General features: G+C 36.9%; 1 protein-coding gene across 1 annotated transcript; it reads right to left on the bottom strand.

Annotated features, from left to right (window-relative positions):
- Positions 1 to 13,092: 13,092 nt before the first annotated feature.
- On the bottom strand, positions 13,093 to 68,971 carry LOC118553128 (uncharacterized). Its single transcript, XM_036120119.2, has 6 exons — positions 68,816 to 68,971; positions 67,293 to 67,446; positions 52,735 to 52,792; positions 24,208 to 24,334; positions 23,801 to 23,896; positions 13,093 to 16,342 (listed from the first exon to the last, which is right to left on the bottom strand). The coding sequence occupies exons 2-6, from the start codon at positions 67,295 to 67,297 to the stop codon at positions 14,520 to 14,522; spliced, it is 2,109 nt and encodes a 702-aa protein (XP_035976012.1). The 5' UTR covers positions 67,298 to 67,446; positions 68,816 to 68,971; the 3' UTR covers positions 13,093 to 14,519.
- Between the last annotated feature and the right edge of the window lie 3,118 nt (positions 68,972 to 72,089).

The raw sequence follows: 72,089 nt of genomic DNA, 5'->3' as shown, positions 1-72,089 counted from the left end.
CAGATCTAAAGACACCTACCAAGTGAAAATGAAGGGATGGAAAAACATTTACCATGCAAACGGAAGTTTAAAAATTTGTATAATACTAATATCAGACAAAATAGACTTTTAAACAGACTGTAACAAAAGGAAGGTCATTACATAATGATAAAGGGATAAGTCCAATAAGAGGATATAATAAGAATTGTAAATATCTATGCACCCAACATTTGAGCACCTAAATACAGAAAGCAATTATTAATGGACATAGAGAAATTGCTGGTAATTTGATAGTAGGAGGGGACTTTAACACCACACTTATATCAATGAATAGGTCAGCCATGCAGAAAATCAATCATGATATCAGTGTCTTTGAACAACACATTAGACCCAATGGACATAACAGATATATACAGAACATTCCATCCAGAAACAACAGAATACACATTCTTTTCAAGTGCACATGGAACATTCTCCAGAATACATTGCATGTTAGGCCAAAAAACAAGTATCAAGAAATTTAAGAATACTGAAATCATACCACGCATCTTTTCTGATCACAATGTTATGAGCTAGAAATCACAAGAAAAAAACAAAACTGGAAAAAACATGAACACACGGAAGCTAAACAACATGCCACATAACAAGCAATTGGTCAAGGAAGAAATTTTAAAAATACATAAAGACAAGTGAAAATGAATACACAATTGTTCAAAATCTTTGGGATACAGTTTTAAGAGGGAGATATATAGGGATACAGGCCTACCTCAAAAGCAAGAAAAATCTCATTACACCTAAAGGAATAAGAAAAAGAATGAACAAAGCCCAAGGTGAGTAGAGAGGAGGAAATAAAGAGAGCAGAAATAAAGGATATAGAGACTAAACAGAAGGAAAAAAAGAACAATCAATGAAACCAAGAGCTATTTCTTTGAAATGAGAAACAAAATTGATAAACTTTTAGCCAAACTCATCAAGAAAAAAAGAGAAAGCATCCAAATAAATACAATCAGAAATGAAAGAGGTTGTATTTAGCATGAGCCCTGAAAGAGGCTATCTGGAAAGCTGAGTGTAAAGGCAATAAATATTGCAATTACCCAGTTAAAAAAAAAGAAATGAAAGAGGAGAATAACCAACAAAATAGAACTACAACAGATTATAAGAGTACTATGAAAAATTATATGTCAACCTATTTGACAATCTAGAAGGAGATACATTCCTAGAAACATATAATCTTTCAAAACTGAATAAGGAAGAAATAGCAAATCTGAACAGACCAATTATTAGTAATAAAATTGAATCAGCAATTTAAAAAACTACCCAAAATAAAAGTCCTGTATCAAATATTTTTTCATGGACTTCTACCAAACACTTACAGAAGAATTAGTACCTTTTCTCCTGAAACTATTTCATAAAGTGGAAGAGGAAGGAAAGCTTCCAAATACATTCTACAAAGCCAGCATTACTCTTCCAAAACCAGACAAAGAAACCACCAAAAAAAAAAACCCCAAAGCAAGAAAAGAGCCAGTATCTCTGATGAACATAGACGCAAAAGTCTGCAGTAAAATATTAGTAAACTATATTCAACAATATATTAAAAGGATTATTCCCCATGATGAAGTGGGAATTATTCCAGGGATAAAAGGATGGTTCAGTGTTTGCAAATTAATCAGTGTGATACACCACATTAACAAAATGAAGGATGAAGATCATATGATCATCTCAATAGATGCAGAAAAAGTATTTGACAAAATTGAACATGATTCATGATTAAATTCTGAACAAAGGAGGTTTAGAGGGAACATACCACAATACAGTGAAGGCCACATATGAAAAATCCACAGGTAACATCATACGCAATGGTGAAAATAGAGCTTTTCTTCTGTTCTTCTAGGATTAGGTCATTAGAGAAGAAATAAAAGTCATCCATTTTAGAAAGAATTTAAATTGTCACTACTTGCAGATGACATGATAATGTACATGAAAACCCTAAAGATCACATACATACACACACACACACACACACACAATTAGAATAAATGAATTCAGTGAAGTTGCAGGATACAATGTTAATACCTGGAAATAGGTTGTCTGTATGGTCATACCAAAATAGCAGAACGAAAAATTAAGACAACAGTTCCATTTACAATTGCACCAGAAAGAAAAAATACCTAGAAATGAACTTAACTGGGGAGGTTAAAGACCTATATTCTGAAAACCCTAAAACGCTGATGAAAGAAACTGAAGATGACACAAATGGAAAGCTATTCCATGCTCAAGGATTGGAATATTGTTAAAATGTCCATACTTCACAAAGCAATCTACAGATTCAATGTAATCCCTATCAAAATACCAACAGCATTTTTCACAGAACTAGAACAAATGCTAAAATTTGTATGGGACCACAAAAGACAGAATAGTCAAAGCAATCTTGAAAAAGAAGAACAAAGCTGAAGGTAACACAATGCCAGATTTCAAGATAAACTACAAGCTATAATAATCAAAACAGTATGAAACTGATACAAAAATAGATCAATGGAACAGAGAGCCCAGAAATAAACTGACACTTATATGGCCAATTAATCTATGATGAAGGAGGCAAGAATTTACAATGGGGGAAAAGACAGTCTCTTTAATAAATGGTGTTAGGAAAGCTGGACAACTACCTGCAAAAGAATGTACTTGGACTTTTTTTTTTTTATTTGTGCATGCATAAGATATATTTGGAAGGATAAATAAGAAACTGTTCATGTGGCTACCTCATGGGAAGGACCCAGGTGTTGGACCACTTTCTAAAACCATACACAAAAATAACCTCAAAATGAGTTAAGGACCTAAATATAAGACTGTGAACCATAAAATTCTAGAAAAGTATACAGGCAGTAATTTCTCTGACATCGGGCATAGTACAAGTTCTCTAGATAGATCTGTTAAGGCAAGGGAAACAAAACCAAAAATAAACAATTGGGTGTATACCAAATGAAAGTTTTGAACAGCAAAGGAAACCATTAACAAAAGAAAAAGCAACTTAATGAATTGGAGAAGATATTTGCAAATGATATATCTGATAAGGGGTTTATATCCAAAATACATAAAGAACTTATACAACTTAACCTAAAAACAAGTAATCTGATGAAAAAAATGGGCAAATGACCTGAATAGATATTTTTCAAAAGAATACAAAGATGGCCAACAAACACATGAAAAGATGCTCCTCATCACTAATTATCAAAAAATCGAAACCACAATAAGCTATCATATCTGTCAGAATGACTAAACTAAAGGCAAAAAAATAATAAATGTTGGTAAGGATGTGGAGAAAAACGAACCCTCATGCACTCACTGCTGGTAGGAATGGAAATTGGTACAGCCACTGTGGAAAACAATATCATGGTTCCTCAAAAAATTAAAAACAGATATACCATATGATCCAATATTTCCACTATTGGGTATTTACTGAAAGAAAATGAAAAGAGTAATTTGAAAAGATATATGCATCCCTATGTTTATGGCAGCATTATTTAGAATAGCTAAAATATGGAAGCAAGTGTTTATCAATAGATGAACAGATAAGGAAGATGTGGTACAATGGAATAACACAATGGAATATAATGTAGCCACAAAAAGATTAGATCTTGCCATTTGCAACATCATGGATGGACCTAAAAGGTATTATGCTGTGAAATAAGTCAGACCAAGTAACATAAATATCCTATGATTTCACTCATATGTAGAATCTAAAAAACAAAAGAAATGAATAAAGAAATAAAAATGGAATCATACCTATAAATACAGAGAACAAGGTGATTGTTGCCAGAGGAGAGGTGGGTAAAATAGGGTGAAGGGGAGTGGTGGAAGATATGGCTTTCAGTTATGGAATGAATAGATCATGGGAATAAAAAGCATAGTATAGGGAATCTCATCAGTGATAATGTAATACCATTGTATGGTGCCAGATGGTATAACAGAGAGAAGCTGAATCACTATGTTGTACACCTGAACATAATGTAACATTGTGTGTCAACTACAGTTAAATAAGAAAAGTATAAAAACCTTTGTAGAGGCAATAATGAGTTTCCCAGATATGCAAAAGCTAAAGGAATTGTTTGCCACTGAATGAGCTTCATAAGAAATATTAAAGATTGACTTTTTTAATCAGAAAAGGCCATAACTGGATATAAGAAAATATATGAAAGAGAAAATCTCATTGGCAAAGGTGATCATATAGTAGTGGACCAACCACTTATAAAGCTGCTATTAAAGTTAAAAGACAAAAGTAATATGAATCATACCTACAACAGTTATTTAAGAGATACATACAAATGTCAAATATGACAAAAAACTTACTACATGTGAGGGGGGTGGTGAAAAAATTGTAGTGCTTTTAGAATGTGTTTGAACTTAAGAGATCACCAATCTAAAGTATATTGCAATCTACAAAAGTAAAGAGAAAGGAATCCAAACATGGACACTAAAGAAAGTCATTAAGTCACAAGGGAAGAGGGAGAAGAAGAAATGAACTACTAAAACAAAAAAACAACAAAATGGCAATAAATACATATATAATTACTTTAAATGTAAATGGAATAAATGCTCCAATCAAAAGATAGGGTGGCTGAATGGATTAAAAATTAAGAAGAACCTATATGCTGCCTACAAGAGACTCACTTCAGATCTAAAGAAACAGACTAAGGCAGATGGATGGGAAAAGATTCTATGCAAATGGAAATGAAAATAATACTGGGGTAGCAATACTTTTTTAACAAAATAGTTTAAAACCAAGGTGTAACGAGACAAGTGCATTACATAACAAATGAATTGATCCAATAAAATACAACACTTGTATATATTTATGTGTTCAACATTGGAGTACCTAAATATATAAAGGTAGTATTAATAGACACAATGGAAGAAATTGACAGTCATACAATAAGAGTAGGGGTCTTTAACACCTCACTTACATCAGTGGGTAGATCACCTAGATAGAAAATTAATAAAAAAAGCATTGGCCTTAAACACATTAGAACAGATGGATTTAACAGATATATACAGAACATTCCACTCCAGAATACACATTCTTCTCAAGTGGACATAGGACATTCTCCAGGATAAATCACATGTTAGGGCAGAAAACAGTCTCAATAAATTTAAAAGACTGAAGTCATATCAAGCATATTTACCAACCACATGTATGCAACTAGGAATCAAGGATAAGAAGAAAACTGGAAAAACACAAACGTGGAGACAAAACAACATGCTACTAAACAACCAATGGGTCAATGAAGAAATCAAAGAGGATATTAAAAAAATAGCTTGAGGCAAATAAAAATGAAAACACAATATTCAAAATCCATGGGATGCAGCAAAAATTGTTCTAAGAGAAGTTTATACCAATATAGGCCCAGGTAAAGAAAGAAAAGGAAGGAAAGCTTCCAAACATTCTGTGAGGCCAGCATTACACTGATACCAAAACCAGACAAGGAAGGGAGGACAGGAGGGAGGGAGGAAGGTAGTTAGCAGCAGTTATCCCTGATGAACATGGATGCTAAAATCCTCAACAAAATATTGGCAAACTGAATTCAAAAATACGTTGAAAGAATCATACATCATGGTCAAGTGGATGGTTCAATACATGCAAATCAATCAATGAGATACACCACATTAACAAAACAAAGTATAAAAATCTTGTCATCATCAATAGATCCAGAAAAACCAATCTGACAAAATTCATCACATATTTATGATAAAAACTCTCAACCAAGTGTTTATACAGGGTATGTACATAAATACATAATAAATGCTATATATGATAAACCCACAGTAAACATCATACTCAGTGGAGAAAAGCTAATAGCTTTCCTCTCTAAGAACAAGACAAGTATTCCCACTCTCACCACTTTTATTCATCATAGTATTGGAAATCCTAGCCATAGCAATTAGGTAAGAAAAATAAGTAAGGCATCCAAATCAGAAAGGAAAAAGTTAAACTGTCACTATTTGCAGATGACATGATATTGTATATAGAAAACCCTAAGACTCCACCAAAAATCTATTAGAATAAATGAATTCAGTGAAGTTGCAAGATACAAAGTGAATATAGAAAAATCTAAAATTAGTATTTATTAGTAACAATCCGTTGCCTGTCTATATACTAATAAAAATTATCATAAAGATAAATTAAGAAAAGTCTCATTTACAGTTGCACTAGAAAGAATTAAATACCTAGGAATAAATTTAACCAAGGAGGTGAAAGAACTGTTCTTTGAAAACTATAAGACACTGATGAAAGAAATTGAAGGTGACACAAACAAGTGGAAAGATACTGTGCTCATGGATTGGAAGAATTTATACCCAGAGCAACCTACAGATTCAGTGTGATCCCTATCAAAATATCAATGGCATTTTTCACAAAACTAAAACAAATGATCCTAACATTTGAAGAGAACCACAAAACACCTCAAATAACCAATGCAATCTTGAGAAAGAACAACAAAGCTGGAGGTATTGTGCTGTCTTATTTCAAGCTATACTACAAAGCTATAGTAATCAAAATAGAATGATACTGGCACAAAAACAGACATATACATCAATGGAACAATATAGATAGCCCAGAAATAAACCCAGGCTAATATGGTCAATTAATCTATGACAAAGGAGGCAAGAATACACAATGGTGAAAGACAGTCTCTTTCATAAATGGACCAGTTTCTTATACCGTATACAAAAATAAACTCAAAATGGATTAAAGACTTAAATTTGAGACCTGATACCGTAAGAGTCCTAGAAGAAAACATAGGCAGTAAACTCTGACACCAATCTTAGCAATATATTTTTGGATCTCCTTAGGCAAGGACAACAAAAGCAACAATATACAAATGGACTACATCAAATAAGAAAGCTGTTGCACAGCAAAGGAGACCATCAATAAAAAGAAAAGACAACATACTGAATGAGAGAATGTATTTGCCAGTAGTATGTCCAATAAACAGTTAACATTCAAAATATTTAAAAAGTTCTCATACAACTCAACATAAAAGTAATCTGATTAAAAGGGCAGAAAATCTGAACAGACATTTTTCCAAGGAATACGACACATGAAAAGATGCTCAACAACACTTAACTATCAGGGAAATGCAAGTAAAAACCACAATGTGTTATTACCTTGTATCTATCAGAATGGCTTTTATAAAAAACAACAACAACAACAACAACAACAACAAAATGTTGCCAATTGCAACAACATGGATGAACCTAGAGGATATTATGCTAAGTGAAGTAAGTCAGACAGAAAAAGACAAATACTGTATGATTTCACTTATATGTGATTTCTAAAAAACAAATGAAAAAACAGAAACATAGACACTCATAGATACAGAGAACAAACTGATGGTTAGTGGGGAGCAGGTGGTTTGGACAAAATAGTGAAGGGTCTTATGAGGTACAATCTTTCAGTTATAAGACACAGGATGTAATATACAGCATAGAGAATATAGTCAATATACTATAAAAATTTTGTATGGTGACAATAATTGGATTATTGTGGTGACCAATTTGTCATGTATATAAATATTAAATCACTATGTTGTACATCTGAAACTAATATTGTATGTCATTTATTCAATTTAATAAGAAGGGGAAAAAAATGAAAAGTGTAAACTCTTAGAAATAGGGGTAAATCTTCCTGACCCTGGATTTGTCAATGGATTTAGATTTCACCCTAGAAGCAAAAGAAAGAAAAGACAAATTGGAGTCGAAAAAAATCATAATCTATTATCTGTGAAAGGACGTTATCAAAAAGATGAAAAGACAACATATACAATGGGAAAAAATGTTTGCAAATCATAAATTTTTGTTGTTGTCATCTTCTGGTTGGCTTTTTATTTGATTTTAGTAAGGAAAGAACAGGGAAATGAAGCTGATTTAAAAGTATCTACTGAAAATATCTACACCTACCCAGAAATTAAGTTAGTTAACTGGCATTCTTGCCTCTCCCCAGTTTTACTGAGATATAATCAACATACTTCACTGTATAAGTTTTAAAACATAACGATCTAACTTAAATATATTTTGAAATCTAACTTTCTATAGGTACAAAAAAAAACAAACTTGGGATGAGAAGTTTTAGATCTACTCTCTTAACTTTAAAATATACCATATAGCAGTGTTAACCAGTGTCATCATGATGTACATTACATCCCTAGTACTTATTTATCTAATAACTAAAAGTTTGTACCTTTTGGCCACCTTAATTCCCCCTCCCACCGCCTCTGGTAACCACAAAATTGATCTCTGAGTGTTTTGTTTTTTAGATTGCACATATAAGTGAGAGCATATGGTATTTGTCTTTCTCATTTGACTGACTTCACTTAGTGTAATGCCCTCAAGGTCCATCCGTGTTGTCGCAAATGGCAGGATTTCCTTTTTTGTGGTTGAATATTCCATTGTATGTGTGCACGTGCCACAAATTCTTTATCCATTCATCCATCGGTAGACACTTAGCTTGCTCCCTCATCTTAGCTATTGTAAATTATCTTGCTGTGAACATGGAAGTGCAGATACCTCTTTAACATAGTGTTTTTGTTTCCTTTGGATGTATTCCCAGAAACAGAATTGCTGGATTATATGGTAGTTTGTTTTGTTTTTGTTTTTGTTTTTTTGAGGAATCTGCATACTATTTTCCATAGTGGCTTGAACCAACCTCAATAGCAACAGTGCACAAGTGCTCCCCTTTCTCCACATCCTTGCCAGCATTTATCTTTTGTCTTTTTGGTGACAGCAGTTTTAACAGGAGTGAAGTGTTAGTTCATTGTGGTTTTGATTTGCATTTCCTTAGTTACTAGTGATGTTGAACATCTTTTCATGTAACTGTTGGACATTTGTATATCTTCTGCTTAAGAGATTCAAATCCTAACACCACTCAGCTTGTTTGTGGCTCTGGTCATTTTAATTAAAGAGAAAAAAAGCAATCAACTTTTCACCCTCCCCTTTATCAGAGCCCAATAAACTGAATTTCTACTCCCATCCAACAAGCTCTAGCAACAAGGTGGCACTAGTTATCACTATTTCCTCTCCATTCTTCACACTCCCGTTTTAGCTGGGCTGAATGGGAAACTGAACTTCCACCCCTATCCATTGAAAATAGGGTGGGCATCAGTGCTCCACTTTTGCTTGAGTTGAGTCAGTGGACCTCAGTAGGGAGCCAAGCATCCACCCCCACCTGGACCCTCAAGCTATGCCTAAACAGGGTGACTGCCTGCAAAAAGGGAGGTTAAATAGGATCTAGAGTCTCAGAATGCAGCACACAAAATGTCCATGATAGAAATGAAAATCATTCATCGTATCAAAAGCAGGAAAATCTCAAATTTAATGAGAAGACAATCAAAAGACATCAACACCAAGGTGATTGGAGTTATCTGGCAAGGAATTTAAAGCAATCATCATAAAAGTGCTTCAGTGAAAAAATTATGTACATACTTAAGGCAAGTGGAAAAAACCTCAAGGAAAAACATAAAGGACATGAAATATTTTGAAATGAAAAATACAGTAAAGAAAACAAAAGACTCAGTGGATGTCCTCAAGAGCTGAATGGAGAGTACAGAGGAAGTATCGGTGAAATTGGAGACAGAACAAGATAAATTACCCATTATGAACAACAGAGAGGGAAAATATGCTAAGTCTTACAAGGGAAGGATAAAAAGTTTGAGGCTGAAAAAGCATTCAAAGGAATAATGGCAGAAAATTCCCCAACTGTGGCAATAAATATAAGCCTACAGATTCAAGAAGCCAAGCAAACTCTCAACAGTGTAAGCCCAAAGAAATTCATGCCAAGATACATGATAATCAAACTTAAGAAAACTAAAGACTAGAAACAATTCTTGAAAGCAGCTAGGGAGAAACAACACATTACATATAGAAGAATGGTCCAAATGAGAGTTGTTTTTTTTTTTTTTTTTTTAAAGATTTTATTTATTTGACTGAGAGAGAGCACAAGCAGGGGAAGCAGTAGGCAGAGGGAAAGGGAGCAGGTTCCCCACTGAGCAGGGAGCCCAACAGGGTCTTGATCCCAGGACCCTGGGATCATGACCTGAGCTGAAGGCAGCTGCTTAACTAATGAGCCACCCAGGCTCCCCCAAATGAGATTTCTTAGTAGAAAATGTGAAGGCCAGAATGAAGTGGCACCTTTTTCAAGTGCTGGAAGATTGAACAATCAGAATTTTCCATCAGCAAGAAGTATCCTTTAGGGACAAAGGTGAAATGAAAACCTACTCAGATGATGGAAAACTAAGATAATTTGTCACCGGGAGACCTACACTAAAAGAGTAGCTAAAGGAAGTTCTTTCAGCAAAAAATAAATGAAGGAAACATGGAACATGTGGAATGAGGAAAGAACAGAAAAAGTAAAGATAAAGGTACATTTAATAGATTTATCTTTCTCCTGTGGAGCTTCCTAAATTATGCTAGATGGTTAAAGCAAAAATGGTAACACTGTCTCATATAGTTCTTAAGGTATATAGAGGAAATATTTGATACAATTATATAATAAAGTGAGGGGAAATGAAAGAATCTCAGTTGAGATAAGGTTTTGAACTGGTTAAATGTTGACACAAGTAGACTATGGAAGTTATATATGTATAATGTAATACCTAGAGCAACTACTAAAAAATCCAGAGATACACTCAAGAACTCTAAAGTAGAATTCTAAAAAATGCTAAAGTAACCCACAGTAAGGCATGAAGAAGACAGAGGAACAAAATAGAGGGAATGACCAACCAATAAAGTGGCGGATTAATGTTCATAGCAGGTTTGTGTACTAACCAAAAATTGGAGGGCACCTGGGTGGCTCAAACGGTTAGGCATTTGCCTTCGGCTCTGGTCATGATCCTGGGGTCCTGAGATCAAGCCCCACATAGGGCTCCCTGCTGAGCGGGGAGCCTTCTTCTCCCTTTCCCTCTGCCTGCCACTCCCCCTGCTTGTACTCTCTCCCTAATAAAAAAATAAAAAATCTTAAAAAAAAAAAAATTGGAAACCCAATGTCTTTCAAAGGCTCAATGGTTAGAGATAACTATGGTATATCCATACCATGGAAAAATACTGAGAAATTAAAAAAACAAAAATTAATGTATCTGGAACAACGGGGATTTATCTCAGGGTAATCATGTTGAATGAAAAACACCAATCTCAAAAGGTTATATAGTAACGATTCCAATTATTTTTTAAGATTTTATTTATTTGAGAGAGAGGGGGAAGGGGAAGGAGGGGCAAAGCGTCTCAAGCAGACTCTGTGCTCAGCACGGAGCCTGACGTGGGACTCAATCTCATGACCCTGAGACCTGAGCCAGATTCTTAACTGACTGAGCCACCCAGGCACCCCTGATTCCATTTATAAAGCTCTGTTTAAGAGAGCACGGGCACGCAATGGGGAGGGGCAGAGGGAGAGAGACTCCTAAGCAGGCTCCATGCCCAGTGCAGAGCCTGACATGGGGCTCAATCTCACAACCCTGGGATCATAATCTGAGCCAAAATCCAGAGACGCTTAACCAACTGAGCCACCCAGGCACCCCTATAAAACAGTCTTGATATGACAAAATTATAGAAGAGATTACTGCTTGCCAAAGAGTAGGAGTGGGAAGCGGGGAGGAAGGGGTTAAGGGTGTGACAACAAAGGGACAGAACAAGGGATCTTTGTGGTGGTGGAAGTTCTGTATGTTGATTGTGATGGCAGAGGAATCTACACAAGATAAAACCATATAGAACCACACGGACACATGAACAAGTGCATGGAGAACCGCTGACATCTGGTAACGTACAGATTGTGCCGGTATCAAATTTGATACAGTACTTTAATTATGTAAAATGTTAGTATTAGGGGAAACTGGACGTAGGATACACAAACTAAACAGTTCTATGGGGTATTATGTCTGCAACCTCTTATAAATCTATAATTATTTCTAAATAAAAACATCTTTTTAAGAAAAAAGATTTATCTGAGAGTGGGGGGAGGGGTGGAGGGGCAGAGGGAGAATCTCACGCAGACCCCAAGCTGAGCACAGAGCCTGTCGCAGCGCTCGATCTCAGGACCCAGAGATCATGACCTGAGCTGACACCAAGAGTTCAACACTCAACCAACTGCACCACCCAGGTGCTCCAATTAAAACATCTTTTGAAAGTCCCAGTAGAAAACAGACAAAATATATGAATGAGCTATTCACAGAAAAGGAAATCTGAGTTCCATAAATATTTGAAATCAAGGTGTAAATATAAAACATTTTAGATGTGGTACAGGGAAGTGAGCTTTCATATCCACTGGGCACATACCTCACACGTCTAAAATCACCAGCATCTGCATCCTCATTTAAGGATTCAGAAACCAAATAAAGCTTTGCTGAGATATGCTAAAATTCCGTCTGCTCTGATGCAGGCATCTGTACTTGGCTTGACATTGTCTGTCAGAATATTTTTTTTTTTTAAAGATTTTATTTATTTGACAGAGAGAGATACAGCGAGAGCAGGAACACAAGCAGGGGGAGTGGGAGAGGGAGAAGCAGGCTTCCCGCAGAGCAGGGAGCCCGATGTGGGACTCGATCCCAGGACCCTGGGATCATGACCTGAGCCGAAGGCAGATGCTTAACGACTGAGCCACCCAGGTGCTCCGACACTGTCAGAATATTAATCATGTTTTACATGTATGAATGGTCTCTCCTCAATTTGAAACCAAGCCAAATGTAGGTGATTTTTTTTTTCCAGATGGAGAGCCAATTATCTCAACAAATGACTATTTCTTTTGTTTCTTCACTGCTTTCAACTAGAGAATTTGTGTTTGAAATAAAAAATTTTAAATTTGCATCAAGTAAATGCTATGTATATACTGCTGGTTTTTATTATCTGAATTAACATTGTGAGGAGAGGGTAAGCAAAGTATCATCTTAATTCAGTTTGGTTTGTGTATTATTAAAGATAATTTTCTATAAATGTTAGTATTTGATCATAATCCATTTTTAAGTTGTTTCTATAGGTCGTGTCCTTCACCCATTTGATTCTTAGAGAAATAGGAAAATAAAGGCAAGAAAGACTACAAAAGATAGCAACATAATCTTAACCAGATTTGTTACCAGCATATTTGCTTTCATTCTTTTATTAAAGAAATGTTACAGATAAATATAACAATTCCATCTAAACCTCTCCCACTTCCTGAAAGGCAACCAATGTCATAAATGGATCTATGACCAATACACAGTACTGTTCTTTGCATTATTTTATTAATACAAATGTTACATCTTTTCACTGTACATTTTGCTTTTTTTCTCTCAATATTTATACTGTGATCTATGTAACTATATGTTAAATTTGTACCTTCTCTCTAAATACTGCATTCTATCATGGCAATAATTACATGGTATTAGTCTATCCTTCTAATGAGAATTTGTTGTCCAATTTTGTAATATAAATCACGACGAACATAGGGATGTACATCTTCGTGCCCATATCTGCGTGCCTCTGAAGGCAATACACCAAAGTAGAAAAGACTATTTCATATTTATGTGTTTTTAGAGTGATCCAGTTACTCTAAAGTAATCAATCTTTTTCATTTTCATCAGAGTTTTAGAATTTTGCTTTTTATATTCTGGTCTTCAATCTACCTGGATTTTATTTTTGGATATGGTATAGAGTAGAGAGCTATCATTTTTGTTCATATGACTCTTCCATTTATTCAATAGGCCATTCTTTCTCCAGTGACTTCAATAGCAATACCATACACAAAATTTCCATTATCTTTCTTCAATCCTTGTTTTGTTTCCACTGATTTATTTACTTAACAGGAACACATTGTTTAGACACACCAGCTTTAAATAAATATGTGATGCTACCTGGTAGACTGTGTCTTCTCTTTTGTTTTTCACTTGTTTCAGCTATTTGTGGTCCTTTATATTCTCATATAAAATTTTAAATCAGTTTGTGAAATTCTTAAAATTTAGTGAAAACTTTTGAGTGGAAGTACCTTAGAGACTTATGAATTTATATTTTTGAAAATGTGTTTTCAGATGTTATTTTTCTCAAAATTTCAGGTCCTATTTTGTGCCCTTCAAAATGTTTTGTAACTTTATATATGTGTGTGTCTTGTAATTACTGTTGTGTTTATCCTTAGACATTTTATATCAACACATTTTTGAATTAACTATTTCTTGTGTAAGAGGTATTTTTATAGTTTCTCTCTTTTTCCCCCAATCTTCTTTTTCTTAATACAATGGCTAGGATAGGAGCTCAGCTGTGATGCTGATATGCTGGTAGCAGATATCTCATTTCATATTTTAATAAGAATGCTGAATAAATATCAATAGAGGTCTACGAAGGTTTTTGATGTTCAGTTTATTCATTACACAATTTGTCACGTTGTGTAAGAATTCTCATGTTTCACAATTATGTGACGTCTTCCAAAGGCTTTCCACATTCATAGTTTTCTGCTCTAGAACCGATTATGTAATGTGAAAGGAGGTGCTAATTCTCAAGGCTTTTCCATCTTCACAATATTCATAGTGTTTCTATTTCTACTGAGTATGAATTCTCTGGTGTCTAACAAGGTGTGACTTCTGGCTAAAAGCCTTACCACACTCATTACAATGATAAGGCTTCTCACCTGTATGTTTTCTCATATGAAGTGTAAGAGATGAGATTTGAGAGAAGGCTTTTCCACATTTACTACAGTCAAAGGGTTTCTCACCTGTATGACCTCGTATATGTATAGTGAGGGATGAGCTTTGAGAGAAGGCTTTTCCACATTTATTACATTCATAGGGTTTCTCACCTGTATGACCTCTCATGTGCACAATAAGAGAAGTTCTTTGAGAGAAAGCTTTTCCACATTCATTACATACATAGGGCTTCTCACCAGTATGACTTCTCATATGTAAATTGAGCAATGAGCACTGAGAGAAGGCTTTCCCACATTTATCACATTCATAAGGCTTTTCTCCTGTGTGACTTCTCAGATGAAGAGTGAGGGATGCAATTTGAGAAAAGGCTTTACCACATTCATTACAATCATAAGGTTTCTCTCCAGTGTGAACTTTCTGATGTGTAATAAAGTTTTGCTTTTGGCTGAAGGCTTTACCACATTCATTACATTCATAGGGTTTCTCTCCAGAATGAATTTTTTCATGGGCAATGAGATTTGATTTCTGGCTAAAGGCTTTGCCACATTCCTTACATATGTAGGGTTTTTCTCCAGTGTGAATTCTCTGGTGTCTAACAAGATTTGACATCTGAATGAAAGCTTTCCCACATTCATTACATTCATAAGGTTTCTCTCTAGTATGAATCTTCTGGTGTGTGATGAAGTTTTTCTTGTGGCTGAAGGCTTTTCTACATTCCTTACATTCATAAGGTTTTTCACCAGTATGACTTCTCATATGTACAGTAAGGGCTGAACTTTGAGAGAAGGATTTTCCACATTCATTACATTCATAGGGTTTCTCACCTGTATGAATTCTTACATGTATAATAAGCATGGAAAACTGAGAGAAGGCTTTTCCACATTTATCACATTTATAAGGTTTTTCTCCTGTATGACTTCTCATATGAAGAGCAAGGGATGCAATTCGAGGGAAGGCTTTACCACATTCATTACATGCATAAGGTTTCTCCCCGGTATGAACTTTCTGATGTGCAGTGAGGCTTTGCTTCTGGCTGAATGCTTTCCCACACTCATTACATTCATATGGTTTCTCTCCAGTATGAATTTTTTCATGATCAATGAGATTTGATTTCTGGCTGAAGGATTTCCCACATTCCTTACATGCATAGGGTTTCTCCCCAGTATGAATTCTTTGATGTCTAATGAGATTTGACATTTTAATGAAAGCTTTCCCACATTCATTACATTCATAAGCCTGCTCCCTACTATGAATTTTATGATGTTTAATGAGTTTTTCCTTCTGGCTGAAAGCTTTTCTACATTTCTTACATTCATAAGGTTTCTCTCCAGTATGAATTCTCAGGTGTCTGATGAGGTCCAAGGTTTGACTGAATCCTTTCCCACAATGATTACACTTAAAGGGGGTTACCGCAAGATGGGATGGATTAATGCAAAATGATTTTATAGATTCATTATATTCAGAATGTTCCTTTCTTATAAAGATTCTATTATTATTATGACAGTCGAAATTATTATGTTCTAAACACTTTCCAAACAAGTCATATTCATAGAGATTGTGACTGGAAGGAAAAAAGTCCGAGTTAAGAGGAAATGCATTTGCAAATTTCTTACGACATTCATTGACTTTTTCTTCAGTCATTGTTTTTGTGAATTTATCTTCAAATTGTGTCAAAAGTCTGTCCTGGATTTTCTGTTCATCAATTCCCCACATTTCTCCTAAAACAGATTGCAAATAAATAATCACTTGAAAAATTTTTCCAATATTGTAAAATGAAGAAAATTTCAGAAAATATGCTATCATGGGATTGATTCTTGGCTTAAGGCTTAGTTTCCCATTATAAAGCAAATTTCATGTGTGTAGATCTCCTGTTTTCTAAGCTTTAGGAGATCCCAGGAAAAATAGGAGTAGAGGAAAATAAGAATACAAATAGCTTTGATTGTGTTTAAAAATGGGATCTGAAACAAAATAGATGAACTGTTGGGTAAATAAAAGGGAGAATGCAGAATGTACAAATAAAGTTAAGAAGATAGGAAAAAACAAAAATAGGAAGTTAAAAAATCATTTTTTCTATTAAAATAAACTTTGTTACAAACTTCTTGATATAATTTTTTGGAAAATGCAAATTACCAAAACTGAACCTGTAACAGGCAGGAAACCTGTATGAACCAACTTCCACAAAATAAAGAGAAAAATAATGAAAAAGCAATCCCATAAAAACAAACAAATCAAAAAGGCTCAGAGAGATTCACATGGGACTTTGAACACTTAGGGGACATTTGCTTTCATGATTTGCAAAATGTTATAAAAAAGAGAATTTCCAGAAACATAACATTAATACCAAAACCTGAAAAAGATAACAACCAAAAAAGCAAACTACACACCAATTTTACTTATGAATACCAAGGTAAGTTTCTACCTAAAATATCAAAATAACCCAGAAGGAAAAAAAAGTGACCTAGAACACATGAAATATAAGCTACATCATACTTGAGTAGGTGCTGTTTTTTTTATAGATACAAAAGTATGTTTTACTATTAGAAAAATCTACTTCTATAAGCAAATATATTAAAAGGTCAAAGTAAAAAATCAAGTAATCATTTCCAAAGACATTTTTTAAAATGATAAAACTAAACATCTATTTTCCATAAAGAAAACTTCAAAAAAATGGGAATACTTACTTAACTTAAACATGAGCACCATATTTAATAAAAAAAATCCACCCCCCAGCCAAAAAAAAAAGGAAAAATCCCAAAGAACTGACATAAGTACTATCACCACTATTATTACAGTACTGCATAGTGCATTACGAGAAAGAAATCAGAAGTAGAAAAACGTGGAAAGGAAAGATAAGATTAACATTTTTGTCAACAATAAAACAATTTACCTGCAAAATCAAAAGTGAAAAATTATTATAAAAGATAAAAACGTCATTAAAGTCACTATATATCGGAAATACTTAGTTTCAATAGCATTCATATATACAAACAACTATTTAGAAAACATAAGACTATACTTACAATCGCAACGAAAAATATGAAAAATAAGGGAATCCAAGATCTTCAGAAAACTAAAATGCACACACAGATTTGACCAAATGGAAAGGTGCTACAGGTTGAATTGTTTGTACTGCAAAAAAGATATGTTGAAATCCTAATTCCCAGTACCTCAGAACGTGGAGTTATTTGGAAAAAGGGTCACTGAAGATGGAATTAGTTAAAATGAGGTCATACCGGAGTAGGGTAACTCATAATCTGACTGGTGTTCTTATAGAAAGGATGCAACATGAACAGACAGAAACACAGGGAGAACACTATGTGAAAATAAAGACAAAGACTGACCTTATGCCATCAAAAGCCAAGGAATGTCTAGGGCTACTAGAAGCTGAAAGAGGGAAGGAAGGGTCTTTCCTCTACAGTTTCAGAGGGAGCATGGCCTGCCAACACCTTGATTTAGTATTTCTAGCCTCCAGAACTGTGAGAATAAATTCCTGTTATTCTAAGCCACCCAGTTTGGGTACTTTGTTATGGCAGCCCTAGGAAACTAAGAAAAAAGGTATATCACATTGCTGGAAAAGAACATTCAACAGCAAAAATGACACTTATTCACAAGCTAACCTAGCAAAGTAATTTCAATAAAAATGTTTGAAAATACAGGTAACAGCTCAAAGGAAAATGATGCTATGGGTTGCCACCTTAGAGAGGAAATGTGTAAGAGAAGAGCTACTTTTCAATATGTATCCTTTTGTACTTCAGGGATGTATTATGTATTTTAAAAAGTAAGTAAAATTGTTCTGAATACTGCAGTAATAAAGTGAGAACAAACAATGGGCAGGTAAAAATTGGATCAAAGAGTTGGAACATAAAACTGGAAGAGCCTACTTAGCATGACTGGAGAGGGAGTAAGTACTGTGAGCAAGGGAAAACAAAGAGGGAGAAATTGAGCTTAAATATGGTATAATAAATACATGAATTTATTTCATCCCACCCCAAATCACACCAATGTGAGATAAACAAAGAAAAATGCATAAACTAACAAAGACTACCCAAAAGGAGATGGAAGATCACTCTCTTAAGAAATGGAAGCAGAGGTGGTGTGGTCTGGGTGCAGAACTGTGCAGGTCACGTCTTGCCATCTGGATTTGTTCTTGGTGTGTGAGACCCAACTGTGCGAAATATGAATTGGCAAGTAAAGTCAACATTCAGACCTAGAGCAAGACAAGATGATGAAAAATCTTTGCAGCCAGTTGGGCCTGTGGTTGCCCAGCTGCCTCAGGCTGAGCAACCTCAAGGAGAGGAGCCACCAACTAAGCATCAGGATATTATACCTGATCAAGAGAAAAAAGAAGGAGCATCTGTGGTTCAAGGGCCTGTCTCAGAACCTAATCAAAAGGAACTGGCTGGTGAAAAGACTGGGCGTGAGCGTGGAGATGGTCCTGCTGTCAAAAGGAGGGGACTTGTAAATCTAGAGCCCCTTGAGATGCTAGAGGCAGGTGAATGGAAACCACAGGTTTAAACGAAGACAAGCTGAAGCCACGTGGGCAGTTCTTGTGTTGAAAAGTGGCTAAAATTCTCTCAATAAAGTTTTGCAGTTTTGTCCAAAGAAGAAAAAAAAAAAGAAATGGAAGCAGAAATGCTATCAAGTCAGGGACATGAGGCAGAGGATACAAAATAAAAGAATTGGCTCAAGCACAGAGTAAGTGCAAGCCTACATACTGAAGGATAACATTCAGTTCCCTGTTCCTGCTGAGCTCCAAGACTGGAAAATGGAGATTGTTCTCCCTCTCTGCCAGATTGATAATAAAGGAAGGAAAATTCCTGTGCAACTGTAAAGCAGATAAAGTTAGAGACTTGGTTACAGATTGCAAATGTAGAAAAGAAGGCAGAATACTAACCTTTTGGGTCACTTAGGGGAAAAAGAGAAGTTCCATTAAGCAAATGATGTTGAAGAAGGTAAGATTAGGTTGTCAAAGTACCATCCAAAGAGAAATGAAAAAGAATTCCAAGGGCACAATCAAAATATCATATGTGACACAAGACTCCATGTTTTAAGATGGTGGAATGGAAAAGCAGCTGATGTCTTTTCCCTTCTACAAATAATGGGAATGAATTCTCATTGACTCTTGACTGATCCTAGGGGTGGCTGTAACCCCAACTATAATAAATGAGTTAGTGTTGACAAATACAGTGAAGGCTGGAATAGGGGAAGAAGGATTCTAAAAGATAGCTGTTCATGCTGATCTTGGGCAGAACAGGCAGCTGACAGTGTCAAAATGGATATCACACCTTGAAGGTTAGAATTAATTATTCCATGATTACAACAATGAAATTTGGGAGTGTAGACTGGTTACAGGAGACTTGTTATCCCAAGATATCCCAGCCAGGACTGAACAAGGAAGCACCGTAACATTTACTTTTTTAGGAAGAAGTCTGTTGGGGTGGTAGTGTGAAAATAAAGACAAAGACTGACCTCAGAGTTATGAGAAACGTTGCAGCTGCAGTTCCTTTTTGGATGAGGAAAAATAAAGCCTAAACATATTTTATACATAAAACCATGTAGAATAAAGGGCTTCAGTATGAAGAACAAATGCATTCATATACATCAAGAATTGGTAAACTTTTTCTTAAAGTTGTCAGATAGTAAATATTTTAGGTTTTGTGGGTCACACAATCTTTGATGCAACTATTCAATTTTGCCATTATAATGTGAAAGCAATCCTACACAAGATGTAAATGACTGGGTGTGGCTATGTTTTAATAAAACTTTATTTTCAAAAATAAGTGGCAGGCCTACAAACCATAGTTTGCTGATGATCCCTGTTGTAGATCAGAGTACTCATTTTCTTTCCCTAACATTACCCTTTTTTAAAAAAGCAAGTCAAGGAAGAACTAGCCTACCACTAAAAATGAGAAGGTGCTAAACTCAGATCTATAAAAAGTATTACAAGAAAAAAAACATAAAAGAAACATGATATAAAGAAAGCAGACAAAAGGCACCAGCTAAAACAATTATGGCACACAGTAAATGAAAATGCTGACTATTTCCATGAATGGAAAAGCTTAATGAAAATAAATCTATACATCAACAGCTCAAAATATAAATATAAATAAATGAGGAAGAAACAATAAGAAAACAGAAAGGGATAGGGAACAAAAATGGCAGAACCAAGGAAAGAAATGGAAGAGAAAAATAAAAACAAGCAAAACAAAGAATACCATGCAAGTCGGGGGGGGAAAGAGACTAGATAGTACTTTCAGTATTGAAGTTATGGTATGATAACCTCACACTGAAAAATAAGATAATGGTAAAACAAATTTTGATGCGGGGTGCCTGGGTGGCTCAGTCATTAAGCATCTGCCTTCGGCTCAGGTCATGATCCCAGGGTCCTGGGATCAAGCCCCGCATCAGGCTCCCTGCTCAGTGGGAAGCCTACTTCTGCCTCTCACACTCCCCTTGCTTGTGTTCCCTTTCTCGCTGTCTCTCTGTCAAATAAATAAATAAAATCTTTAAAAAAAAAATTTTTTTTTTTGATGCATTACTGGGCTTGTAGAGAGTAGCATAAATCTCCAAGAACACCACAATACTCTCCGTCAACCACACCTGAGTATCATACACTAAAAAATGAGAAAAACAAAAATAAACAAGTATTAGCCAAAATCAGGTCTGCAAGAGGGATTTAGAAAGCAAGCTGGAAGATGAATCTGACTTGACTACCCAGGCAAATGAAAGCCCAATTAACTGAAGCATAAGCCTCAAGCCAGGAATAAGGAAAAAGATCAACTGAGGTTGCTACAAAAAGCCAGGACATTCAAAGAAGGTCAACTGGTCTTCACTTGGTAATGCCTGTTGGCACCTACCAGAAGCGCATGTGAATCATCTTCAGAAGAATGCAACCCCAATTTAGGACAGTAAGATTATTGCAAAAAAGGTTTAAAAATGCCAAATTCACAATCAGTAGTCATCAAGCATGTGAAGAATCAAGTACAATAAGCAAATCATCAAAACAAGATATTTAACCAAGGACTTAAAATACTAGAATTGTCAGATACAAAAAACAGAAGAGCTATATAGAATATTTTTAAAGAAGCAAATGATAAAAACAAAAACATGAACAAGCCACAGAAATCAATAGAAAGGGCCAGAAAGATGTAGGGGGAAAAAAGCGCCAAAAACAAAAACAAAAAAACAACAACAAAAAAGGGGAGGAATTTCTAAAAATACAAAATAGTACTACTGAATTTTTTTAAGCAAATGAGATAAAAGATGAATAAACACAGCTGAAGAGAGAATGAGTAAATCTGAAGATGTATCTGAGGTAATTACTGAGAAGTCAACATAGAAAGAGAGGCAGAAAATAGTAAAGGAAATGAAAAAAAAAAAAGATGGAGGAAAAAAGATCTAGCCTCTATCTTTAGGAGTCCCAGAAGGAGAGTGTAGAGACAATGAAGGAAAGCCAATATCTGATGGTGTAGGCTAAGAAGTCTGCAGAGTTAATGAAGACAAAAATAAGAGAACACTATGGGAAATTTTATACCAACAGATTGGAAAATAAAGATGAAACAAGTTGTTAAATATAACAGACTACCTCGGAACATCAGTTATATGGTAAACACCTTTACAGATACAGAGCAAACTTAAATATTTACAGAAATTACGTTGTTCAACTCTGTAAAAATTAATCTGAAAACCAGAATTAAGTGGGTAATTTTCTAGAAGAATATAACCTATTACCAAAAACTAATGCCAAAAGAGACAAAACATCTACAAAGAACAGTTACAAAGTAACAAAGGATAAAAGCTGTCCAAGAGCATTTTCCCTCAATAATCCACAAGGTCCAAAAAGGTGAACAAGTAAGATAAGCCAAAATTTTAAGGGAGTTATGTGCTATTATAAGTATTCCAGAACAAGAAGAAATGGTTTTAAATTCTATTTATGAAACCAGCGTAACAATGAATTCAAAGCCTGAAAAAGCTGGAACAGTTATTTACATTCATGGCAAAAATGTGAGGATGGGTAACTACTAAGAAGTATGTAGACATAATTCACCTATATACATAAAGGAAAAAAATCATAGGATAATCTCTTGTAAGAAAAGATTATTTTAGCTAAAGGAACATTAAAAAAAACTTAAGGTGGCAAAAGTACTTCAAAGAGGAATGTCCAACTGTGAAAAAATACTGGAAAAACATACAACAGATAAAAGGCTAATCATAATCACATCAGTATATTCATACAAATTAAGAATTCAACAGAAAAGGGGGCAAAAGACATAAGTCGTTTATAAAGAAAAATATAGACAGAGTTTAAACATATGAAAACATCCTTGACTTCACTCATAATAAAGGAAATACAAATTCCAACCTAAAATGAATTGTTTTCACCTATCAAATTGGGAAAGTTTTTAAAAATGCTAAGACTATGCTGCCAGAAATCACTGGTAGAAATAAAAATGTAGTTTCTTTGGAGGGCAAAAAAAAGATTTGGTAATATCTACCAAATTAGAAATATACATGTGTGTGTGTTTATACATACTGTCTATATGTGTATGCATGTATATATATGTGTATGTAGGTATATGTGTGTGTATAAATATGCAGACAATTGTGTGCACAAATACATGACAAATGTAGCAGAAAACTATCAGAAAAGTATCACTGACTTTAAAACTTATTGAGTAAAACAGCTGTAGCCATTACTGAAGTATGAGAGCAAAAGCCAAAAATACAGTGGGAAATGTGACTACGAGTACAAAATATAATGCTAAGGCATTTATAACAGAAAGAAGAGAAAGTCTTCAACATAACAGTTTATTTGAACTGGTTATGTGAATATGTGAATGCAAAAGGAAAGGATCCTATGTAACAAGGTGGGCAGAGAGACTGAAGATGCTAATAATAAAATGATTGTCAAGTTACGTAAAGCTGGAAATTAGGAAATGTTGGTATCTAGCACACAGGTAAAAAGGCCAACTAGTCCTTTAAGTTCTGTGGAAAGAAGAATGTTATCTAGAAAAGACATCTTAGGTTAATAAATTATTCACACAAATTATCACTTAAAAGTATACAGTCTTTAGGAAAATATATTTGAAGAACATTTCAGAGGGGTCAACTAGTCACTGATTAATCATTAAAGAGTCATGGCCCCTCCTCACCCTTCTGTTCCCTCCCTAACTAACCTGGACAGTGTCTCCTTAACACTTCTTCCTCCACCACCCAAGGTTCTTCTTCTTGCTCCAACTTGAAAATCACATCAGGTTTGGTGAATGGACAGCCTGTCAGAGGGAAGTAACATAAAATGTGGGCATAAATACCAGGAACAAAAAAATCATTCAAGAATTGACACTGGCCCGGGGAAATCAGGCTTTCTGAAGGATAAGGACATGGTTTGTGGGGATACTGCCCCTGAAACATAAGCAAGGATGACCTTTTGTTTTGAAAGCTGCAGCACCCACATTCATGTGAGTAAAGGCACTTAAAGGCCAAACTCACTCTAACATTTAAAGGTTCCACACATTTCAGAAATTGGGGGGGGAAAAAGGTACTTTACTCCCAGAAATTGAGTTACACAAGAAACTACCCTTACCCACTGTGATTAAGTTGTTATAGTTTTCTAGCATCACATTCCGGTACAGGTTCCTCTGAGCAGGATCCAACTGCTGCCACTCTTCCTGGGTGAAGTCAATAGCCACATCTTTGAATGTCACTGTTCCCTGTAACAACATACTCCTACTCAATCTGAAGTCATCCATTTTAAATGACGTGGACAAAACATACTGAACCATGTTCTCATAGTATCCAAAGGTAAGAGGTTATTTAAAAATTTACCTGGTTTTGTTATTTTCTAAAAACAACAACAACATATTAGCAATATTCTATCAGTTTATGTTCATTCACAGAATCAGCAAGCACGTATCTTTAATACCTACCATGGGTTAAAGAGATCTTGGGCACCAATTTATACTGAGTGTGGAAAAGGGAGGAATATACAACTTTACTCAACTGGTTTGGGAACTCACTAGATGCCTGTGACTCATTGAGGCAGGAGAAAATGAAAACTGGATTTGGATGGAAGCAGAAGCAGGGAGGGAATGAAATGCACAATTTGAAGTACAGTAGCAGCTGGATGTACTACTCATTAGATCAGGAGAAATCTAGAAAAATGAGGCTGTATTGTTCATAAGCCTATAAGTGTCTGAAGCCATGAAAATGGGATATGACTGCTAACAAAGTTCCCATATATTAAAAAGAACAGACAGTATCATACAAATAACAGATAAATTAAAAAAAAGATTCATTAAGAAAGTTTTTTAAATGGTCTGAACTAGAATTACAACTAGAACCATGAGAAAACAGTATCAAGAAAGCTTTAGAATAAGTTCCAGAAATGAGATGCTGGTGACAAGTTTCATGAGAGCAATATGATTTATATATAGAAATATAATGCAATCTTCCTAATTAAAAACTGAAATGTTCAACAGTATAAACATCAGAAAAAAATCTTCAACAGCAACAGAACAAAGATCTGTCCAAATTTCCTACCCTTTGAGGAATTTCTATGAGAGACTGGGTGAGATAAAAAGAAATCACCAGGAGCTAATTCACAATCAGTGTTTTTAAGAATTTATTCATAGGTCCAGAAGGACCCTATGAGGGGCGCCTGGGTGGCTCAGTCGGTTAAGCATCTGCCTTTGGCTCAGGTCATGATCCCAGGATCCTGGGATCAAGTCCTACATCGAGCTCCCTGCTCAGCGGGGAGTCTCTTCCTCCCTCTCCCTCCCTTCCCCAGCTTGTACTCTCTCTCTCAAATAAATAAGATATTAAAAAATAAATAAAAGGGGGGCCCTGGGTGGCTCAGTCATTAAGCCTTCGCCTCAGGTCATGATTCCAGGGTCCTGGGATCGAGCCCTCCATCGGGCTCCCTGCTCGGCGGGAAGCCTGCTTCTCCTCTCCCTCTCCCACTCTCCCTGCTTGTGCTCCCTCTCTCGCTGTGTCTCTGTCAAATAAATAAATACAGTCTTAAAAAATAAATAAAAGGACCCTATGAACATGAACATCTACTAACACAAAGGGTTCAGAGTAGGCTGTGGGACTGAAATCCTCTTTTGGAATGCTTTCTAATAAATATCAAGGTTTTTGAAATAAACTGGTTTAGGAAACCAAAGGCCATATGCCTGAATAAGACATCCCCCATTTGTTTTCCTGCCTCCACAACAATTTGGTTTCCATCTATGGACAAAAGTACCTTTGTGGGAGCTGTCGGATAGAGCTCCATACACCAAGAGACTAAGGAGGAGACTCGCCTACTCATGCATTGGGTAACAGGCATATAAGAGCTCAGCCCCAGGTGTGGATTCTGTAATGATCCATGAACCAACTCTACCCCTCTTGGCGGTGGTCCAGAACCCTTGGAAAAAACGGTCTTAGACAATCATCCATGGATAAGAGAACTTTTGTGGAAATCCAGTCTGCAGCAGAGAAGTTCCAATGTATTGCTGGGAGCAAAAAATATGAGTTTGGACCCATCACAGAGGGTAAGAGGAACAGTTTGATTTTACTCACATCACCTATCTCCCAAGGCAGCACAGCTTAGGACCATGAGAGATGTTCATGGTCAATGAACTTATCTGTGGAGGAAAGTGAAAATATATGAGTGAGCACTCGGTTTCCTAGCTGTGTGGGACAGTGCCAAAGTGGCTCGCTTCTGTCTCACCCCATCTAGAGTACTGAATTCTGACCTGCATGACTGGAGGGTAGAATGAATCTGGTTGAATAGCAGATAGGAGTCTCATAACGCATGAAAGGGATCCAGATCCTACTGTGTTGCAAACTCCACTAAGAAGCCTGCTCATGAGCTGCTCCATGTACTTTGCCTACAGATCCCCTCCCCCATGGGCACCTTCAGAGCTCTGCAGACCACACCCCCACAAACTCCCACCTGTAGCAGAGAGCCAGTCTGAATGCAGGCCAGGGAGAGACCACAAACGTGAGCTTTAGGGCCACCTTTGGAAAAACAAAAAAGAGGCTGTCAGCAAGCACCCTGGTGTGCTACAGGATGAAGAAAAGGCATACAAGCTTAAGAATTCTGCCACAAGAGAGATCAAGAATAGTGGGGCAGGTGTATTGACAGAAGTTCTGAGAAAGCCTCAGAATCCCTAGCAGTGCTGATGGAAGTTATTTCTCTCCTGAAGGTAGTTAACGACTGGAGGAGGGGAGAGCTACTTCAAATGTGAAGATAGCAATGCAAAACTTCAAGAAACATGAAAAAATCAGGAAACATGATACTGCAAAAGGATCAGAATAATCTATCAGTAACTAATCTCAAAGACATGGAAATGTGATTTTTCCAATAAAGAATTCAAAATAGCTGTTTTAAGGAAACTCAAAGAGCTACAAAAAAATGCAGAAACATAACAATGATATTAGGAAAACATACATGAACAAAATGATAAATTTCACAGAGAAATCATAAAAAAAGAACCAAACAATGGAACACTACATCAAAAACTAATGATGTAATATATGATGACTAACGACATAATAAAATTAAAAAAAAAAAAGGACCAAACAAATTCTGGAGAAGAATACAATAAATGAAATGAAAATGCACTAAAGAGCATCAACAGCACAATGGATTAAGCAGAAGAAAGAATCTGTGAGTTAGAAGACAGGAACTGTAAATTATCTAGCCAGAGGAGAAAAAGAGTGAAGAAAGTCTATATGAATTATGGTGCATCATCAAACGAAACTATATTCACATTATGAGAATCTCAGAATGTGAAGAGTGAGAAAAAGGGCAGAAAGCCTATTTAAAGAAATAATGCCTAAAAACTTCCAAATCTGGAGAGATTTTGATATCCAAATTCATAAAGCTCAAAGGTCACCAAACTCAATTCTAAAAAATCTTCTCCAAGACACACAAAAATCAAAAACAAAAAGAATCTTAACAACAGCAAGAGAAAAGAAGCTTGTAACTTACAGAGAACCCCCATGAGGCTAACAGATTTTTCAGCAGAAATCTTACAGGCCAGGAGAGAGCAGGATGATGTATTCAAAGTATTGAAGGAAAAAATCCACAAACCAAGAATACACTATCCACCAAAGTTGTCCTTCAGAAATGAAGAAGAGGAAAGATTTTCCCAACAAGAGTTGAGGGAGTCCATCACCACTAGAACTATCTCCCAAGAAATGCTGAAAGAAGTTCAAGCTGAAATGAGACACTAATTAGTAACATGAAGACAAAGGTATGTAACACACTGGTAGAAGTAAATATATAGATGAATTCAGAAAACGTTAATACTGTAATATGGTGGTGTGTTAAACACTTAACTCTAGTATAAAGGACAAGAACATCAAAAACTAATGATGTACTTATATGTTGGCTAACTGAATTTAAATAAAAAAATTTATAAATTAACGATAGCTACAATAGCTTGTTAATGAATACAATACTGCAACATCAAAAACATTAAAAAGGGGAGTAAAAAGTAGATTATTTTTGTCTGTGATTAAAGTTAAGTTGTCACCAGCATAAAATAGAATATCCATAAAGTGTTTTATGTAAGCCTCATGGTAACCATAAAGCAAAACCTACAGCAGATACACAGAGGATAAAAAGAAGGGAATCAGAGCATGCCATTACATAAAATCATTCACAAAAGCAAGCAGCAAGAGAGAATAAAACAACAGGGGAACTAAAGAACAGCCAGAAAACTATGAATATAATGACATAAGTTCTTACCTATTAATTATTATTCCAAATGTGGATGAATTCTTCAATCAAAAGTCATAGAGTGTTTGTATGGATAAAAAATAAGATCCAACTATATGCTGTCTACAAGAGACTCACTTCAGTTTTAAGGACACACATAGGTTCAAAGAGAAGTTATGATAAAAGATACTCCACACATGTGGAAACCTAAGGAGAGCAGAGGTAGCTATACTTAGGCAAAGCAGACTTTAAGCCAAAAACTGTTAACAAGAGACAAAGAAGGTCATTATAAGATGATAAAAAAAATCAATTCATCAAGAAGATATAACAATCATAAATACATATACACACACATTGGAGCACCTAAATATTAAGCAAATATTAACATCTGAAGGGAGAACTCGACGACAATGTAAGAATTGTAGGGTGCTTCACTTTTAATCATGGATATATCATCCCGATAGAAAATCAAATAAGGAAACACTGGATTTCAACTATACTTTAGAACAAATAGACCTAAAAGACATATACAGAATATTCCATCCAAAAGCACCAGAATACATATTCTTCTCAAATGTACAGTGATCATTCCCCAGGACAGATCTTTTGATAGGTCAGAAAACAAGTCTTAGTAAATTGAAGAAGACTGAAATCATATGAGGTATCTTTTCTGACCAAAATGGAATGAAACTAGGAAACAATAACAGGAGGAAAGCTAGAAAAATCACAAATAAGTGAAAATTAAACACCACACCCAACAATCAGTGGGGTCAAAGAAGAAATCAAAAGGGAAATTAAAATATACCTGAAATGAAAATGGAAACACAATATACCAAAACGTATGGGATATAGCAAATTAGTACTAAAAGGAAGTTAAAAGCAATAAATACCCAAATTAAGAAGAAAACACAGATCACAAATAAACATAACTGTATACTTGAAGGACCTACGAAAAAGAACAAACCAAGCTGAAAGTTAGCAGAAGTAAGGAAATAAAGACCAGGGCAGAAATAAACACCAACCAAGAAAACAACAGAAAAGATCAATGAAACTAAGGGCTAGGATTTTTCTGACAGACATAAAAAAATCAGAAGAGTCAAAGTCAGAACTGAAAGAGAAGACTGAATTACAACTCATACCACAGAAATACAAAGGATTGTCAGAGACTACTATGAACAATTATACACCAACAAATTGAATAACCTAGAAGAAATAGATAAATTCCTAGAAGCATACCACCTACCAAAACCAAATCATGAAGAAACAAAATCTGAACAGACCCATAACAAGAAAAGAGATTAAATCAGTAATCAAAAATCTCCCAAAAGAGAAGAGCCAGGACTGGATGGTTTTCCTGGTGAATTCCAGCAAACATTTAAAGAAGAACTGGCAAAAATTTTTCTGAAATTTTTCTAAAAACTGAAGAATACTCCCAACCTCATTTTATGAAACCAGCTATACCCTGATATACCAAACCATATAAGGACATTAGAAGAGAAAACTATAGGCCAATATAATAGGAAGCCAAATATATTAGCAAAGCAATATATTAGCAAACCAAATTCAACAGCACGTTAAAAGGATCATACACTATGATCAAGTTAGACTTATTCCTAGGATGCAAGGATGGTTCAACATATGCAAATCAATAAATGTGATACACCATATTATCAGAATGATAAAACCATATGATCATCTCAATAGGTGCAGAAAAAAGAAGGTAGAGAAAAATACCATTTTACAATAACAATTCTCAAGAAAATGAGTATTCAAGTAAAATATCTCAACATAATAAATGAATAAATTACAAGCCTACAGGTAACATCATACTTAATGGTAAAAGGTCAGTAACAAGGTGAAGGTGCCCACTCTCATCACTCCTATTCAACACAGTCCTGGAAGTTCTAACCACAGCAATCAGGCAAGAAATAGAGATAAAAGGTATCCAAAGAGAAAAGAAAGAAGTAAAACTGTCTTTGTTTGCCGATGATATGACCATATAAAAAAATCTCCTAAAGACTCCACCAAAAAACTGTTAGAACTAATCAGTAAATCCGGGCATGCTAAAAAAAAAAAAAAAAAAAGAACTAATCAGTGAATTCAGTAAAGTTGCAGGATATGAAATCAACATACAGAAATCAGTTACATTTATACATTAACAAGATATCTGTAAAAACATGAAATAAAATCCCATTCGTAATACTGTCAAAAACAATAAAATACTTTGGAATAAATTTAACCAAGGATGTGAAAGATCTGTATAGTAAATATTACAATACTCTGATGAAATAAATGGGAGAAGACACAAACAAATGGAAAGATATCCCATGTTCATGGATCAGTAGAATTAATATTGTTAAAATGTGCATACTTCCCAAAGCCATCTACTGATTCAGTGAAATCCCTATCAAAATTCCCAATGTGCAAAGGTCCTGGGAGAATTTATGGGAACAATACTGCAGCCATTTCCCTCCATGTTATTTCTGTCATGTGTTCATGATTGCACATTCTAAGTTTACACAATAAAACCTCAATTTCCAATGTCTATAAATTCTTTAGTTTACTAAGGAAAGTACCACATGGCCTGGGTAAATAAAACCAGATTTAGTACTCAAAAAAAAAAAAAAAAATCCAATGGCTTTTTTCCATAGACACAGGAAAAAAAAAAATTTGTATGGAACCACAAAAGACCCCACATACCCAAAGCAATCCTGAGAAAGAACAAAGCTGGAGGAATCACCTTTCCTGACTTCAAACTATAATACAAAGTTACAATAATCAAAACAGTATGGTACTGGCATAAAAATAGACATATAGGCCAATCAGAATCAAGAGTACAGAAATAAACCCATGCAAATAAGGTCAATTAATATTTGACAAGGGAGTAAAAAATACTCATGGGGAAAGGATAGCCTCTTCAATAAATGGTGCTGGGAAAATTGGAAAATCACATGCAGAAGAATGAAAATGAACCCTTAGTACAACATGCACTAAAATTAATTCAAAATGGGTTACTAATAACTTAAATATAACACCAGAAACTATAAATCTCCTAAAAGAAAACATGGGGAAAAAAACTCCTTGACGTTAGTTTTGGCAATGAGTTTTTGGATACGACATCAAAAGCACAAGCAACAAAAAGCAAAAATAAAGTGAGACGAGAGCAAACTAAAAAGCTTCTACACAACAAAGGAAACAATAAACAAAAGTGAAAAGGTGACCAATAGAATATAGGAGAAAGTATTTGCAAAACATGTATCTGATATGGGATTAATATCCAAAATATACAAAGAACTCATACACTTCAATAGCAAAACATCAAACAACATCGTTAAAAATTGACCAGAGACCTGAATTGACATTTTTCCAAAGAAAACCTACAAATGGCCAAAAGGTATATGAAAAGATGTATCACATCACTAGTCATAAGAGAAATGATGATTACCCCAAAACCACAATGAGGTATCATCTTACATCTGTTAGAATGGCTATCATCAAAAAGACAACAGATTAAGAGTTGATGAGCATGTGGAGAAAAGGGACCCCTTGTGCACTTCGGTGATATGGCCACCATGCAAAAGAGTTTGCAGATTCCTTAAAAAATTAAAAATAGAATTGCCATATGATCCAGCAATTCTGTTCTGGGTATATATCCAAAGGAAATAAAATCAGAATCTTGAAAAAATATCTGCACTCCCATGTTCACTGTAACATTATTCACAATAGCCAAGATATGGAGACAGCCTAAATATCTATGGATGAATAAATAAAGAAGATGTGGTATGTACACGTACACACACACACACAGACACACACACACACACACACACACAGGAGTTTACTTAGCCATGAGAAAAGGAAGTCCTGCCATCTGCAACATTGGGTGGATCCTGACGGTATTATGCTAAGTGAAGTGAGACAGAGAAAGACAAGTACTCTGTGATCTCACTCATATGTGAACTCTTAAAAAGCCAAACTCTTAGAAACAGAGTAGAGTGGTGGTACCAGAGGCTGGGAAGTGGGAGAATGGGTATAAACGTGGAATGTTGGTCAATGGGTATAAACTTCTAATTATAAGGTACATAATTTCTAGGTATTTAATGTACAGAGCAAGGTGATTACAGTTAAGAACACTGTATTATATACTTGGAAGTTGCTAAGAGAGTAGGTCTTAAATGTTCTCAACACAGAAAGAAATGGTAATTGTCAGCTGATCCTATGGAGGTAATAATTTTGTAATACACAAGTACATCAAATCAACACCATTTATTATTTTTTAAGTAAGTTCTGTGCCCAATGTGGGGGTCAGACTCACAACTCTGAGATCAAGAGTTGCATGCTCTACTGAGCCAGCCAGGCACCCCACCACTGTACACTTTAAACTAACACAGTATTATATGTAAATTATATCTCAATAAAGCTGAAGAAAAAATTATTTAAAAAAGAAAGCAAAATGTCAAATTTTTAAGACCCTGAAATTCAGGGAGTTGTTGGGAATTCCCCTTAACTGGGATAATGACCAAACTAAGCCTGAACAAAGGACCTGGTTAAGAAGTAGGACTGAGGAAAAAACATAATGCAGAAAGTTGGTTTCAGCAAAATGGTTTCACTAATCACACTGAAGGACAGAAGCATATAAGATGAATTCTTGATAATACTGCCTCAGCCTCAGATTTCTCCCAAGATGGATCAATAAACTAGTAAATAAAAAACCAACACCACAGATTTGGCAAGAAAATCCTAACTGCACCCAGCTCAAGAGTGAGAGAATTCAAAAAGAAATCATTAAAATAATCTTGAAAATACTTAAGAAAAATAATTTTGTAAACATGAAAATATAGTCTTAAAATGAGAAATCTAGAATTTATACACATAAATCTTCATATTTAAAAGTTGATTTTTAGACAGATTTTATTTATTTGTCAGAGAGAGAGGATGCGGGTCTCCATCCCAGGACCCTGGGATCATGACCTGAGCTGAAGGCAGACACTTAAATGACTGAGCCACCCAGGCGTCCCTAAAAGTTGATGTTTTAAACATAAATAATGAAGCAGACAAACACTAACCCTCTCCATCTAGCCTGCTAGCACTGTGTGCCCCCACCTGATGTCCACATGCCAACCTTCCCCATCCAACTCATCCACCTCAGCATGCATCCCTCTAAAGCAGCTCCCACCTCGACACCCTGGCAGGTAGCCCTGGACAGACTTGTGCCGCTCCAACTGACTCCTGCCCTGGGGAGGAGGACCAATAACCCCACACACCAGTGCACATGCAGTTCCTGCAGCAGGGTCTCTTAGCTGGTTGTACAGGGAGCAAACCCTGCCCTTCAGTGCACCTACAACTGTGATAGGCTAATTGTAGACAGGTGGGCTAAGAGTTGGCCCTACCCACCAACAAGCCCATGTTGGTGGCAGCCAGGTCCCTCAATGACTCAGGGAGCAAATCCTGCTCAGTGTGCCCACAAAAAGCAAAGCAGGGGGCGCCAGTGGCTCAGCTGGTTAAGTGTCTGCCTTTGGCTCAGGCCGTGATCCCAGGGTCCTGGGATTGAGCCCCACATCAGGCTCCGTGCTCAGTGGGGAGCCTGCTTCTCCCTCCCCTTCTGCCACTCCCCCTGCTGTGCTCTTTCTTATTAAATAAATAAATAAAATCTCAAAAAAAAGCAAAGCAGATCATTGCAACTGGCTTGGCTGAAGGCAAATACAGCTCAGGCACAACAGGAGAGAGCATGAAGCCTACACAGGGGACACCACTGGAGCACCTGGTTCTGGTCACCAGTAAGGATTGCATTACAGGGAACCACAGGACCTTTTCTCGTAAGTCCTCAACTTTCAAGATCAGGAGATGTAGCTGGCCTACCTAATACATAAAAAACATACACAGAAAGTAAGACAAAACGAGATAGAAGAATATGTCCCAAATGAAAGTACAAGACAAAATCAGAGTAAAAAAGCTAAACTAAATGGAGATAAGCAATATGCCTGATAAAGAATTCAAAGTAATGATCATAAAGATTCTGACTGGACATTAAGAGTGGATGAACTCAGAATTCAGTAAAGGGATAGAAAATATGAAAAAGAACCAGTCAGAGCTGAAGAATTCAACAACTGATATAAAAAAATATACTGGAGGGAATTAACAGCAGATTAGAGAATGCAGAATGGATCAATGATCTGGGAGAAATGAAACAAGGTGAACAGCAAAATAATAACGTGAAGAAGGAGGTGGAGGAGGAGGAGAGGAAGAGGAAGGAAGAAGAAAAGTGAAGAAGAGAGATTTAAGAAGAAAGAAGCAGATGCAGAATAATAGGTTAAGGGAACTCTGCAACGTCATTAAGAGAAATAACATTTATATTACAGGTATCTGAGAAAGAGAAGAGAGAGATGAGGGGGGCAGAAAACTTGGAGAAATAATAGCTGAAAACTTTCCTAATGTGGGGAAGCAAAGAGCCAAGTTCAGGAGCTACAGAGAGCCCCAAACAAGATGACCCCAAGTAGGTCCACACCAAGACACACAGTTACAAGGCAAAAAGTTGATAAAGAGAGAATTTTAAAGCAGCAAAAGACAAGAAGAGTTACACACAAGGGAAACCTCATAAGGCTTAGCTGATTTTTCAGCAGGAACTTTGCAGGCCATAAGAAAGTGGCATGAAATATTGGAAGTGCTGCAAGGGAAAAACCTACACCAAGAATAATCCACACAGCAAGGTTATCATTCAGAATAAAAAGACTATAGACTCTGAGAAACAAACTAAGGGTTTTAGAGGGGAGTGGGTGGGGGGATGGGTTAGCCTGGTGATAGGTATTAAGGAGGGCACGTACTGCATGGAGCACTGGGTGTTATACGAAAACAATGAATCGTGGATCACTACATCAAAAACTAATGATGTATTGTATGGTGACTTACATAATAAAATAAAAAAATTAAAAAAAGGAGAGAGAGAGAGATAAAGAGTTTCCCAGACCAAAAAAAAGAAAGTTAAAGGAGTTCGTCACCACTAAACCATTTCTACAAGACATGTTAAAGAGAACTCTTTAAGTGGAAAGAAAAGGCCAAAACTAGAAGTGAGGAAATTATGTAAGAAAAAAATTCACATATAAAAGCAAACATATAATAAAGGTAGTAGGTTAATCACTTAAAAAGCCAGTACAGAAATTAAAACACAAAAGTAGCAACATCGATTATATCTATGAAAATTAGTCAAGGGACACAAAAGAAAAAGATGTAAAATATGACATCATATACATAAAATGTGGAGGGGGAGTAAAAACTTAGTGCTTTTAGAATGTGTTCAAACTCAAGCAACAACTTAATATACACTACTATACACAAAAGATGTTATATATGAACCCAAAGGGTAACTACAAAATCAATATAATACCTATACAAAAAATGAAGGGAATAAAACCCAAGCATAACACCAACCATCAAACCACAAGGCAAGAGACTAAGAGAAGAAAAAACAGAAGAGCTACAAAAATAAGAAAACAATTAACAAAATGGTAATAAGTACATACCTATCAATAATCCTATTAAATGTAACTAGACTAAATGCTCCAATCAAAAGACACAAGGTACTAAAAGGATAAAAAACCCAATATCTATCTATATGCTGCCTATCAGATTCACTTCAGACCTAAGGGAACAAAGAGACTCAAAGTGAACAGATGGAAAAACATATACCATGCAAATAGAAGCCCCCCTCCCCCCCCGCAAAAAAAAGCTAGGGTAGCAATACTTACATGAAACAGAACAGACTTAAAGACTAGCAAGAGACAAAGAAGGGTACTGCATAATGATAAAGGGATCAATCCAAATGGAGGATATAACAATTATAAATATCTATGCACCCAAAACATATATGAAAGAAATTGACATGAAGGGAAAAATTGATAATAATACAATAGTAGAAAAGGCTTTAACAACCACAACCCACTTACACCAATGGATAGATCATTCAGACAGATAATCAACAAGGAAACAGTGGCTCTGAATGACACATTAGACCAGATAGACCTAACAGATATATACAGAACATTACTTCCCAAAACAACAGAATACACATTATGTTCAAGGGGACATGAAAAATTCTCCAGGACAGATCACATTTAGACTCAAAAGAAGTCTCAATAAATTTAAGAAGACTGAAATCATATTAAGCATCTTTTTCAATCTCAATAGTATGAAAATAGAAAAAAAAAAAACAAAACTGGGAAAAACAAACACATGGAGGCTAAACAACATGTTATTAAACAACCCATGGGTCAACAAAGAAATCAATGAGGAAATTAAAAAAAATCAAATGAGGAAATATGGAGACAAATGAAAGTGAAAACACAGCAGTCCAAAATTTAGGGGATGTTGCAAAAGCTGTTAGAAAAGAGAAGTTTATAGTGATAAATGGCCAACCTCAAGAAACAAGAAAAATCTCAAATAAACAATCTAATCTTACACCATAAGGAGTTTGAAAAAGAAAAACAAATGAAGCCTAAAGCCAGCAGAAAAAAGGAAATGATAAAGATTAGAACAAAAATAAAGGATACAGGAACTAAAAAAACAATAGAAAAGATCATTGAAACCAGGAGCTGGGTCTTTGAAAAAATTAAAAAGAGAAAGGACCCAAATAAATAAAATCACAAATGAGAGATGAGAAATACCACCACACAAATTCAAATAATTATAAGAGAATTATGAAAAACTATATGCCAACAAATTGGAGAACCTGGAAGAAATGGATAAATTCCTCCAACATATAAACTACCAAAACTGAAACAGGAAGAAATAGAAAACCTGAATAGATAAAGAACCAGAAAAGAAATCAAATCAGTAATCAAAAAACTCCCAACAAACAAAAGTCCAGGACCACATGGCTTCAGAGGTGAATTCTACCAAACATTTAAAGAAGAGTTAATACCTATTCCTCTCAAACTATTCCAAAAAGTAGAGAAGGAAGGAAAACTTTCCAATTCATTCTATGAGGCCAGAATTACCCTGATACCAAAATCAGATAAAGACATCACTAAAAAAGAGAACTACAGGCCAATATCCCTGATGAACATAGATGCAAAAATTCTCAATAAATACTAGCAAACTGAATCCAACAATACATTTAAAATATCACTCATCACAATGAAGTGGGATTTACTCCTGGGTTGCAAAGGGTGGTTCAATATTCACGAATCAATCAACATGATACATCACATTAATAAAAGAACAGGTAAGAACCACATGATCATTTCAGTAAATGCAGAAAAAGCATTTGAGCCAAGTACAGCATCCATTCATACTAAAATCCCTCAACAAAGTAGGATTAGAGGGAACGTATCTCAACATAATAAAGGCCATATATGAAAAACCCACAACAAATATCCTAAATGAGGAAAAACAGAGCTTTTCCTCTACTGTCAGGAACACGACAGGGATGTCAACTCTCACCACTTTTATTCAACATAGTACTGGAAGTCTTAGCCACAGCAATCAGACAACAAAAAGAAATAAAAGGCATCCAAACAGGTATGGAGGAAGTAAAACTTTCACTATTTGCAGATGACATGATACTATATATAGAGAAAACCCAAAGACTCCACCAAAAAACTGCTGGAACTGATAAACGAATTCAGTAAAGCCAGAGGATACAAAATCTACAGAAATCTGTTGCATTTCTATTCTTCAATAATGAAGCAGCAGAAAGAGAAATCAAGGAATCCCACTTAAAACTGTACCAAAAACAATTAAGATACCTAGGAATAAACCTAACCAAAAGAGAGAAAAGACCTGTACTCTGAAAACTATAAAACATTGATGAAAGAAATTGAAGATGACACAAAGAAACAGATATTCCATGCTCATAGACTGGAAGAACAAATACTGTTAAAATGTCTGTACTACCCAAAGCAATCTACATTTAATGCAATCTCTAGCAAAATATCAACAGCATTTTTTCACAGAATTAGAACACCCTAAAATTTGTATGGAACCATGAAAGACCCAGAATAGACAAAGCAACCTTGAAAAAGAAAAGCAAAGCTGGAGGCATCACAATTCTGGACTTCAAGTTATATTACAAAGCTGCAATAATCAAAACAGTATGGTACTGGCACAAAAACACACACACAATCAATGGAACAGAAAACCCAGAAATGAACCCACAATTATATGGTCAATTAATCTTTGACAAAGCAGGAAAGAATATCCAATAGGAAAGACAGTCTTTTCAACAAATGGTGTTGGGAAAACTGGACAGCAAAATGCAAAATGCAAACACTAATTCAAAAAGATATATGCACCCCTATGTTTACTGCAGCCTTCTTTATAATAGCCAAGATATCAGTGTCCACTGATAGAGGAACGGATAAAGAAAATGTGATATATATACATACATACATATATGATGGATTACTCAGCCATAAAAAAGGAGATCTCGCCATTTGCAACAACATAAATGTATCCAGAGGGTATTATGCTTAGTGAAATAAGCAAGAGAGGGAAAGACAAATATCAGCTGATTTCACTTCTATGTGAAATCTAAAATACAAAACAAATGAACATATAAAAAAACCCCAAATAAAGACTCAAATACAGGGAACTGGTAGTTACCAGAGGGTAGGTGGGTGGGGGGAATAAAGGGGATTAAGAGGTATGACCTCCCAGGTATAAAATGAGTAAGTCACAAAGATGAAAAGTACAGCATAGAAAATATAGTGAATAATTTTGTAATATTCTTGTACAGCGATAGATGGTAATCACTTATCATGGGGAACAATGAGTAATGTAAGAATTGCTGAATCAATATACTATACACTTGAAACTGAAATAGCTTGTGAATTACACTCCAATAATAAAAGAAGTATGAAATATACATGATCTAAAAAGAAAAAGAAGAAATAGAAAATAGAAAAAGAAGAAATAGTGTAATAGTGTGCTATTGTAGCATAGAATGTTACTCCTCTACACCAGGATGTATTCTTCCTCTTTTCCAAGGTATTGGCTGGGCTCATGGCCTCCTGAAAAAAATTAATCATTCTTCAATTCCTGGAATCTACGTATTTTTATACAGTCATATTCTAGATAATGAGATGAAATTAGAAATATGTGCAACTACTGGTGAGTTTAAAGGGATGAGGTGATACCTTTTCTGTCTTCCTACTTCCTGTGGAATGGTAAGGAAATGTGATAACCAGGCAAATCTAGTCATTTGGGTCAATGAAGCAGAAGCCAACTATTAGAGGATAATGAGAAAGAGCAATGATATAGAAGGATTCTGGTTCCCTATTCCTTGGAGATAGAGGACTAAATCTGTTTGTTGGTACCTGAACTTCTACATGAGGGACAAATAAAATTCTGTCTTGTTTAAGCATCTGTTATCTAGAATTGCTGTCATAAGCCATCAATAGGCAAATCTATAGAGACAGATAAAAATGCTCATGCCAGACAGGGAGCATTTCAAAGTACTATCTTTGCAGCAACCATGGAGGTATGTTCTTAGATCCCCTTCAAGAGAACCAGCTTTGAGAAGCATAGTTGGGTGAACATCCTCCAGCTGTTCATCTTTGCTTCTACTACTGAGTTCATGCTGAGACCATGATCTTCCCAAGCTACTCCCAGCCAAGACAGTGAGGGTATTAAAGCCTGAACCATTTCTACCTGATATGAGACTCTTCTAATGCGAAAGCTTTGGTCAGCAACTTTCCACTGGCCTGGCTAAGGCTTTGTCAGAGTTGCACGGTGATCTGAGTTAGCAGAAGAAAAATCAACAAGCTTAGAAAGAAACAGATCAAAAGTAACTATGCAATCTAAGGAAGAAAGAAAAATTTTAAAAATGAATGCAGACTTAAGAGAAATGTGAAACAGCAATAAGCACATGAACATATGCATATATGAACATCAGAGAGGAAAGAACTGAAAAATATTGAAAGAAATGGCTGAAAACTTCCTAGTTTTTGATTTTTAAAAACCCCCTAATACAGAAATCCAAAACCCTCAATGAACCCTAAGCAGGATGAACACGCAGATACAAACCTAAATACATCATAATCAAGAGGCTAAAAGTAGAATTCCAGGGAAGATGGTGGAGCAGGAGAACCCTAAGCTCACCTGTCCTACAAATACAACTCACATGAGTGTAAGTAACCCAGAAAATGTCAGAACAACTCGCTACAGCTAAATATAGAGAAGAGGCACCATCAAAGAGGGTAGGAAGGGTGAAGACATTGTCAGGAACTAAACAGCCCACGGGACTGTATTCAAGGGGAAAGGATGCCGCTGGCACAGACAGTGGAGAGAAACAGACTCTCTCACTGGGGAGGTCCAGTGAGATGAATTCCCTAGAACATTGGCTTTGAAAACCAAAGGGGCTAAGACTCAGAAGTTCTTACAGTAAGTGGGACTCAAGGGGAGCCTGGGTGGCTCAGACGGTTAAGCGTCTGCCTTTGGCTCAGGTCATGATCCCAGGGTCCTGGGATCGAGGCCCGCATCAGGCTCCCTGCTCCATGGGAAGCCTGCTTCTCTCTCCCACTCCCCCTGCTGTGTTCCCTCTCTCGCTGTGTCTCTCTCTGTCAAATAAATAAATAAAATCTTAAAAAAAAAAAAGTAAGTGGGACTCAAATCCTGGAACTTTAAAAATGAGCAGGCTCAGCTCTGGGAGAGGTCGGTGAAAGGAAACTGAGCCCCCACCCATAAAGAGCATAAAAAGCCCCACAGAGATATAACATAGAAATAGCAGTTTGAAAAACTCCCAGGGTATATGGGAAGGAGATTTGTTTACTAATCTCAGAGCGTGTGCTAGAGAGGCAGGGATCCTTGGGAGGCTTCTCCAGAAATAGCAAGAACCAGTACAGTGGCGACACTGGCTACCTAACTTGCTAACAGTGTGCCCTGCTCCCACATGCCCCTGTGGACACACTCCTTCCAGCCAGGCCTCAGCTCCAGGTCCCCTTACACAGCAGACCTGGGCAAACCTTGCTAACAGCATGCATCCTGAACTCCTACCCGCTTCTGTGGATTCCCCCCCTGCAATATGCTCTTAGGAGAGCCCATCCAAAGCAGTGCCACAAGCCTGGCGGTGTGTAAGCAGCCCTCATAGGGGCCAACACCACTCCAAAGTGACCCCTGCCCTGGTGAGAGGGGAAGATAACCACGCACAACAATCAGACTGTGGCCTTAGTAATAGGCTGGGAGCAACAACACAAGAAACAACAAGTGTTGGCAACAATGTAAAGAAAAAGAAACCCTCATGCACTGTTGGTGGGAATGCAAACTGTTGCAGGCATTGTGGAAAATATGTAAGTTCGGCAAAAAATTAAAAACAAAACTATCATATGACCCAGTTATTACACTACTGGTATTTACCCAAAGATTAAGAAAATACTAATTAAAAAAGATATATGCACCCCTATGTTTATTGCAGTATTATTGATAATAGCGAAATTATGGAATCAACCCAAGTGTCCCATTGATAGATGAATAAAAACGATGTAGTACACACACACACACACACACACACACACACACACACACACACCCAATGAAATACTACTTAACCATAAACAGAATGAAATCTTGCCATTTGTAGCAACATGGACAGAACCAGAGAGTATAATACTAAGTGAAACAAGTCAGAGAAAGACAAATACCATATGATTTCACTCATGTATGAAATTTAAGAAACAAAACAAAGAAGAAAAAAAAAAGACAAAGCAAGAAACAGGCTCTTAACTATAGAAAACATACCAATGGTTACCAGAGGGGAGGTGGATAGGAGGGATGGGTGAAATAAGTGAAGGGGATTAAGAGTACACTTATAATGACCACTGAGTAGTATACAGAATTGCTGAATTACTGTATTATACACCTGAAGCTAATATAACACTGTGTTATACCGGCTTTAAAATAAAATAAAAATAAAATAAAATAAAACTTTAAAAATGCTGAAAGTAAAGATAGAAAACCTTATAAGCAGCGAGAGAAAAATAATCCATTATCTACAGGCCACAATAAAACTAACAGCTGACTTCTCATCGGAAACAATGAAAGCCAAATGACAATGAGACAGTATATTCAACATGCTTAAAGAAAAAACACTATCTAGTAATAATATTTTTTTAAAAGATTTACTTATTTGGGGGGCGGAGCAAGATGGCAGAGGAGTAGGAGACCTGGATTTCGTCTGGTCCCAGGAATTCAGCTGGATAGGGATCAAACCATTCTGAACACCTAAGAACTCAACCGGAGATCGAAGAAAAGAATAGCAACAACTCTCTGAACAGAAAAGCGACCACTTTCTGGAAGGTAGGACGTGCGGAGAAGTGAATCCAAGGCGATATTAGATATTCGAGAGGATAGACGGTGGGGGAGGGGGCCTCCATCCGCCACTTCTGGCAAGTGATAAAGCAGCGAGCACAAAATCGCAACTTTTAGAAGTTGGCACCGCTGAGGGATGTCGCTCCGGTGGCTAAGCGGGGGGTGGAACCCTCGTGGGACAGTGTGGTCTCAGGACCCTCGGGGTCACAGAAAGACCGGGGGTGCCTGAATGTAGCAGAGCTCCCAGGTATCAGAGCGGGGAAGCCGGCTGCAGAGACAGAGCGGAGGCGCAGGCTCTCAGCTCGGAGTTGCCATAAACTGTGATCCGCGGCACAGTCGGGGCACTGCTCCTCCAGCAAGGACCCAACAAGCGGCAGATCCGGGGAGACTCCCCTTCCTCCCCCAGGAGGAGCGGCGCGAGAGCGCACCGCATGGATCTGCTGGGTTTGGAGACTCCACACGGGGTCCTGCACCAGAGATAGAAGCACTCAGTCACAGACCACAAGCCGGGTGAGCACGGAGTGCGGCCGGAGACCGGGGAGATGGGAGTGACTGACTGCTTTTATCTGGGACTCACTGAGGAGTGGGGCCCTGAGTTCTCGGCTCCTCCAGGGCGGAGACTGGGAGGCCGCCATTTTCACTCTCGTCCTCCAAAGCCCAACAGAAAGCTTGCAGGGAACAAAAGCTCCCGAGAGCAAACCCAAGCAGATTACTTAGCACGGGACCGGCAAGGGCGGGGTAATTCCGCCTCTGGCAAAGACATTTGGGAACCACGGCAACAGGCCCCTCCCCCAGAAGATCAGCAAGAACAGCCAGTCAAGACCAAGTTTACCAATCAAAGAGAACGGCAGAACTCCAGCGCTAGGGGAATACTGCACATACAATTCATGGCTTTTTTACCATGATTCTTTAGTCTTTCAAAGTTATTTTTTTTTAACTTTTTTTTTTATTTTTCTTTTTCTCTTTTTCAACCAACATCTTATCAATCCCTTTTTTAAAAAACATTTTTATTTTTCAGAGTCATATTCTATCCCTTCAAAGTAGTTACCCTTATTTTTGACATAAGTTGTTCTCTCTTTAAAATTTTGAGATAGTTTCTTCTAACAGATCAAAATATACCCTAAATCTCTACTGTATGGCTTTGTTCTAGTCTCCTGCCTGATCACATTCTTTTTTTTTTCTTTTTTTTATCCTCTTTTTTCTTTTTTCAAACTTATCAATTCCTTTTATAAAATCTTTTATAATTTTCATCTTTACAGTCATATTCCATCCCTTCATCATACAACCCTTATTTTTGTACATATATAAGTTTTCCTTTCTTTAAAATTTTGGGAGGCACTTTCTTCTAACAGACCAAAATACACCCAAAATCTAGTGTGTGGCACTGATCTATGCACCATCCTGATCATATTTGATCATATTCTGGTTTTTTTTGGTTTTGTTCTGTTTTTGTTTTTATCTTTTCTTTTTCTTTTTCTTTTCTCTTTCTTTCCCTTACTTTTCCCCTGTCTTTTCTGATTTGTTTAGAGTATATTTTCTGGGGACATTGTTGCCCTGTTAGCATTTTGTTCTCTCATTCATCTGTTTTCCTCTGGACAAAATGACAAGACGGAAAAAATCACCTCAACAAAAAGAACAAGAGGCAGTACTGACTGCCAGGGACCTACTCAATATGGACATCAGTACGATGTCAGAACTAGAGTTCAGAATGATGATTTTAAAGATACTAAATGGGCTTGAAAAAAGCATGGAAGTTATTAGAGAAACCCTTTCTGGAGAAATGAAAGAACTAAAATCTAACCAAGTCGAAATCAAAAAGGCTATTAATGAGGTGCAATAAAAAATGGGGGCTCTAACTCCTAGGATAAATGAGGCAGAAGAGAGAATCAGCGATATAGAAGACCAAATGATGGAAAATAAAGAAGCTGAGAAAAAGAGAGATAAACAACTACTGGATCCCGACAGCAGAATTCGAGAGATAAGCAATACCATAAGATGAAACAACATTAGAATAATTGGGATCCCAGAAGAAAGAGAGAGGGGGGCAGAAAGTATATTGGAGCAAATTATAGCAGAGAACTTCCCTAATTTGGGGAAGGAAACAGGCATCAAAATCCAGGAGGCACAGAGAACCCCTCTCAAAATCAATAAAAATAAGTCAACACCCCAACATCTAAGAGTAAAACTTACGAGTCTCAGAGACAGAGAAAATCCTGAAAGCAGCTCGGGAGAAGAGATCCTACAATGGTAGAAACACTAGATTGGCAACAGACCTATCCAGAGAGACCTGGCAGGCCAGAAAGGACTGGCATGATATATTCAGAGCACTAAATGAGAAAAATATGCAGCCAAGAATACTATATCCAGCTAGGCTGTCACTGAAAATAGAAGGAGAGATAAAAAGCTTCCAGGACAAACAAAAACTAAAGGAATTTGCAAACACGAAACCAGCCCTACAGGAAATATTGAAAGGGGTCCTCTAAGCAAAGAGAGAGCCTAAAAGTAACATAGACCAGAAAGGAACAGAGACAATATACAGTAACAGTCACCTTATAGGCAATACAATGGCACTAAATTCATATCTTTCAATAGTTACCCTGAATGTAAATGGGCTAAATGCCCCAATCAAAAGACACAGGCTATCAGATTGGATAAAAAAACAAGACCCATCAATATGCTGTCTGCAAGAGACTCATTTTAGACGCAGACACCCCCAGACTGAAAGTGAAGGATGGGAAACCATTTACCATGCTAATGGACACCAAAAGAAAGCTGGGGTGGCAATCCTTATATCAGACAAATTAGATTTTAAACCAAAGACTGTAATAAGAGATGAGGAAGGACAGTATATCATACTTAAAGGGTCTATCCAACAAGATCTAACAATTGTAAATATCTATGCCCCTAACATGGGAGCAGCCAATTATATAAGCTAATTAATAGCAAAAGCAAAGAAACACATCGACAACAATACACTAATAGTAGGGGATTTTAAGAGCCCCCTCACTGAATGGACAGATCATCTAAGCAAAAGATCAACAAGGAAATAAAGACTTTAAATGACACACTGGACCAAATGGACTTCACAGATATATTCAGAACATTCCATCCCAAAGCAACAGAATACACATTCTTCTCTAGTGCCCATGGAACATTCTCCAGAATAGATCACATCCTAGGTCATAAATCAGGTCTCAACCGGTACCAAAAGATTGGGATCATTCCCTGCCTATTTTCAGACCACAATGCTTTGAAACTAGAACTCAATCACAAGAGGAAAGTTGGAAAGAACTCAAATACATGGAGGCTAAAGAGCATCCTACTGAAGAATGAATGGGTCAACCAGGAAATTAAAGAAGAATTAAAAAAATTCATGAAAACCAATGAAAATGAAAACACAACTATTCAAAACCTTTGGGATGCAGCAAAGGCAGTCCTAAGAGGAGAGTATATAGTAATACAAGCCTTTCTCAAGAAACAAGAAAGGTCTCAAGTACACAACCTAACCCTACACCTAAAGGAGCTGGAGAAAGAACAGCAAATGAAGCCTAAACCCAGCAGGAGAAGTGAAATAATAAAGATCAGAGCAGAAATCAATGGAACAGAAACTAAAAGAACAGTAGAACAGATCAATGAAACAAGGAGCTGGTTCTTTGAAAGAATTAACAAGATTGATAAACCCCTGGCCAGACTTATCAAAAAGAAAAGAGAAATGACCCAAATCAACAAAATCATGAATGAAAGAGGAGAGATCACAACCAACACCAAAGAAATACAAACAATTATAAGAACATATTATGAGCAACTCTATGCCAGCAAATTAGATAACCTGGAAGAAATGGATGCATTCCTAGAGATGTATCAACTACCAAAACTGAACCAGGAAGAAATAGAAAACCTGAACAGACCTATAACCACTAAGGAAATTGAAGCAGTCATCAAAAATCTCCCAAAACACAAAAGCCCAGGGCCAGATGGCTTCCCAGGGGAATTCTACCAAACATTTCAAGAAGAATTAATACCTATTCTTCTGAAACTGTTCCAAAAAATAGAAATGGAAGGAAAACTTCCAAACTCATTTTATGAGGCCAGCATTACCTTGATCCCAAAACCAGACAAAGACCCCATCCAAAAGGAGAATTACAGACCAATATCCCTAATGAACATGGATGCAAAAATTCTCACCAAAATACTAGCCAATAGGATCCAACAGTACATTAAAAGGATTATTCACCACGACCAAGTGGGATTTATCCCTGGGCTGCAAGGTTGGTTCAACATCCGCAAATCAATCAACGTGATACAATACATTAACAAAAGAAAGAACAAGAATCATATGATCCTCTCAATAGATGCAGAAAAAGCATTTGACAAAGTACAGCATCCTTTCTTGATCAAAACTCTTCAGAGTATAGGGATAGAGGGTACATACCTCAATATCATAAAAGCCATCTATGAAAAACCTACAGTGAATATCATTCTCAATGGGGAAAAACTGAGAGCTTTCCCCCTAAGGTCAGGAACACGGCAGGGATGTCCACTATCACCACTGCTATTCAACACAGTATTAGAAGTCCTAGCCACAGCAATCAGACAACAAAAAGAAATAAAAGGCATCCAAATCGGCAAAGAAGAAGTCAAACTCTCACTCTTTGCAGATGATATGATACTTTATGTGGAAAATCCCAAAGACTCCACCCCAAAACTGCTAGAACTCACACACGAATTCAGTCAAGTGGCAGGATATAAAATCAATGCACAGAAGTCAGTGGCATTCCTATACACCAACAACAAGACAGAAGAAAGAGAAATTAAGGAGTCGATCCCATTTACAATTGCACCCAAAACCATAAGATACCTAGGAATAAATCTAACAAAAGAGGCAAAGGATCTGTACTCAGAAAACTATAAAATACTCATGAAAGAAATTGAGGAAGACACAAAGAAATGGAAAAACGTTCCATGCTCATGGATTGGAAGAACAAATATTGTGAAGATGTCAATGCTACCTAGAGCAATCTACACATTCAATGCAATCCCCATCAAAATACCATCCACTTTTTTCAAAGAAATGGAACAAATAATCCTAAAATTTGTATGGAACCAGAAAAGACCCCGCATAGCCAGAGGAATGTTGAAAAAGAAAACCAAAGCTGGTGGCATCACAATTCCGGACTTCCAGCTCTATTACAAAGCTGTCATCATCAAGACAGTATGGTACTGGCACAAAAACAGGCACATAGATCAATGGAACAGAATAGAGAGCCCAGAAATGGACCCTCAACTCTATGGTCAACTAATATTTGACAAAGCAGGAAAGAATGTCCAATGGAAAAAAGACAGCCTCTTCAACAAATGGTGTTGGGAAAATTGGACAGCCACATGCAGAAGAATGAAACTGGACCATTTCCTTACACCACACACAAAAACAGACTCCAAATGGTTGAAAGACCTCAATGTGAGACAGGAGTCCATCAAAATCCTAAAGGAGAACACAGGCAGCAACCTCTTCGACCTCAGCCGCAGCAACTTCTTCCTAGAAACATTGCCAAAGGCAAGGGAAGCAAGGGCAAAAATGAACTATTGGGACTTCATCAAGATAAAAAGCTTTTGCAAAGCAAAGGAAACAGGCAACAAAACCAAAAGACAACCGACAGAATGGGAGAAGATATTTGCAAATGACATATCAGATAAAGGGCTAGTATCCAAAATCTATAAAGAACTCATCAAACTCAACACCCAAAGAACAAACAATCCAATCAAGAAATGGGCAGAAGACATGAACAGACATTTTTCCAAAGAAGACATCCAAATGAACAACAGACACATGAAAAAGTGCTCAATATCACTCGGCATCAGGGAAATCCAAATCAAAACCTCAATGAGGTACCACCTCACACCAGTCAGAATGGCTAAAATTAACAAGTCAGGAAATGACAAATGTTGGCGGGGATGCGGAGAAAGGGGAACCCTCCTACACTGTTGGTGGGAATGCAAGCTGGTGCAGCCACTCTGGAAAACAGTATGGAGATTCCTCAAAAAGTTGAAAATAGAGCTACCATATGACCCAGCAATTGCACTACTGGGTATTTACCCCAAAGATACAAAAGTAGGGATCTGAAAGGGTACGTGCACCCCGATGTTTATAGCAGCAATGTCCACAATAGCCAAACTGTGGAAAGAGCCAAGATGTCCATCCACAGATGAATGGATAAAGAAGATGTGGTATATATATACAATGGAATATTATGCAGCCATCAAAAGGAATGAGATCTTGCCATTTGCAACGACGTGGATGGAACTGGAGGGTATTATGCTGAGCGAAATAAGTCAATCAGAGAAAGACATGTATCATATGACCTCACTGATATGAGGAATTCTTAATCTCAGGAAACAAACTGAGGGTTGCTGGAGTGGGGGGTGGGGTGGGAGGGATGGGGTGACTGGGTGATGGACACTGGGGAGGGTATGTGCTCTGGTAAGCGCTGTGAATTGTGCAAGACTGTTAAATCTCAGATCTGTACCTCTGAAACAAATAATGCAATATATGTTAAGAAAGAAAAAAAAAAGAAGAAGAATGTAGCAGGAGGGGAAGAATGAAGCGGGGGAAATAGGAGGGGTAGACGAACCATGAGAGACGATGGACTCTGAAAAACAAACTGAGGGTTCTAGAGGGGAGGGGGGTGGGAGGATGGGTTAGCCTGGTGATGGGTATTGAGGAGGGCACGTTCTGCATGGAGCACTGGGTGTTATGCACAAACAATGAATCATGGAACACTATATCTAAAACTAATGATGTAATGTATGGGGATTAACATAACAATAATAAAAATTTAAAAAAATATCTGAATTCAATAAAGGAAGATTGTAAAACTAAAAAAAAAAAAAAACTCCATGTGAATGTTTTTCTTTTTGAATCTTTTATTATTAACTTCATATTTAATTGCATTGTGGAACTATTGCCATGTATAGTTTCTACTTTTGAAAAAAAATTTTTTTAAAGATTTTATTTTATTTTATTTATTTGACAGTGAGAGAGGGAACACAAGCAGGGGGACTGGGAGAGGGAGAAGCAGGCTTCCTGCTGAGCAGAGAGCCTGATGTGGAACTTGATCCCAGGACGCTGGGATCATGACCTGAGCCGAAGGCAGACGCTTAACAACTGAGCCACCCAGGCGCCCCTCTACTTTTGAAATTTATTGAATTTTATTCACACCTAATACACGGTCAGTTTCTAGGTTATTTCAATATCCAAATAAGAGATAGTAACTGTTTCCAGGCTATAAGCTATCTTAATCTATTAGCTCTATCAAATTATTATTGGTAGATATATATTTTTTTTTGTCTAGCTCATCTAGCATGAGCTAAGACAGATGAAAGTTTCCCTACTGATATATATCTTCTTATTTTCAGTGTTCCTTATAGTAAATTTGCTGCAGGTTATTTGATAAGGAAGCAGTCCTAAACTATTTATCTTTATTATCTATTGCACTCATTTTAAAACACTGTTCTTTTTGTTTGTTTAAAGCCTACGTTTGACTTTTATCTTACCTGATATTAACACAGACTTTTCCTTTCTTTTAAAGTGAAATTTTGGACAACCACTTTGGAAAACTGCTTGGCAGTATCAATAAAAGGTAACCTATGTATGTGACCTATAACTGAGCAATTCTACTTTTGGTTTATATACAAAAGAATGTGTACATATGTGCAACAAAAGACATCTACAAGAAAGTTCACAGCAATATTTGTAATTGTCCTCAAATAAAAACTACCTAAATGGCAATCAATAGAATGGATAAATAAAATTGTCTTTTATTCACATAACTGAATAATATAAAGCAATGAAATTAACCAAACTACCAACTACATGCAATAATTCAACATGAATCTGACAGACATAGTATTAGGCAAAAGAAGCCAGACACAGACTATATACATTAATAAGGTTCAAACTTAGGCAGAGATAATCTGTGGTGATAGAAGTTGAATAGTGCTTAACCCTGGGATAGGGGTGATGACCTTGGAAAAGTGCAGAAGAAATCTCATGGCTGTTAGGGTAATGTTCTAATTCTTGATCTATTGCTTTTGTAAGTTACACAGTGTGTTCACTTTGAAAATTAACTGAGTTTGAAGAAAAAACTGGGTAAGTAGAGAAGCTGCTAATTAGGACACATAATCAAAGAAAGGTATATCTCAGTATATGAAAGCTTTGAGCTGAGGGTGAAATAGCAGTAAAGTGAGATATGTTTAATAGCTAAGAGTGCAGGATAAATCTGTAAAGAGAAAGATTCCAAAGGAAGTATGAAGGATGAAGTTCTGAGGAAAAGGAATTATCCTTGAAGAGGAGGCAGACATCAACAACTTTTTTTTTTTTTAAGATTTTATTTATTTGAGAGAGAAGGCATAAGCAGGGGGGAGGGGCTGAGGGAGAAGCAGACTCCCTGCTGAGTAGGGAGCCCCATGCGGGGCTCCGATGCAGGGCTTGATCCCAGGATCCTGAGATCATGACATGAGCTGAAGGCAGATGCTTAACAGACTGAGCCACCCAGGCGTCCTGATATCACTTACTTTAAGAGTAAAATAAATAAGGAACCATGGATTCAAGTCACTAAAACCACAAATATTCACAAAAACTATGCATACCAGGCATAGAATGTTCTAGGGGTTGGAAACACACCAGTAAACCAAATAAAACATATTCTCTGTTCACATTTCAGTGCCTAAAATTATCATAATTTACCAGAAATTATTAGACTATGGCCCAATCTATAGCAAATACTCATTGAAAAATATAATTATGTAGGGTCATTTGAGAGACACATATCTATTTCTTCAGATATTCTAGTATTCTTTAAAATTATGTATGACACATATAGAATAATGTGGTAAAATGCACTAATTTTTTTTTTTAAGATTTTATTTTTAAGTAATGTCTGCACCCAACGTGGGGTTCAAACTCACAACCGCAAGATCAAGTGTCACGTGCTCTACTGACTGAGCCAGCCAGGCACCCCTAAGATGCATTAATCTTAAGTGTACAACATGATACACTTTTATACATTTAAATATTTATGTAATCAGGTCAAAATAACCACATTTTCAGCACTCCAGAGGATTCTCTCATATCCCTTCCCAGTTAACATCCTTTTAGGGGTAACTACTATCCTGATTTCTAGCACAGCTTAGTTTTCCCAGCTTTCAAACTACATATAAATGGAACCATCTATTTTGTCTCTGGCTTCTCTCACTCCAATGTTTGTGAAATTTATCTATATTGTTGTGAGTAACCAGTATCTGTCATTTTTTTTTTAAATTGTTGTGTGGTCTTCCATTGCACGAAAGGGATAATTTATTCCTTTTTCTGATAATCTTCATTTGCATTCTTTCCAATGCTGGCTATTTTAACATATATTCCTTATTTTATCCTTTATCAAAACAGACCATCAAAATAGCTGGGTTTGTCAACTATAAGAGGTCACACTATATTTACTGCCCTAGGTACCAAAGAAAAGCTTACTTCTCCTAAGAAAAGTTCATTTTTATTTACAATGCAAATTATTGTCCTCAAATAAAAACTACCTAAATGGAAAAGTTCATTTTTATTTACAATGCAAATTATGTAATGAATTTTTTGCTCTGGTTTGTTTCACCTATAATAATGAAATTGAAAACTGAAGCCCAACTTTAATCTCTCTGAATGAACACCTTTCTGCATTACCATATTTTTTTTTTAAAGATTTTATTTATTTATTTGACAAACAGAGAGACAGCGAGAGAGGGAACACAAGCAGGGAGAGTGGGAGAGGGAGAAGCAGGCTTCCTGCCGAGCATGAGCAGGGAGCCCAAGCAGGAGTGCAGGGCTCATTCCCAGGACCCTGGGACCCAGACCTGAGCCTAAGGCAGACCCTTAACAACTGAGCCACCCAGGCATTCCTGCATTACCATATTTTAACTCTTTCCTGGTCTTAATCTTCCAACTCTATTTCCTCTGAAAAAGCTTTATCTATAGAGGATTTTCCAATTTACTATATGGATTACTATAATTCTTTGAAACTACACTGTAGAATAAAGCAGAGAACAAATATACTACTTAAAATTTACCTGGGATTCAGTCATTTCCTCTTCTTTCTGGTAAAAGACAGGGCTTGAAAAGGCAGAACTGGGAAAGAGAAGAAAAGCCATTAGACCAGGCATGCTTTGTGGTTTCAGAACCTGCACCCACAAGGTGGACTAAAGGTCACCCTGTAAATGATTCTTGGATCCATCAGAAAGGCCAAGAATATTCATACCAGAGGAGCTGATAGGTATAAGGATGACTGGTATGATCATGCGTAGCTTAGGCATAAGGTGGATAAGAATAAAAGTTCGTATGTGGGAGATGTCCCATGAATTTGTCAATAGTTCTGTATCAGAAAAAAAACAGTTCATAAGGAACAGGAAGATATATAGCTTCATGAAAGAACATAACCAAGAAAATTATGAAATTTACAAAATAACTAAGGTATTTTAAAGTATTGAGACATTACCAACTAAATGGGAATTTAACCAAAATGGTAATATATTTCAAGGAAGGAGTAAGGAGAAGTTTGTGTCTGAGTGATGTGTATCAGAGATATTGGTGGTGGTAAGAGAGTTAAATTCTTATTTGCCATAGTAAAATATATATATATAAATCTGAAAAGTGTCAAATAACAACAACATGATTTGGAAAAACTGAAGAAATATAAGAAATCACACTTAGGAGCTGAAAGTGCTTCTCTTTGGGATCAGCAATTAGGGATGGGGAAAACAGAAATGGTATAGTTTTTCATATTATTACAAGTCTAGTAGCACTATTTTGTTTTTTAAAATAAAATTCACATATATTCCCCAAAATAAAATTTAATCAAGAAAACACGTATCATTGCAATCAATTCAAGCAATACTACAGTGTATAATGAACAACACAGATGTCCTCCCCTGTCCCCATGCACAGTCCCTTTCCCAGTTTTAATTTGATTAAGGAAAATTAATCTATTAATTTTTTTTGGTTGTTGTTGGCTTGTAATTGATTTTTGTCACTCATTTCAAGTTTTTTCTTAAAGCATCTTTTTAAAAAATCGCTAGAACAGATGAATTATAGTGGAAAAGAAAAGTGACCTGAGATTTGCTTTCTAGTCTCTCTACCACTAATAAGCACTGTGACCCTGGGAACCCCACATTCTTAGAACCATCATAATCAGTCTTTAAAAGAGGACAGCAGAATAAGATGGGTGTTTCAGTAGTTCCCCAGCAACAACAGTGCAAAATCCTGTAAAGAAAATTTGATACCTTGCTAAGGATAGAGAACCAGCATATTCCAAGCCATATGTGGCAGATAATGTTATCAACAATAGCCATTGTCCTCACCTTATTCCTTGAAAACTAAACCTTAATTTTTTTCACAGGGCAATATACCTCCTCCCAAGGATGAATCATGATTGATCTAGGTCAGTGAAAGTAATCCTATTCCCCTTTTCCAGTTACACACTTTCCCAGCATCCCTTGCAGCTATGAGTTACAGTGTGACACAATATTGGCTAACAGGAGTTAAGGTATTTATTAGGGGAGAAGGGTTATGGAAAAATTTGTGATATTTTATTTATTTTTTCTGCATATTATCTCCTGAACATAGCAGCCCCTTGGACCTGGGGGTGTATTACCAGCACATTCTGTTGTCAGGACTATTCCAGTTCTAGTACTGGGCATGGGTCTACGTGGGCACAGATAAAAAAGGAATTATTATATTAAGAGCAATTGCTTACAGTGAATTGAAGTCATCAACTAGCTTAAGAGTGGACACCAATTAGGACTCCCCCAACTCTCTTTCCTCTTTCCCTAAATCATTAAATTTCTTAAGGCAAGAAACAGAAAGTGGGGAAAAAATGACTCCATTAATTTCTTTGAAGCACCTAATGATGGATTTTTTTTTTAAGATTTTATTTATTTATTTGACAGAGAAAGCACAAGCAGGCAGAGCAGCAGGCAGAGGGAGAGGGAGAAGCAGGCTCCCCTCTGAGCAGAGAGCCCGATGTGGGGCTTGTTCCAGGACCCTGGGATCATGACCTGAGCTGAAGGCAGATGCTTAACCAATGGAGCCACCCAGGTGCCCCATGATGGATTTCATCATAGAATTCCTAATAGCAGCAGGGGCGTCTGGGTGGCTCAGTCAGTTAAGCATCTGACTTCAGCTCAGGTCATGATCTTAGGGTCCTGGGACTGAGCCCCACATCAGGCTCAGGTCATGATCTCAGGGTGCTGGGATCATGTCCTGCATCGGACTCCCACTCAGGGGGGAATCTACTTGAGATTCTCTCTCCCTCTGCCCCTTCCCCTTCCTCTAACCCTCCCTTTTCCCCTCCCCCTGCTCTGCTCTGTCTCTTTCTCAAATAAATATATAAAATCTTAAAAAAAAAAAAGAATTTCTAATAGCAACAGTATGTGAGCTGGATGGTTCAACGAAAATGACTTTATATTTTGTTAAGGACTTACAAATGAGGAAAAGAAATGAGAGCTTTTAACGAGGGTTTCTTCTCTGTCACCTTCAACACAGTTATGTCCTACATTTATATAATAGTACAAGTAAATAAATTTGTCTCATTCTGCCTTCCATTTTGGGTTCCACCTCCATCCTCGTTGATATCTATAAAAAAGATTGCTAGGAATGTGATTGGGATTGCATTTAATCTATAGATCAAATTAAAGAGAAATGAAAAAATGAGTCTTCCAATCCATGAATATAGTATATTTCTCCACTTATTTTTTATTCCTTTCATCACAGTTTTTTTTGTTTTCAGCATATAGTGCCTACACATATTCTTTTTTTTTTTTTTAAGATTTTATTTATTTGAGAGAGAGAGAGAGACAGCGAGAGAGGGAACACAAGCAGAGGGAGTGGGGGAGGGAGAAGCAGGCTTCCCGCTGAGCAGAGAACCCGATGTGGGGCTCGATCCCAGGACCCTGGGATCATGACCTGAGCTGAAGGCAGCTGCTTAACGACTGAGCCACCCAGGCACCCCTGCCTACACATATTCTGTGAGATTTATTTTTAAGTATTTTATTTTGGGGCGTGTTAATAAATTTTTATTTTAAACTCCAATTGCTCATTGCTGGAATATAAAAATGATTTAACTTTATATACTGATTATGTATCCTACAACCATGCTAAATTCATTTAAGAGGTCTAGGAACTTTTTTGTAGGTTCTTTGAGGTTTTCTATCTAAATAATTGTGTTGTCTGCAATAGAAACAGCTGTATTTCTTCCTTTCTGATTTGTATGCCTTTGTCCTTCTCTTGCTTTATTGCACTAGTTAGGACTTCCAATACAATGGTGAACAATGGTGGTGTCAGAGGACATCTTCACTTTGTTGCCAATCTTAGAAGTAAAGCATTATCTCAGCACTAAGTACAATATAAGCTCTAGGATTTGTTTTGTTTTGTTTTGTTTTTTTAAATGATCTTTAGTAAAGAACATTTCCTTCTGCTGTTCATTTGCTGAGAATTATTTTTTTCATTAATAAATACTGAATTTTGTCAAGTGCTTCTTTTGCATCTATCAAGATGATCATACAATACTTCTTTAGTCTCTTCTGGTGAATTACAGTAACTAATTTTCAAATAATGAACTTAAAATTTATCTTGGGGCACCTGGGTGCCTCAGTTGGTTAAGTGGCCAACTCTTGATATTGGCTCAGGTCATGATCTCAGGGTCCTGGGACTGAGCCCTGTGTTGAGCTCCCCACTCAGTGGGGAGTCTGCTTGAGGATTCTCTCTCCCTGTTTATGCTCTCTCTCTTAAATAATCTTAAAAAAATTATCTTGTATTTCCAAAATGAACCTATTTAGACATGTTATATTATCCTTTTTATATTGGTAGATTCAATTTTTCAATTCAATGTTGAGGATTTTTGTTTCTAAGTCCATGAGAAATACTAGTCTGCAGTTTTCTTTTCTTGTAATGTCTCTGTCTGGTTTTGATATCAGGGTAAGGCTGGTCTCATAACATGAGTTGGAAAGTGTTCCGGTTCTTCTACTTCCTGGAAAAGTTTATATACTATTGTTATGATTTCTTCCTTAGATGTTTGCTATTTCACTTGTGAAATTATCCGGGTGTGTAGTTTCCTTTTTAGAAAGTCTTTTTGTTTATTAAGATATAATTGAGGGGCGCCTGGGTGGCTCAGGCAGTTAAGGGTCTGTCTGCCTTCGGCTCAGGTCATGATCCCAAGGGTCCTGGGATCAAGCCCTGCATCAGGCTCCCTGCTAAGTGGGAAGCCTGCTTCTCCCTCTCCTGCTCCCCCTGATTGTGCTCACTCCCTCTGTCAAATAAAATCTTAAAAAATAAAAAAAAGTATAAGTGATATATGGCATTATATAGGTTTCAGGTGTACAATATAATGATTCAATATTTGAGTACATTGTGAAAGGATCACCAAAATAAGTCTAGTTAATATCTAACACCTTACATAGTTACAAGAATTTTTTTATTGTGTGAAAACTTTTAAGATCTACTCTTTTAGCAACTTTCACATATGCAATACAGTACTGTTAACTATAGTCACCATGCTGTACATTACATCCCTAGGACTTAAAACCAGAAGTTTGTACCTTTTGACTACCTTCACCTATTTCTCTCATCCTCTACCCTACCCTCTGCCTCTGGCAACTACCAGTCTGTTCTCTTTATCTATGAGCTTGGTATTTTAGGGTGGCGTTTGTCTATTTTTTTTTTTTAGATTTCACATATAAGTGAAATCATACAGTACTTCTCTTTCACAGACTTATTTCACTTAGCATAATGCCCTCAAGGTCCATCCGTGTTGTCACAAATGGCAAGATTTCATTTTTTTTTTTTTTTTTTTTTGACAGAGAGAGATAGTGAGAGCAGGAACACAAGCAGGGGGAGTGGGAGAGGGAGAAACAGGCTTCCCACGGAGCAGGGAGCCCAATGCAGGGCTCGATCCCAGGACCCTGGGATCATGACCTGAGCCGAAGGCAGACGCTTAACGACTAAGCCACCCAGGCGCCCCAAGATTTCATTCTTTCTTATGGCTGAATAATATCCCATTGTATGTATGTATACATTCATTCACACACACACACACACACATTTTCTTTACCTATTCATCTATCAATGGGACACTTAGGTTGCATCCATATCTTGGCTATTGTAAATAATGCTGCCACAAACATGGGGTTACATATATCTAAGTTAGTGTTTTTGTTTTCTTCAGATAAATACCAAGAAGTGGTATTGCTGGATCATATGGCATTTCTATTTTTACTGAGGAACCTCCATACTATTTTCCATACTGGCTCTACCAATTTACATTCCAATCAACAATGCATAAGTGTTTCCTTTTCTCTCCATCCTTGCCAACACTTGTTATTCCTTATCTTTTCAATAATAGCCATTCTAACAGGTGTGACGTGACACCTTATTGTGGCTTTGATTTGCATTTCCCTAATCACTGAAGATCACTACTCACTGAATATCACTTTATCTTTTTATGTATCTGTTGGCCATATGTATGTCTTTTTTGGAAAAATGTCTATTCAGATCTCCTGCCCATTTTTAAAATTGGATATTGTGGGGTTTTATGCTATTGAGTTTTATGAGTTCTTTATATATTTTGGATATTAATTCCTTATCAGGTATGTGATTTGCAGATATTTTCTCCCCTGTAGTAGACTGCTTTTTCATTTTGTTGGTTTCCTTTGCTATGCAGAAGCTTTTTAGTTTTAGGTAGTCTCACTTGTTTGTTTTTAATTTTGTTGCTTTTGTATCATAGGTTTTTAAACAACAAATTCAAATTTCATTAATAATACAATGATTCAGGTTATTTCTTATTGAGTAAATATTCGTAGTTTGTGTCTTTCAAAAAAAGTACCCATTTACCTAACACACTTACTGAAGAGACTTTCTTTTTTCCATTGGATATTCTTTCCTGCTTTGTTGAAGATAGTTGACCATATAGTTGTGGGTCCATTGGAGAATTCATGGACTTTGAGTATTTGTAGTATTCCTTTAGTGTCCCTTTCAAGGTCTGTCAGGTGAGTGAGACCCTGTCTTTCAACTCCAAATATGGCAATTTGTGTTTTGTCTCCTTTTCTCATGGTCAGACCATCCAGAGGTTTAACAATTTTATTGATCTTTTCAAAGGACTAGTTTTGATTCACTGATTTTCTCCATTATTTGTTTGTTTTCAATTTTATTGAATTCTGCTGTAGTCTTTAATATCCATTTCTTTTTATTTGCTTTGGGTTTAATTTGCTCCTTTTCTCCCATAGTTTCTTAAGTGGAAGTCAGTACTGATTTGAGCTTTTTCTAATTACTTATAGCATTTTTAGTACTATGAATTTCCCTCTAAGTACTGAGTTAGCTGTCCCACATGTTATGATATGTTGCATTTCCATTCAAAATATTTTTTAATTTCCTGTGAGATTTCCTCTTTGACTCATGGGCTATTTAGAAGTATGTTGTTTAATTTCCAAGTATTTGAAGATGACCCAGATATCTTTCTGTTCTTGATTTCTAGCTTTATTCTGGAATGGTCTGAGAACACATTTTAAATGACTTCTATTGCTTTGAAATTACTAAAGTTTGTTTTATGGCCCAGAGTATGATCTATCTTGGTGAACGTTCATGTGTACTTGAGGAAGACACATATTTTGCTCTTGTTGAGTGGAGTGTTCTATAAAGATCATTAACATCTGAACACCAAAAAATTGAAATTAAACACTTGAATGTTGGCTGATAAATGTTTGTTAGGTCTTCTATAACCTTACTGACCTTTTGCCTCCTTTTTTCATCAATTACTGAGAGAGGAGCTTTAAAGCTCCCAATTATAAGTGTGCATCTATTTCTCCTTTCAGTTCTATCAGGTTTTGCTTCATTTGTTATTTACACCTACATTTTGGAACTGTCATGTCTTCTTAGAGAAGTGACCCCTTTATCATGACATAATGTCTCTTTTCATCCCTGATAATATTCCTTGTTTTGAAATCTACTTGTCTAATATTAAAATTGCTACTCTATCTTCCTTTTGGTTCATATATCTTTGATATATTTTTCTCTGTCATTTCCTCTCAATGCATCAATCTTTATATTTAAAATGGGTTTCTCGTAAACAGCATTTAGGAGATCTTTTATCCAATGTTGCTAAACATCTTTATCTTTTAACTGGTGTGTTTAGATCAACATTTAACATAATCATTAGTATAGCTGGATTAAAATCTATCATCTTAGCTGTTTTCTATTTGCTCCATTTGTTCCGTTTCTTTGTCCCCACATTTTCTGCTTTGGCTTGGCTTAATTGAGTACTTTTTATTATTCCATTTTTCTCTTGTACTGAATTATTATTTGTACCTCTTTAAAAAAATGTTAGTGGTTTCCCTAGGTTTTACAATATACTACACTGCTTTACTTGTACTAGAGTAAATTTATAATGATCCATTCCAAATTCCTCCCTCCCATCCTTTGTGCTATAGTTGTCATAACATCTCAGACAAGATGTGCTAGTCATTGCAAATGTTATTTTTCTTCCTCCTTTGCAAAGAACTTACTGTGATATATAGCAATTTGTTCAATTTCTGAACTACCATGTATTATTACCTCCTAAAATGAGCTCCAATACAGTTAAAATACACATAACAATTTAGGCATCGCCACCACCACCATCACCATCTATGCCTGCCTGAATCCAAATTTTGCCTAATATCCAAAAATCATTGAGAGCCCTACCCCTGGCTACATTTACACAGCAATTCTCTAGATAGCCTGAGCTAACTTGCACACTGGGGATTTGGCTCCATGGTGGTAACTGAGTATTTTATTTCCACCACCACCCCAACTTTTCCCCAGTCTTCACTCCATACTTTCATGTGTCTGTGGATTCCATTTGGCAACAAATGTTTAAATCACATGCAGGATGTGCCATTTATAATTATGTGTCTTTCTTTAAAAGTAGAGAGCATTTGTCAACTACACTCACATTTAAAAAATTTTTTTAAAAAAAGCTAAGAAAAGAAAAAAAAAAGAGCACTTGTTCCCTTTAAAAGCCACTGTATATCATTTCCCCACCACCTGGAAACCCTGTCCTGATTACTGATCAGCTCCATCATTCACTAAACCAATTCCTTCTTGTCCTTAAAGAAGTCAAATTAAGAACTACTTTATCCCTTGACTGAGAGATCTCTCCCTCTCTGGATCTATTTTACTCCCATATTCAGGATGCTCAAAAAACACCAAGCAGGGTAAATACCAAAAATCCATACACAGGCATATCATACAGAAATTAAAGAAAACCAAAAGAAAAAAAAAGAGAAAGAGAGGGAGAGAGAAATGATCAAAGAAGCCAGAGAAAAAGAACAACTTATGGATACAGCCACAAGGATAAGAATTACAGCAGAATTCTCATCAGAAACCATATAAGCAAAACAAGAGTGGAGTGAAATATTTAAAGTATTAAAAGAAAATCCCACCAACCTAGAATTCACTAACCGAGGAAATTATCCTTCAAAAATGAAGGAAACTAATATTACACAGTATGTTAACTAACTGGAATTTAAATAAACGTCTTTAAAAAAAGTGAAGGAGAAATAGGGACACCTGGGTGGCTCAGTCGGTTAAGTGTCTGCCTTCTTTAGGCAGAAGAAAAATGATATAGGTCAGAAACTTGGACCTACATAAAGAAAAGCAGCACATCACAGAAGAAATAATGAAGGTAAAATAAAATCTTCTGGCTCTTTCATTCTTAATTTATCTAAAAGATAATGTTTATTGGGGGGCCTGGGTGGCTCAGTTGGTTAAGCATCTGACTTTGGCTCAGGTCATTATCTCAGGGTCCTGAGACTGAGCTCAGTGGGGAGTCTGCTTCTTCCTCTCCCTCTGCCCCTCCCCCTGCTCATGCACTCTCTCCATAATAAATAAATAAAACTTTTAACTAAATAAATATAAAAGATGTTTATTTAAAGAAATAATTGTACTAGGTGATTAGGTGCTTATATGCATTAGGTGATTATAGCACATGCATGAGTGAAATGACGACAGGAATGTCACAGGAATGAGAAGGTGGACTTGGGAATACAGTCAACCCTTGAACAACACAGGTTTGAACTGTGTAGGTCTATTTATATAGGGATATTTTTCAATAAATGTTTTCAATAAATATTTTTCAGTACTGTACTGTAAATGTATTTTCTCTTCCTCATGATTTTCTTAACCTTTTCTCCAGCTTACTTTACTGTAAGAATAGTGTATAATACAGATAACTTAAAAAAAAAATGTGTTGGAGCGCCTGGGTGGCTCAGTCGTTAAGCGTCTGCCTTCGGCTCAGGTCATGATCCCAGGGTCCTGGGATCAAGCCCCGCATCAGGCTCCCTGCTCTGCGGGAAGCCTGCTTCTCCCTCTGCCACTCCCCCTGCTTGTGTTCCCTCTCTCGCTGTGTCTCTCTCTGTCAAATAAATAAATAAAATCTTAAAAAAAAAAAATGTGTTAATCAACAGTTTGTGTTGTCAGTAAGGCTTCTGGTCAATAGTAGGCTATTAGTAGTTAAGTTTTGGGGGAGTCAAAAATTATAGGTGGATTTTTGACTGCTCAGGGCTTGACACCCCTAACTCCCACGTTGTTTAAGGGTCAACTGTACTCTGTTATAAAGTTCCCTGCACTATATCCAAAGTACTATAGCATTTTGAAAGTGAACTTGGATTAGTTAAAAATATATATTGTAAACTCTAGAGTAACACCAATTTTCTTCTTAAAAGGATAAATGATATAGTAAAACAGGAGGCAAAATGGAAACATACAAAATGCTCAGTGAAAAACAGAAGTCAAAGGAAGGGAAAAAAAGAAATAGCAAATGGAGCAAACAGAAAACAGTTACAAAGATGGTTGATATTAATGCAACTATATAAATAATCATATTAAGTCTAAATGGTCTAAACACACCAATGAAAAAACAGATTGTTAAGTGGATAAAAACACCAAGAACCTGGGGTGCCTAGGTGGCTCAGTCAGTTAAGTGTCCGACTCTTGAGCTCAGCTCAGGTCTAGATCTCAGGGTCGTGAGTTCAAGCCCCATGTAGGGCTCCAATCTGGGCGTGGAGCCTACTTACACCAAGACCCAACTATATGTGCCTACAAGAAACACATTTTAAATAGAAACATTCAGACAGGTGAAAAGTAAAGGAATAGGAGTGACATCAGCAAAAATGTAAGAGTAGGAAACTCTAGGCTTCCATGTCTGCCCAGAAACTGAAAGAGCTGGCAAAACCTGTCAGAATCAACCTTACAGTAACTCTGGAAAAGAGTCAAAGGTTACAAAGTAAATGCTTAAACAGGAGAGGTGAATTAAACACAGTAGGAGATCTGTGTGGCATTTTAACTAACCTATTCACAATCACAAAAGCAAGAAAAACACTAAGGTACTAGGAATATTGCAAACAAAAGCTGTGTAAGAGCCTAATCAAGAAAATTTATTCAATTTATTGATGTTCATAAAAGTAGTGTTAATAATATCATGCTTAAAAATAGAAGTGAGCATGATAAAGATAACACTTTTCCCAATATTATCTATAAAATTAATATAATTCCAATAACAATTCAAAAAATGTTTTTTATTCAACTTGTCAAGCCAATCTTCAAATTTAAGATGAGCTGAGAACAGTGAGATTAAAAAAACATGGAAATTGTAAGCTAAAATTTATCTAAGAGGGATGGCATGAATATACACACATTAAGCATATTTGCTCATATTAAAAAATGAAATGTGACACTAAAACATTTTTAAAAGTTACTAAAAAAAAAAAAAGAGTAGAGAGAAACAAGATGGTAGAGGCAAAATAGAATATAAAAAAGACTCCTTGACCTTTTCTGACAATGTTATGAAACTAGAAGTTGACCACAAGAAAAAATCTTGAAAGACCACAAATACATGGAGGTTAAACATGCTACTAAACAATGAATGGGTCGGGGTGCCTGGGTGGCTCAGTCGGTTAAGCATCTACCTTCGGCTCAGGTCATGATCCCAGGGTCCTGGGATTGAGCCCCGTGTCGGGCTCCCTGCTCAGTGCAGAGTCGGCTTCTCCCTCTCCCTCTGCCCCTCCCCCACTTGTGCTCACGCACACAGATAAATAAAATCTTCAAAAAACAAAACAATGAATGGGTCAACAAGGAAATCAAAGAAGAAATTAAAAAAAAATACTTGGAAACAAACGAAAATAAAAACACAACGGTTCAAAACCTCTGGGATGCAGCAAAAGCAGTCCTACGAGGGAAGTATACAGCAATACAGGCCTACCTTAAGAAGCAAGAAAGCAGAGGGCGCCTGAGTGGCTCAGTTGGTTAAGCGACTGCCTTTGGCTCAGGTCATGATCCTGGACTCCCAGGATCGAGTCCCGCAGCAGGCTCCTGCTTCTCCCTCTGACCCTCCCCCCTCTCATGCTTTCTCGCTCTCAAATAAATAAATAAATAAAATCTTAAAAAAAAAAGGCAAGAAAGCAGAACACCACGAAGCCTAAAGCCAGCAGAAGGAAGGAAATAATAAAGAGTAGAGCAGAAATAAATGACACAGACACTAAAAAAACAATAGAACAGATCAATGAAACCAGGAGCTGGTTCTTTGAAAAAATTAATAAAATTGATAAACCTCTTGCCAGAATTATTGAGAAAAGAAGAGAAAGGACTCAAATAAATAAAATCACAATGAGAGAGGAGAAATAACAACCAATACCATAGAAATAAAAACATGGATGGATAGATGAGCAAATAAAACATACAAAAATAAAACCAAAGTAAAAACCGGGTAATTCTAAATTTTTAGAATTGGAAATAGCAATATGAACTCATTAAGTTAAGAATATATTTCCTGCTACAAAATTAATGAACACTGAAAACATGCCAAGTGAAGGAAGCCAGTCACAAAAGATGACATATTGTATGATTTCATTTATATGAAATGTCTAGAATAGGCAAATTTATAGAGACAGAAAGCTGATTAGTGGTTGATTAAACTGGGAAGAGGGAGGGGAACAGGACACTGACTGCTAATGGGTATTTCTTTTAGTAGGGACAAAAGTGCTCTAAAATTACATTATGGTAATGGGTGTACCTGTGAATTTTTTAAAGAAAACACTGAATTATACACCTTAGATGGATAAAATATATCAAGCTGTTAAAAAATAAAAAGGGGGTGCCTGGGTGGCTCAGTCGGTTGAGCATCCGACTTTGATTTCAGCTCAGGTCATGATCTCAGGGTGGTGGGATCAAGCCCCGAGTCAGGCTCTGTGCTCGGCACGAAGTCTGTTTGTCCCTCTCCCTGTGCTCCTCCCCCCACACTCTCTCTCTCTAAAGTAAATAAATAAAATCTTTTAAAAATTAAAAAAAATTAAAAGAATGTATTTCCTAGCTCTGTCCACCAAGAAAAAAAAGTTAGAAACAATGACCGTGCCAGTAACAATAAGCCTGTAACTGTGGTTTCAAAATATCATTTCCCAATAAAAGGAATCAGGGCACCATAAAGAAATGCTTGATTCCATGCCTAGGGCAGGAAATGTTCAAAATGATCTTGGAATAACCTTTCATACCAGAAATGTAGAACACTATCAAAGACTTCTGGAGATGTGTTGGAAAGACTTATAAACCATCTCAAAGAGATAACCAAAGATGGGAAAATTTGAGCTTCACAAAGAAAATAACCACAATGGCTTGAATCATACCAAATATGTTAAAATCTATGCATATATAACAGTAAAATAATAACTCACTGGAAAATGCTAAGGAACCAATTCAATAGCCTGAAACCTATAAAGGGAAAGAATCAATTTATTCTGCTTTTCCTGTAAAAACTTTCCTCAAGGCAACCAAGGAATTGATGACAGAAATTTTTTCTTTAAAAAATATTCCAGCCAGTAAATGAAGGGATATAAAACTCGAATACCATCATTTTGTAACCCCTACTGAAATATAGCTAATAATCTTCCATGTTTTCTTAAACTGGTATGGTGGTAAAAAGAAGGATTGTTCTATTTTGAAAACATTTGACAACTAAAGGGAAAAATATCCTCCTCTCTGCCTTACTTCCTCTAGTATTTCAACCGAACAGTTCTCCAACCCCATCAGAAACTTCCATTCCTTCGTTCTACCAATTTTCCACTGTCCCTCACCTTCCTGTCCTGACTTTTCTACCTACCTGGCCTAAAATTCACAATCAATTTAATTAATTCCTGCCAACTTAGACACTCTTGCCTCTCACATTGTTCCTAATTAGTTCACGAAACAAACACTCTGATTAAATCCAACTCCATCTACCCCTCCATTTCCCTCCCCTCTTCCATTTAAAGAAAAACCTGAGTTGTCTATACTTGGTATCTCCCTTTTTTTCCTCCATTTCTCTCTTTAGCCCCATACTCCGCTGAAACTGCTCTTCAGGATCACCAATGACTTTCATGTTGCTAATGTCAACATTCCTTTCTCAGTCCCCATTTTACTTGGCCTATCAGCAGCACTGACACAGTTCTTATTAACACACATTTTTCCTTTGGTTTCCAGTATATCAAACTCACCTCGCTTCCCTCCAACCATTCAAGCTAGTTCCTTTCAGTCCTTTTTGCTGGTTCCTCTCATTTCCCAGACTTTGTTGGAGTGACCCAGAGGTAAGTCCTTCACCTCTACCTTCTTCTACCTACCCTACCCTCTAACTGATTTCATTCAGTCCATTCACTTTAAATATCATCTATATACTGACAATTCCCAAATTTATGTCTTCAGCCTAGATCTTAGATCCTTCTTTTGAACTTCAGACTTGTATATCCCACTGCCAACTTAATATCTCTACTTGAATGTCTAGTGGACATCTCATGCTTCATATACCAAATTCCAAACTGAAATCTATCTCCCTATGCCCCAAGTCAGTTTTTCCTACTTTCGTTCCTTTCTCAGTTAATGATAACTCCATTCTTGAAGTTGCTCAGATTAAAAAATATTGTGTCATCTTGTCACACATTCCACATCAGATTTCCATCAGCAAATTGTATCATCTCTATCTTTAAATTATATCTAATGCATGATGACTTCTCACCATTTTTACTACTCTAGTCCAAGTCATTGACATCTTTTCCCTAGATTACTGTAATTATTGTGTTGTATTCCTAACTGGTCTCTCTGCTTCTGCCCTTGCCCCTCACCCCATCCTTCCTCCTGTAGTACTCTTATCAGAGCAGCCAAAGTGATCCACTTATCATAAGCAAATAATATCACTCCCATAATCAAAACTCTCCAACAGCTTCCCATCTCATTCACAGTAAAAGCCAAAATCATAATATAGCCTATCCAGATCCAACCTGATCTGCCCTCCTTCCCTCCATTTACCCTCTCTCATTTCACTAGTCTTCATCTCATTTGCTCTATTTCAGTCACACCAACCTCTTTGCTGTTAACAGGTATGTTCCCACCTCAGGACTTTTGTAACTGTTGTTCACGCTGCCTGGAATAACCTTTCCTCAATTATATGCATGAACAGCTCCTTTACTTCCTTCAAATCTTTATTATTACCTTTTCAGGATGCCTTCCCTGGCTACCCCATCTAAACTCTTAATTCCCTTCTCTAACTCTATATGTCCTTATATGTTATATTTAACTCACTTACCTCATTTATTATCTGGCCCACAACAATGTAAGTACCATGACAGCAGAGTTTCTCTTTTGCTCAATGCTATATCTGAAGCATCTAGAATTGTTCCTGTCACACAGACAGCATTCAATAAATGGTGTGTTGATGAATAAATGAATACTTGAAGAACCTAGAAAATAAATTTGAAAACAGAATACTGCTTTAGAAAAATATTTTAGAAAATACATAAGTCACACAAAAAGATTTTTTTTTTTTTTTTAAAGATTTTATTTATTTATTTGACACAGAGAGAGAGAGAGCGAGAGAGGGAACACAAGCAGGGGGAGTGGCAGAGGGAGAAGCAGGCTTCCCGCGGAACAGGGAGCCCGATGCGGGGCTCGATCCCAGGACCCTGGGATCATGACCTGAGCCGAAGGCAGATGCTTAACGACTGAGCCACCCAGGCGCCCCCACACACAAAGATTTTTAAAATGCTTGACCAGTAGTAACCAAACAACTGCAAATTAATTTTACATCTATGAAGTTAGCAAAGATTACTAATAGATAACCATTGTTATCAAGGGTGTATGAATACAGGCAATCTTATACAATGCCAATAATAGTGTAAATTAGGGGCGCCTGGGTGGCTCAGTCGTTAAGTGTCTGCCTTCGGCTCAGGTCATGACCTCAGGGTCCTGGGATCGAGCCCCGCATCGGGCTCCCTGCTCGGCGGAGAGCCTGCTTCTCCCTCTCCCACTCCCCCTGCTTGTGTTCCCTCTCTCGCTGTCTCTCTGTCAAATAAATAAATAAAATCTTTAAAAAAAAAAAAATAATAATAGTGTAAATTATTTGAACCTTACAGGAGAATAATTGGATATTAATATATGAATGCATGTGTATGTATTCGCAGAGGGGGGAAAGATGGAAAGTGAATTTTGATAGTTGCTGGCAGACTTATGAATGATTTTTGTTTTCTTTGAGCTTTTCTGTGTTTTGCGATTTGGGGCGGGCAGTCGGGGGCAAGGAGCAAGAAGTTAGTACGCACACAAAACAACGTAGCTAATACACAAAAATAAAATTTAAGACAAATAAATAGTACAAGTGTTGGGGGCATTGATGGCTCTCATAAAAACGTATTTCCAATGACCATAAAGCAAAGCAAAGAAGCCCAGATACAAACAGTCGCACAAATCTACACCCGCAACCGTGCTCTACCTCTCATCCACGGAGTTTCTCATGCACTCACGAACCCCCATCACGCACGTTCGCATCCACGTTCATAATGAAACATAAAAGGAAAAGCACATCCACAAAATGCGCTCACACACACGTTCTCACGGCCACACTCAGTCACAGACAAATGTCTGGCAAACGGTCATATCACTCCCCACACTCACAGTCCTTCACGCGCCACTCCCACGGCCTCCGGGAACCAGCCGCGCCGGCACAGCCCTGCCGGCATCCTCCTCCAACAACACAGGCACGGGGTCCGCAGGCCCCTACTCCCAACCAGCACAAAGGGTCCCAGACACGGAGCTGGCGGCCTCCCGAAGACTCACCACGCAGCCCGCGGACACAGGCCCAATTCCACAGCTCAACGCCGCCCAAGTGGCCCCGCCGGTGCGGACCGAGTCAGAGACGCCTCTAAGGTCAACGCCGGCTGCGGCTGAGGGCAGCACGAGCCTCGGTCCGTTAGACGCCGGACAACACTTCCCAGAGGCCCCTGCGGCTCAAGGGGGCGGGTCGGCTTTTCTGCCGGCGAGTAGCCGGAATAATCTACCGCTGCGGTTAAGGACGCCCAGGTCTGCCGAGGAGGTTCAGCTGAGTTTTGCTGCAGCTGCTTCGCTTGAGCCCGGCACTCCACTCGGAGCCCGGGAGTGCAACTTGGTGCTGAGAAGAATCTGGAAATGTTCGCAACTTTCAGGCTACGGACTACATTTCCCAGAGGCCTTCACGGCCAAGTCACTTTTCTGCGAAAAGTCTTTCTCCTTGTGGTTGGCTGGGTCTCCTGTTCCCGGGTTATGGTGCCTGATCCGTGAAGGAAGCACCGCTGAGTCGGTTTGGTTCCGTCTGGTCCAGGCCCCACCTGGACTTCAGGGGGGTGAAGGTGTGGGAAAAAAATCAGGGGCCTGTGGCCGGACCAGCTTGAGCCTCAAGCTTCTGGCGGCAGTCAGAAAAGAGAGGCGTGGCGTTGTGTGACCGTGTACGGGAGATACTGGCCGTGGAGCTTGGGGTCGGGTGTCTAAGGAGTGGAGAGACTCTGAGGTCCAGGGACTTTGGGGGTCGTGCGAATTTGCGACCATTTGTGTGACCATGGTCGCGTTGTATGTTCTTGTGACCGTTTGATTCCGACCCTGCAGTTTTTTCAGAGACAGTGTGCTTGTGTTAATTCTTTGTGTTTCTGCTTTTCTGACTGGCCCCTGTTACAATATTGAAACTTAAAGGTTACCCCGATAAACCACAGCCACCAAGATAATAAATGGGAGGAATCTTAGAGGTTTGTGAATCCATATTACTGAAACACCCAAGCTTTTAAATTCTGTGTTAGTCCACATTCGGTGTGTGTCACATGGACAAAGGTGATACTGGTAATTTAGAAAGATATTGTTGAAGAGGGCGAAGACATTGAGCCATCAAATGGAATTCTAAGTAGCCGCAACATCGGGAGTGAAAAGTGTATGGGACAAAGCAGAGAAAGAACCAGGAGCAAAAACCTAAAAATCTAGCAAACCAGACTAGATGTCACTTCTGCCCTAAAGATCTCATTCTTTTTTTCAGCATTTCATGTGGGTTCGGCTCTGACTTCAGAAAAATTAAAAAACAGTTGACAATGAGAGTTGAAAACTCTGCAATAATTTTGCAGTAGAGACTAAAATGGAGAAAATGTCTATGTAAACACTAGCCCAATGCTTTTCTGCCATGGTATGTTGGCAAAGAGAACAAAATGCCGCAGACTACAGCATGCTAAGTATCAGAAGCTTGTGGTTGTTGAAGGTATGGGAGAGGCTTCTGACTCAGAAGCTTACCATGAAGCTATATAAAAGCCATATGATGGGGCGCCTGGGTGGCTCAGTCGTTAAGCGTCTGCCCTTGGCTTAGGTCATGATCCCAGAGTCCTGGGATCAAGTCCCACATCAGGCTCCCCGCTCAGCGGGAAGCCTGCTTCTCCCTCTCCCACTCCCCCTGCTTGTGTTCCCTCTCTCACTGTGTCTTTCTCTGTCAAATAAATAAATAAAATCTTAAAAAAAAAAAAAAAGGCCATATGACTATGTTACCTCTAGGATGCAGAAGATAGTCTTTCACTAGATGATAAAGGGCATTTTTTCCGAGTAGTGTGAATCTGTGTCTGGGGAGGGACAAGAGACTCCCAGTCAAACACTACATAAGAGAGAACATGTCCTCCAAATAAGTTTTGCTTGTCTTTTGTCTCTACCAATAAATTTTTTTCTGTCTACTGAAAGAATTATTTTTGCTTATCATTTTGTTGAGATGATAAAAGAACAGTTAGTTGTTCTATGTCCCTCCAGCTTCCTGATTTTCTATAGTTGTAGATTTGTCTATTTCTCCCTTTATTTCTGTTAACTTTGCTTTACATATTTTGAAGCTCTCTTATGGATGATAGATATTTTGAGTTGTGATAACTTTTCTTATGGATCGATCCAACAGGGTGATTATGGAATTTACTCTTTATTTATAATAATTGCTTTTTTATCTTAGTCTATTTTGATATTACTATAGTTTCACCATCCTTCTTTGGGTTAGTGCATGGTTTATCTCTTTCTACTCTTTTGCTTTTAACTTGGTTTATTTTTAAGGTGTGTCTGTTATTAAACAGCATTATTTTAAAAATAATGACAATCTTACTCTTTAATTTGACATATTTAGTGAATTTACATTTAATGTATTTGGGTTTTGGTCTACTACTTTAGAATTTATTTTATTTTTGGCCTGGCTTTTTTAAAATTTCAATTTTTTATTTGAGATAATTCTAGATTTGCATGCAGTTGTAAGAAATAATTCAGAGATCCCATGTGCCCTTTATCCAGTTTCTCCCAGTGGTAACATCTTTCAAAATTATATATAATATCACAACCTGGATATTGACATTGATACGGTCAAGATTTAGAATATTTTCATCATCATGAAGATACTCCATGTGTACTTTTGTAGCCACACCCACTTCCTTTCTGCCCACAGCCGCCTCCTTAAGGCTGGGCAACCCTAATCTGTTCTCCCATCTCTGTAATTTTACCTTTCAAGAATATTAGATAAATGGAATGATAAAATATGTAATTTAAACATTGGTTTTTCATGGAGTTTAGTTCCCTGGAGATTCAGATATGTTGTTACATGTTTAAGTAATTCATTCCTTTTTATTGCTGAGTAGTACTCCATGTGGATATACTACACTTTCTTTCGTCAATCACTTATTGAATGACATGTATTGTTTCCAACTTTTGGCCATTATAACTAAAGCTGCTATACACATTCATGTACAATTTTTTGTGTGAATATAAATTTTCATTTCTTTTAGGTAAACACCTAGGAAAGGTTTTAGAAGGAATTTGTCAATTTATACCAAAAACAGAAATGAAAAAAAAAAACCTATCTGAGATATTGAGATTGTGTTGAAAATACAGATGAATTTGGGAGGAATTGACATCTTTAAAATGGTGAATCTTGTGACCCATGAACACAGTATATATCTCCATTTATTTAGATCTTCTTTCTCTCAGGAATATTATGTAGTTTTTTACATAAAGGTAATGAAATCTTTTGTCAGATTTACCCCTATTTCAGAGTTTTTGATGCTATTGTAAATGGCATTTTAAA

This window comes from Halichoerus grypus, chromosome 15 (genome assembly GCF_964656455.1).
Source record: "Halichoerus grypus chromosome 15, mHalGry1.hap1.1, whole genome shotgun sequence".
NCBI classification, from domain to species: domain Eukaryota; kingdom Metazoa; phylum Chordata; class Mammalia; order Carnivora; family Phocidae; genus Halichoerus; species Halichoerus grypus.
Note: the sequence above shows the minus strand (reverse complement) of the source record. Positions and strands in the feature narration are given on the sequence as shown.

What these genes read in the sequence shown, in the direction of transcription:
- LOC118553128 (XM_036120119.2), bottom strand. An exon ending in TAACAACTTAATCACAGTGG is followed by an intron (nt 23,897 to 24,207) that starts GTAAGGGTAGTT and finishes TCCCTCTGACAG; the next exon opens with GCTGTCCATTCACCAAACCT. An exon ending in GTTAAGGAGACACTGTCCAG is followed by an intron (nt 16,343 to 23,800) that starts GTTAGTTAGGGA and finishes AATCTGTTTTAG; the next exon opens with GAGAAATGTGGGGAATTGAT.